General features: G+C 36.1%; 1 protein-coding gene across 1 annotated transcript; it reads left to right on the top strand.

The window, feature by feature from the left end:
- The first annotated feature begins 15604 nt into the window (after positions 1-15604).
- CCL28 (C-C motif chemokine ligand 28) lies at positions 15605-49043 on the top strand. The gene is made up of 3 exons (XM_003759909.4): positions 15605-15978; positions 45471-45597; positions 47071-49043. Exons 1-3 carry the CDS (start codon positions 15915-15917, stop codon positions 47276-47278), a joined length of 399 nt encoding a protein of 132 aa, XP_003759957.1. The 5' UTR covers positions 15605-15914; the 3' UTR covers positions 47279-49043.
- The last annotated feature ends 23046 nt before the right edge of the window (positions 49044-72089 follow it).

Genomic DNA, 72089 nt, shown 5'->3' with positions numbered 1-72089 from the left:
TCAGCTGCTGCATCTGGCCCACGGGCCGTAGTTTGAGGATCCCTGGATATTGATAACATTGAACAAGGATAAATGTCATCATTTCTGGTTAAGTAAATATATCTAAAGTTTTAAGTAAATATTGGCTTGCACACACCATATTTATGTAGGTCATGGAGACATAGAAATAATAAAAAATACAGAAAAATAATTTAAACATTCCTGTAATCTTCACCTTATCTCTCCATTCCACACACAGGCATAGTATTCTGATCATTCTGTCTTGCAAGTCTTTTATTCCAATCCATCTAATATTTATTGAACATCTTACTATGTGTAGGGTAGCATTGTGTTAGGTGCAGTTATAAAAAGAAGTATAAATTCTGGTGTCTGCCCACAAAGATCTTACAGTCTAACTGGAGAAGCAAATATAGAGGGACTAAATAAATGGTTCAAGCAATTTTCCAATTCAATAAACATTTATTAAGCAGCTACTATGCATTAGAACTGCGCTAAGCACTGGGGATACAAATATGAAAAAGACAGCCCTGTTCTTCAAGGAATTACAATCTTTTTTTAAAAACATCTTTATTGTTTTTATTAAATTTGTTTTATTTTTAGTCTATAGAATAAAATAAGCATTTCCATAAAGTATAATAAAAAAGATCATTCACATGAAACTGTAAATCTGTGATGTACAACTTTTTAAATTCTTTTAAAATATGTTATCATGTAAATTTCTTTTATTTCTTTCCTCTCTTGTCCCCCTAGAGATGGCTACCATTAGACTCAAATAGTTGTGTGTATGTGTATATATACACACACAAATGTAAAGTTATTCTATATATATACTTCTATTTATCTTACAATATAATGGAGGAAGACTGTGCCTCAAAGGGAACAGAAAAGTAAGGGGGATAAGACCCAGAGGAGTAGGAATGATGTTCTATGGGAGGTAAACTACACAGAGCTGCTGCTAAAGATGGAGAATTATTTGCAAAGTTCAGATCCCAGACCTCTCTAAGAGGTCTTTGGAAGGAATTAAATACTCTACCCTCCAGCTTTCCAAACAAAGGGAAGAGGAGGCTGAGGTTACTGACTGTGGGGAGGCTAGTCCCTATAACAATTAACAATCAAACAGCAAGCAATGATTGTTTATTTATCCACTTTGTACCTGGGACTATGCAAAATATTGAAGACAAATGACAAAAAAAGGAAACTCTACTTGACTTCAAGGACCTTATGTTCTCTTTGGAAAGATCATATGCAAGATATGTACAGATCTGTGGATGTGAATGGAAAGGGCTCAAGCAGAAGGTAAAATCTGAGCTAAATTCTGAGAAATCGGGGGCAGCTAGATGGCACAGTGATAGAGGCACTCTACATGAAGTTAGGAGTACCCGAGTTCAAATCCAAACTCAGACACTTAACACTTACTGGCTGGGTGACCTTGGGCAAGTCACTTACCCCCAATCGCCTCACCAAAAATGAATGAATGAATTCTGAGAAATTCTAGGAAAGGAGATCAGAAAGAAGTGCATCCCTATGAATTTTCTGTGAAAAAGCACGGTGACTAGAGATGGGACATCATAATAATAATAAGAGCTAACATTGATAGAGCCCGGCACTGTACTAAGCACTTTATCTCATTTGAACCCCAAACTACTCTGGCAAAGAGGTGCTTTCATTATCCCCATTTTATAGTTGAGGAAGCTGAGACAAAAAGAGGTCAAGTGGCTTGTTCAGGGTCACACAGCTAGTATGAGTGAGGCTGGATTTGAACTCCAGTCTTCTTGACTGCAGGGGGAGCTAAGTGGTGCCATAGTGCACAGAGTACCAGGCCTGGATTCAGGAAGACTGAATTAAATTAAAATCACCTTCAAATCTGGTCTCAGATACTTCCTAGTTGTGTGATCCTGGACAAGGCACTTAACCCTATATGACTCATCTTGTCTATAAAATGAGCTGGGGAAGGAAACGGTAAATCACCCAATATCATTGCCAAGAAAATCACAAATGAAGTCACAAAGGGTCAGACACAACTAAAGTGGCTGAACAACTTCCCGACTCCAGGAGTTCTGTCTACTATACCACCCTGCTATGTATGAGGAACACAACGGTCCTAAAGAGTTTAGGAACATTAGTCCCGTGTAATTAGGCTAGACAGGAAAGTTGGGGACAGTCTGTGGAGAATTTTTATTTTTATTATTATTTTTTTTATTTTTATTTAATAGCCTTTTATTTACAGGATATATACATGGGTAACTTTACAGCATTAACAATTGCCAAACCTCTTGTTCCAATTTTTCACCTCTTACCCCCCCCCACCCCCTCCCCTAGATGGCAGGATGACCAGTAGATGTTAAATATATTAAAATATAAATTAGATACACAATAAGTATACCTGACCAAAACGTTATTTTGCTGTAGAAAAAGAATCAGACTCTGAAATATTGTACAATTAGCTTGTGAAGGAAATCAAAAATGCAGGTGTGCATAAATATAGGGATTGGGAATTCAATGTAATGGTTTTTAGTCATCTCCCAGAGTTCTTTTTCTGGGCATAGCTAGTTCAGTTCATTACTGCTCCATTAGAAATGATTTGGTTGATCTCGTTGCTGAGGATGGCCTGGTCCATCAGAACTGGTCATCATATAGTATTGTTGTTGAAGTATATAATGATCTCCTGGTCCTGCTCATTTCACTCAGCATCAGTTCATGTAAGTCTCTCCAGGCCTTTCTGAAATTATCCTGTTGGTCATTTCTTACAGAACAGTAATATTCCATAATTTTCATATACCACAATTTATTCAACCATTCTCCTACTGATGGACATCCATTCAGTTTCCAGTTTTTAGCCACTACAAAAAGGGCTGCCACAAACATTCGTGCACATACAGGTCCCTTTCCCTTCTTTATAATCTCTTTGGGATATAATCCCAGTAGTAACACTGCTGGATCAAAGGGTATGCACAGTTTGATAACTTTTTGAGCATAGTTCCAAACTACTCTCCAAAATGGTTGGATTCGTTCACAACTCCACCAACAATGCATCAATGTCCCAGTTTTCCCGCATCCCCTCCAACAATCATCATTATTTTTTCCTGTCATCTTAGCCAATCTGACAGGTGTGTAGTGGTATCTTAGAGTTGTCTTAATTTGCATTTCTCTGATTAATAATGACTTGGAGCATCTTTTCATATGACTAGAAATAGTTTCAATTTCTTCATCTGAGAATTGTCTGTTCATATCCTTTGACCATTTTTCAATTGGAGAATGGCTTGATTTTTTATAAATTAGAGTTAATTCTCTATATATTTTGGAAATGAGGCCTTTATCAGAACCTTTGACTGTAAAAATATTTTCCCAGTTTATTGCTTCCCTTCTAATCTTGTCTGCATTAGTTTTGTTTGTACAAAAACTTTTCAGTTTGGTATAATCGAAATTTTCTATTTTGTGATCAGTAATGATCTCTAGTTCTGCTTTGGTCATAAAGACCTTCCCCTTCCACAGGTCTGAGAGGTAAACTATCCTATGTTCCTCTAATTTATTAATAATTTCATTCTTTATGCCTAGGTCATGAACCCATTTTGACCTTATCTTGGTGTACGGCGTTAAGTATGGATCAATGCCTAGTTTCTGCCATATTAGTTTCCAATTTTCCCAGCAATTTTTATCAAACAGTAAGTTCTTATCCCAAAAGCTGGGATCTTTGGGTTTGTCAAAGACTAGGTTGCTATATTTGTTGACTGTTTTATCCCTTGAACCTAATCTATTCCACTGATCAACTAATCTATTCCTTAGCCAATACCAAATAGTTTTGGTAACTGCTGCTCTATAATATAATTTTAGATCTGGTACAGCTAAGCCACCTTCATTTGATTTTTTTTTCATTATTTCCCTTGCAATTCTTGACCTTTTGTTTTTCCATATGAACTTTGTTGTTATTTTTTCTAGGTCATGAAAATAGTTTTTTGGGAGTCTGATTGGTATAGCGCTAAATAAATAGATTAGTTTAGGTAATATTGTCATCTTTATTATATTTGCTCGCCCTATCCAAGAGCATTTAATATTTTTCCAATTGGTTAGATCAGACTTAATTTGTGTGAAAAGTGGTCTGTAATTTTGCTCATAAAGTTTCTGATTTTCCCTTGGCAGATAGATTCCTAAATATTTTATATTATCAGTAGTTACTTTAAATGGAATTTCTCTTTGTAACTCTGACTGTTGGATTTTGTTAGTGATATATAAGAATGCTGATGACTTATGTGGGTTTATTTTATAACCAGCAACTTTGCTAAAGTTGTGGATTATTTCTAATAACTTTTTAGCAGAATCTCTGAGGTTCTCTAAGTATACCATCATGTCATCGGCAAAGAGTGATAATTTCGTTTCCTCATTGCCTATTCTTATTCCTTTAATCTCTTTCTCAGCTCTTATTGCTATAGCTAGCGTTTCTAATACAATATTAAATAGTAACGGTGATAGTGGGCAACCTTGTTTCACTGTGGAGAATTTTTAAATACCAGACAGAGAAGTTGGTATTTGACCCTTCAGGTAATAGAGAACTCGTGGAATTTGTTGAGTCATGGGGTGATGTGGTCACACCTTTGGCAGCTGTGCAGATAGATGATTGTCAAAGTAGCACATAGTAGGGACTCAAAAAATGCTTATTGAGTGAGCAGTCGCTCCCTTCCCTGCCATGGTCCATTTCTTCGGTGTAAGTTGGAAGGGGCCATGGTGCTCAGTTTGAGGAGCTGCCATTGGGAGGGAATCATACCCCCAGTCCTTCACCTTTCTAATCTCTTCCTGGTTATGGAACTTGCAAGGCCAGTACAGTTCTCACTAATTCAGGAATTTCCCACCTATGACAGCAATCCTGACCACATTTCCCATCCCCCCAACTCATGTAGACACAGGCCTTCTGGGAAAGCATCCGTTATCACGATGGACTGCACTCAGCCTCAGGTCTCAATTCAGGGGCTGCACAGGGGCAGGGCGAGGTATACTGATGACAATGTCATCTTAGAAGAAGAATTAAAATGCAGCTATGCTCTGGTCAAATAAGAGAAGAGTCAGAGTTCAATGGAACCCCCAGCTACTTATTAAAATCAATCACTAAGTGCTTTTTAATGATTTGCTATATGCTAGGGCTAGAAAGGTCAGGAACACCATATAATCTGAAATGGCACCTGTCAAAAGGGCAGGTATTATAAAACTACTATCTGAAAGAAAACTGGTCACTAGGTCAAAGAGCTCAGTGCCTCTAGAAAACACGGCAGATCACTGAGTTCTCAGATGCACTGGAGTGCATGTCTCCAAGGCTTTGTAAGAAGGAGAGTTTGGAGTCAGAGATGTGGAAGTTAGTGATAGAACAACTAATTGAATCCAATGGATTAAAACCGGTTTTAAGGAATACAAGAAGTTTTAAAACAAGGAAAGATTTTAACTTGGGCAGCCAGACAAGGAAGTATGAGGAGAAAAAGAAGCAGAGAGTTGGTTCCCATAGCCCCGGAGGGTACAGCATGGGGGATGGAGCTAAGGAAGTCTTTTTTAATATTTTACTGATTTATTTTGCTTGTTACTGCTCTAGGAAATCTGCAGGGCATGGCCAGTTGGCCAGAAAAGGGTTAAGTATCTTAAGTACCATTACCTGTTGGTCAGAAAAGGAATTAAGTACCTTAAATTCCTTACTGATGAGCTTGCTTTTCAACTTCAAAGTTCATTTTCAATTCTTCCTACCCCTGAGCAGGAGGCCTTTGTGGGCAGGAGGAGGAGGAGGAATGGGGAAACAATGACACCATCAGCATCATCCATGCAGCAGTTTTGCCCACCCCCTATGTGCTCATTAGAAGAGGCAGGGCTCAGCTCCAGGGTCCCAGGCCAAAAACACTTGGGGCATGGTGGCAATTGCTATTACACCTGAGAGTCTTTAAGCAAGCCAGTGGGGGAAGGGGATTGCAATTAGGGAGAATAGAGCTATATGCTTCTGGAACTATTGAGATATCCCCTGGAGAGCTAAAACTTGTCCCTATCCGGCCTATAGAATCCTTGCCTCCACTCACAGTCAGCTTGACCATTTCACCTTCTGAGGGTGCTTACAAAATATTTTCTATCACAGATTTTGATATAAACTGAGATCTTTTGGGGGGAAATGATGGAGGGTGAACCCTGGAACTTTTTTTTTTATTATTATTATAGCTTTTTATTTACAAGTTATATGCATGGGTAATTTTTCAGCATTGACAATTGCAAAACCTTTTGTTCCAATTTTCCCCTTCTTCCACCCACCCTCTCCCCCAGATGGCAGGTTGACCAATACATGTTAAATATGTTAAAGTATAAGTTAAATACAATGTAAGTATACATGTCCATACAGTTATTTTGCTGGACAAAAAGAATCGGACTTTGAAATAGTGTGCAATTAGCCTGTGAAGGAAATCAAAAATGCAGGTGGACAATAATAGAAGGATTGGGAATTCTATGAAGTGAATCCTAGAACTTTGAATGATATAGACTGAGAACTTTTTTGGGGAAATGATGAGGGGTGAACCCTGAAACTTCCCCTTTCTGGGGGAAGTTCCTGGATCTCAAACTCTCTGGGAGAGGCCCACCCTCAGGGAATCAATTTAAGTGGTCTCATTCAGTTGGAGATCATGGCCAGAGATATGGTCCCACCCTCTATTGAGTTGAAAATTAGTCCAGAACCACTCCCAGTCACTCAAACTCTCAGTTAAATGATTTTATTCAATTGTAGATTTCGGCCTGATAGTCATCAAACTGCTCCCTAGCCCCCAGGCCAAGATTTACCTGATATAATCAACAGTTGGTCAAACTGTCTTTGCAGAAGTCCTAAGCAGGATTATGCTTGCTAAGAAAGCTTTTTTTTCAGCAAGCTGTCCTGCCAGGACTTTTGCTTACTTGTGAAGATATTCTTTTCTCAGTACCAATAAATCACTTTTGCCACACAGATTTTGGGTTTGCAAATTCTTTCATATAGGACCTGCGCCTCCAGGCAGAGATCTCACACCCTAATTCTCACACCTCATCATAACTACCACTGACCTCATCAATTTGGGAAACTGGGGAATGTGTAGCTAACATCCCAGTCACTGGCCAAAGATTGCGGCAAACATCCATATGTCTGGCATAAGAGGATCAATAGTAGCTGAACTTAGTGCTACCCCTTTGAGATGGACATTTGAAGATAAAACAGGAGTTTTTACTACTTTTACAAAAAAAAAAAAAATCCCCATCAATCTATGGGAAAGAGACATCTTACAACAGTTAGGATTAAAATTGAGTACTTCAGCTTTTTAGGTAGGGCTGCTGTCCAAGGCCTGCCTGCACTCTTACCTGTTCCAATACATGGAAAACTGATACACCAGTGTGAGTGAAATAGTGGCACTTAACCAGTGAAAAAATTCAGGCCTTATTAGATTTAGTACAGGAATTACTTGACCAAGGACACTTACAACTTTCTCTAAATCCTTGGAATGCCCCTGTATTTGCTGTAAAAAAGAAATCTGGAAAATCTATGTTGTAGTAGACACCTTTTTAGGATTTACTTTTGCAATACCATCAGCAAGAGACAGCATGAGTAGTCACTGAATTTCTTATACAAGCATTTGCAATTATGGGTGTGCCACAAGCAATAAAAACAGATAATGGACCTGTATATACTTCTAAACATTTTGCATACTTTTGTGCGCAGTATCAGGTTTCACACACTACTGGCACACCCTTTAATCCTCATGCAATAGTAGAGAGGAGAAACAGAGACATCAAGACACTCCTCCCAAAACAAAAGAAAGGGGGAGCCACAGGTAACCCTAGAGAACTTCTCAGTTTAACTCCATATATTATTAGTTTTTTTATTTTTGATGGAGATGCACTGGCTCCAGCAGACAGGTTTCATAACCCTCTGGAAAAAGTGTCCAGTGCAAGCAGCTCCAATATCTTTAGGTAATCATCAGGTGATGTGGAGAGACCCAGAAAGTGGTGAATGGAAGGGACCAGATAGGCTAACTGCTTGGGGGAGAGGATCTCTGCATATGGAAAAAGAATTCAATGGCTGCCAATGAGCCATATCCACCTTGTCCATCAGAGAGAGACAGAAAAAGAGAAGACCCTCGAAATGAAGAAGACTCAAGAAACATCAGATGGTTCCTTCGCACTGACTATGACCACCACTGAAAGAGCCTGGCAGTTAACTCTATATGTATGGCAATTAACTCATGGACATCAAAAATAATTGTCAATGAGACTGATGCAGGACTTCACAACCTTCAGGAATCATTGGATTCCCTGACACATGAAGTGATGGATCATAGATTGGCTTTGGACTCCTTGGCTGTATGTGTGGTTGTGAATTGAGAGTTATTTTTTACAACTTCCTTCTGGGACTCATGGAAATCTTTTATAGCATCTTGTTTATTTACATCATTTGTTGTGTTACTACTTACTTGTATGTACAACTTGCCTGTGTGATTCCTTTCATGGTAATGGATTTAACCACCTGTTTCAATTAAAACAAAAGAAAGGGTGAGATACAGAGGGCCACAGACAATGGAGAAACTCTGAGTGAGGTATAAGACCCTGCAGCCCACAGGGAACCTGCTAACAATGTCTGGTTCAGCTTCCCATCTCCTCTAAGGGCTTTTGGCCTTCCTGTGAAGTCAGGGGGTGGTGACAACCTGTGTTGTAATTAAAGCAGAGTGATACCAGGCAGCAATCTACATAAAATAGTTATTCATGTGGTCCCATGTATACTTAGTGTGTGTAAAGGGCTGAAACTCTTGAGTCGATGCACTGAAATTAGGACATCGGAGCACTTGAGGCTAACTACTGATTGGACAATACTCTATTAGCATATGCTTGGAAAATGGCCCTTCCCACTATTCTGTGCTGGTTCAATCTTTTGGTGTATACAGAGAATTGTGGGAAGGATTAGGGGGTGGAATAAGACAAGCCAGAGTCACTTGGCAGGGAAGATGGAAAAGGAAGGTCACGAGAGATCCTGTGTCCATTCCCTTCACTTCTACCCCTACAGACCAAGGACTTTTGATTATCCTGACTCTGGGGGATTCTAAGGTATCTAGGGTGCTAACTCAATCTTCACATTAATGCATGCCCGGTGTTGTTTTGGTTACATAAGGGTATTAAAGTATATAAGGGTGAAAGACCTTGGAATAAATAGACTCCATATTTTAACAATCCTGGAGCCTCATCACTCCACTAAGATGGTATATTTTAATCACCATGGGGCCTCTAGAAAGCATGGTACGTTTTGTCACCTCAACTTGGGGGCTCTAGAAAGCAGGACACAACAGTTTACTGTTTAGGATTTTTGCAATTTCAAATGCTAACATTGTTCTTGATGTTCCTTTGTAAACAAACTGACATTTTGTGTTACAAAAATGGGTCCAGATAAATCTGTAAACTATTTGAACAAAGGCCCTATTGTATTTTCACCAAAGTACGTTCCTCATTCTCATTTCTCTTGGCAGTTCAATTAGGACTTAGAATTGGTTGGCTGAAATAATTTATTTTATTGCTTACCTATTCATTTATTGTTGTCAATTATTTATTCCATATCCTTCAATTGTTAAGAACTTTTCCTTTTTCAGTGAATGAGATCTGGTGCTCTGTGGTTATGAAGAATCAGACCGGAAGGGGTGATGATTCATGATTCATACATGGGCAGAAGTAGGTTCACCAATTTGTATGTATATATTGGAATCAGGCAGACAGATCTGTTAGATGCTTAGTATTCACTCATAGGAAAGGCAGATCTGGGCATGCTTGAAAGACTAGCGGACAATCTCTTCTCCCTATTACATTTGAATAAATATGATTCAGATAAGAAATCTTATGGGTGGGCTGTTTTCCCCCATTCTGGTGTATTGGCTGGTATATCACAAAACCCCTCATTTAGACAGTAATTAATGTTAATTGGTGGAGAAGAAGAACCAGGAGAATTTCATGAAAGTTTTCTTTTTTCATTTCTCTCTACAGACTCCCGAATTACATAAATTTGACATACCTCATTAGCCATTTTTGTTCTATTCTTTCCAAATCCAAAGTTCATTCTCCTGGTAGGAAAAACAAAAGCAAAATAAAAATTGACCATTTCTGCCATCTTTTTGTTAACAGTTTTACCAGCCATTTTGAGTAACAGTTCTAGTTTTGCTTTAATGCACATCTTTTCCTCAATGTAGATATCCTCTTCCCAACTATTCTTGTTGTCCTTAATGTCTTTTGCCAGCCCAAGCTAAGTGTTAGTATCACTGATACTATTCTTATAGAACCACCCCATGCTCTTCTTTTTCTTCTTAGTTACAATGCCTTGTTTCCATTCTATACCATTCTATAAAATTTTTGAGTTGTTTAGTGAGTTCTCCATGTTGATAATTTATATTGGCTTCTTCAAAACACAAAGTGCTATACAAATGTTAGCTATTGTTCTTGTTCTTGATATTCTTTCTCAGGACTCCCCAGCAAGAACTTACCATTCACCATGTTTCTTTTTTCCTTCTCTGATCCTTATAGGATGTTCTCTTACCTGTGGCTCAGTTTCATCATTTCTTGGAGGATAAACAGCCGCTTCCTTCTAATACCCTCCAATTTCCTCCCCCTTAGAAAGAACTTCATGTAGAATGACTTATAAGCAGTTCTTTTCTTATTGGAAGATACAAAAGTCAAGCTATTAAAATTCCTTTCTAGTGTAATGATTCAGACTTTCTGTATGACCTGAAAAAATTCAACTAACCTCTGTGCTTGTTCTCATTATAGAGATAATATTAATTACCTCATGTAGGGATATTGTATTTAATTTGTGATGATTCTGTTATCTTGAAAAGAAGTAGAATGAAACTCACTTATCTCTGGAAAGGCTAGTATAGTGTTAACCAGGAATGGGAAATTCAAAACCAGGGAAATCCCCAACTTTGATTCGCATTCACATTCTCTTGCTACTGATAAGTAACCCATTCTCCCTTTTCTATTTACCTTGGCATAGCTAGCACCCAAGCCTTCATAAATGTAATTGTAGAATATAAATCTGTCATGGAATCATATCACATGGAATGACCTTGCCTTGTCCTGTTGGCCTCTCCTTCCCACAGGGCAAAAATATCTTTCTCTGATACTTATTACCTAGGGGACGTTAGTCACTTTACCTCTAAGGGACTCAGTTTTCTCATCTGTGAAATGGGGACAGATAGATTAAATGATTCTAAAGGTCATTTCAACTCTAACATTCTGTTATTTATCTCAATTAGAGAATAAACTATTTTGTATTTTAAAGATTATAAGAAAAGAAATTTTACAACATTCCCTCCTAATAATCCCCCTTCCTCCACCATTCTAACCTTGAGAGTCATTCCAGATCAAGTTGTTGGTTTTTATTCTAATTTCTATCCTATTCATTTTAATGGAAATTCAAATTCTTATTCATCATCCTCAAAGAAATACAAAATGAAAATACAATGCATAATACACAGTAATTCTTTAAGTTTCAGATGAGTCAAAACAATTAAAAGTGAAACACAGAAAGAAGGGCTTCGTTAGAAACTATGAACATGTTACTAAGGGACCCTTGTGGTTGGGGTTGGGTACATAATCCCTATATCTTAATTTGGAGAAATGGGTAAAAGATAATTGAACTTTGCCTCTGCCCTCAGAGGTGGCATTTTGAAGGAAGAAAAGAATTCTAAACTAGAACTTCAACTAAAATCTCCAACTCTCTATCTACAGCAGAAAGGGAGCTTCATTTGAATAATTCTGTGTATGTTATTCAGTTCTCTATTACACAATCACCTTCCTTATTACCTTTTCACCCAACCCTGAACAGTCATATTCAGTATGAAACAAAAGGTGCCTATTGTAATAATTTATTTGCTTGTGCCAATGGAAAGTTTACATTTCATTTCCTTGAGGTAGAAATCGTTTGGCTTCCCTTTGTAAGAAAAAAGTTTAGTAGCTTCTATGTTATCCTTTGCCAGGAACTTTTCAAGATGAAGAATCACACTAAATAATCTATTTAGATCTAATCTAATTAGATTAATTGCTCTTTTCAATGGTTTTTATCTTGTGATTCCTCTGAAATCTCCTGTTCTCACTTTTCCATCTCTACCATCCTTATTGCATAGGTGCTTTCCTCTTGTTGGTCTCGAAGAAAGTCTTGCCCAAACAAAATGATTCTGTAATCAAAATTGGTCTTCAGTGCCCCTGACCTTCCTTTCCTTATTGTGTTATCTTCCTTTGATCTTCATCTTTGTGATAAACACCATGTTAGAGCTCAGAGTCCCCAACTTCAAAGACTCTCAAGGCAGTATGATGCAGTGGACAAAGAGCTGCCCTCAGAAACAGGAAGGCTTCGGTTCAGGTTCCACCTCCAACATGCTGACTGTGTGACCCTGGACAAATCATTTAATCTGTCCACTACCCCAGACAACTTTCTAGTACTAGAAATCATTAAATCATTGTTGAAAAGAGCCACGTCCATCAGAGTAGATTATCATATAACCTTGTTATTGCTGTGTACAATGTTCTCTTGATTCTCCTCATTTCATTTAGCATCAGTTTGTGTAAGTCTCTCCAGGCCTTTCTGAAATCAGCCTGCTAATAGTTTCTTATAGAACAATAATATTGGAGGAGACATTCTTGACAGACCAAAGGCTTTATGGTTTTGGAGAGTTACAGGAAAGCAAGCTAATCCACAAAACAGTTGATTGATGTACCTTCCCAGAAGTTATGTTCATACTGATTTGATTAGTATGCCAAAGGCATGAGGTAGAAAGCAGAGTGTGAGGATGGAATACATGTAGGAAATTGCAGGAAATATCAAGATGGCCAAGGAGATGGATGTGAAAAAGGTCTGATCTGGTATAGCTGGATGTATGCTTGTTAGGGTGTCTCCTCTGGTATCCAAGGAACTTGTTTCTGCTCTAATTGGTAGATAATGTTGCTGATTTTGAAGTAAATACCGTAGTGATAGCAAGATCTTATGTTACCTGGAATCACGACCCCAGCGAATTGTGGAGGGGTTTAATGAGGCAAACTTCACAAAAACATTTCTCCAATAAAGAGATGACAGTTGTCTCATAAAGATACAAGAAAAGCTCATATGAATTAGACATAATCTTTTGAACTTGAAACTTGACAGTGTTGCATTACAGGGTCCTAGGCTGGGGGCTTAAAGAATAAAGACAAAAAATTGAAACAATTCCTGACTTTAAAGAATTTGAATGCTACTAGCAGTGGAGTGGTGGTGAGGGCTAGGGTAGAGGATAGGGATTACAACATGCACACAGAGAAGTAAAAAAAAAAACACGGTAACTTAAAGAAGTGGAGCACATACTCTATGGGGAGTGGGGGAATCTGGAAAGGCTTCACAAGGTAGTAGTAGTGTGTGAGTAGAGCTTTGAAATAAGATAAAGATTTTTAGTATCTGATACATTGTTGGTGGAATTGTGAATACATCCATCCATTCTGGAGAGTGATTTGGAACTATGCTCAAAAAGTTATCAAACTTTGCATTCCCTTTGATCCAGCCGTGTTACTACTGGGCTTATATCCCAAAGAGATTATAAAGAAGGGAAAGGGACCTGTATGTGTACAAATGTTTGTGGCAGCCCTCTTTGTAGTGGCCAGAAACTGGAAACTGAGTGGATGCCCATCAATTGGAGAATGGTTGGGTAAATTATGTTATATGAATAGTATGGAATATTATTTTTCGGTAAGAAATAATCAGCAGGATGATTTCAGAAAGTCCTGGAGAGACCTACATGAACTGATGCTGAGTAAAATAAGCAGGACCAGGAGATCATTATATACTTCAACAACAATACTGTATGATGATCAATTCTGATGGATGTGGCCCTTTTCAATAATGAGATGAACCAAATCAGCACCATTTGTTCAATAATGAATAAAACCAGCTACACCCAGCGAAAAAACTCTGGGAAATGAGTGTGAACCACTACATAGAATTCCCAATTCCTCTATTTTTGTCCACCTGCATTTTTGATTTCCTTCACAGGTTAATTGTACATTATTTCAAAATCTGATTCTTCTTTTGCAGCAAAATAACTGTATGGATATGTATACATGTGTTGAATTTAACATATACTTCAACATATTTAACATGTATTGGTCAACCTGACATCTGGGGGAGCGGGTGGGGGAAAGGAGGGAAAGAATTGGAACAAAAGGTTTTGCAATTGTCAGCACTGAAAAATTACCCAGGCATATATCTTGTAAATAAAAAGCTATAATAATAAAAAAAAAAAGATTTTTCAGTATCTTTTCCATCACTCTTTCTTCCACCTAGTTCATATTCTTTTGATGACAAATTTTCACCTTTACTAACTCAAATAAGTATGCCAAATTTTCTTAACTATTCTAAAGATTTTATTTTTATTCTTGCAAGTACTTCTGTGGAAACAGACAAAAGGGGATACCAAACAATTTTTAAAAGTTCAATATTAGGTAACCCCTCAGAGGCTATGTTTCCATCCTATCTCTGACATATGACTGCTATATGATCACAGGCAAGATGCTTAACCTCTCTGCTCCAGGAAATTCTTTGAGACTACAAGTTATAGATGAGATAGTAATCTGTAGTGGTGGAGGGAATTTTCATTCTAGGTGGGTCCTATATTGACCAAATCACAGATCTGGATTAAAGAAAAAAATAGACAGCATTAGATTTTAGTGAAATAAAATGTTAATGGAGCCAGAGGCAATCTTTTTCTATTTTTTTTATCATATCATCTTTTGTCTATTATTTTAAGAATTAGTATCTCTCTTAGCCAATAAATGACAATCACCAAAGAAAAGCTTTACTAAGCACATGTTTTATCTTTAAGTATTTAATGACTTTTTTTTTTTTTGAATGCTGTAAAGAGTTATTTTATGTTCTTACAAGCATGGGTGCCTAGGTTAGTAGACACACCTTTGAAACTCCAAAGGCAGCATAGTTAATGACTTTTTTTATCATTACAGATTAGCCACAGATAGACTTTCCCTTTGCCAACTGGTAATTATCTTGCCACTTTGTGATGTAACATTTTCTTTGATGACTCTCTAATATGTTTACATATTCTAATTCTCTGAGAATTAATTTTTCTTCACTTTATTAGACTACATAAGAGTAAAGAGAGGGTCTTTTCTAAACTTTGTAACTCCTCTAGTTGCAGTATATATACACACAGATTATACATTTAATCATTGTTAAATTAAATTGAGAGTCATTGTCTTTTCATGATCATGAGATTATTGATTTAGAGATTTTATAGATGAGCACCAAAGAAAATGGTAACTAGAAAACTACAGAACTTTGAACTTAGAGCCAATTTAGTCAAATGGGATTTTTTTTAAAGTAGAAGACTATTTTTCTGTTTCATATAAGTTTTTGGGGGGAAAAAACCCTCTAAAAATATGAGAATGAAAAAAATTACTTCACATATTTTAGAACTTATTTTCATAATTATGTCTTTGTGTGGGTGAAATAAAAAATAAGACCTGTTACATTGAATTAAATTCCAGAGAAGAGGTTAAGTGATTTGCCCAAAGTTATATGATTAGAAAAAAAAAAATGAGAGTGGGAATCCATGTCCTATAATTCTTTTAAATCCACTTAAACTTTATACCGAAATCTCTCAGTAAGTAACCTTCATCTTTCCAATCTGGCATGTCGTGTGTGTGTGTGTGTGTGTGTGTGTGTGTGTGTGTGTGTGATCTCAAATTCTGTCAAGCCACTGGTTGACCCAACTTCCCTCAGGAAAAGAAATATGAGAAATGTTCGACACTAGCACCTCTGGGGGTGGGGCTCAGCTCACTTATCTCTCCTTCCACCCTCTGGACTCGGGCACACCTGGAGCTCTTGCTTCCTGCAAGCCAGCTGGGAGAGGAAGCTGGAGGGGAGAGGAATGGGACCAACAGGAGTAGCTGTCCTGACTGCCGCTGTCCTCCTGGTCATTCAGGTCTCAGAGGGTAAGTGGTGGGGCTTTCTCCAGAAGCCAGCTTCCTTTGTCAGAGGGAGTTCAGTGAAATTATCATGATTTCTCAGGTCACAATTGAAAAGGAAAGACTCCCTGGGTAAAAGGATTTATCCAATTTGATGTTTTATTTCCCTTAACCTGAGAGATGGGAATAAGGTTAAAATCTGGACTCCATAAGAAGAGAATTTCAGAGAGGGCTGTCTTATTTCTTGTTAACTGGGAGGCTCCCAGCTCCTTGTCCAGGGGGTAGGAGACAGCCCTTCCATACCACAGAGTTAGCCTTTTTTCTTTGAGTTGGGGGATGGAAGGAATGAGGAAGGATCAAAGCTGGTTTGGTGAGGCAGCTTTGGTTTCATAGGGCCCTGGACTTGGGAGAAAGGAAGGCATGTGTTCAAATTCTCTCAATCACTTGTCAGCTGGGTTATCCTGGCAAGTTGATCAATCTCTCTGTTTCAGTGTTCCCCTTTGTAAAATGAGGGTGTAGAACTTGACTTCTAAGTCTACTTTTGGTTCTCAATCTATGATCCCATGACTGTGCTTCGTCTAGGATCCAAAGATTTAGAACTGAGATCGTCTTCTCCAAACTCTTCATTTTAAACAGAAGAAAAATAAAGACTAAAGAAATGAAGAGAATTGCAAAACTAAATATAGTGCTCTTCCAACTACTCCATGTTATCTTTATATAACATGGCATCTCAGAATAGTGGCATCTCAGAAAATCTTCATCCAGAGATGCAGAAAAAGGCCTTTCATGCATTTTGCTTCCCCACTCCCTGCAAATTCACAGAAATATCAGTGGCATAGATTTGGAGCTGGGAAGGATTGTTCAGGAAAAACTCTCATTTTTCCAAATAAGGAACCTGAAATCTTGAGAAGTTAAGGGACTTGCCTAGAGTCACTGAGCAAATAAGCTGCTCAAATCTAGATCCTCTGACTATAAGCTTTCTGTGTATTCTTTGGAAGTAAGGACAGACTTGGCATATTTAACATGGACAACCCAGATTTTGACCATCATCTATTCTAGAAATTCTTTGAAATTGAAATGTGGAGCTAGCTTTGGAAAGAGAAAGATGGGCTAAGGTGGCTTTTATGGAAAGATGTAGCAGGGCTAGGTTCTGAACTGGCATTTGCTTGCATTTAGGTCTTAAGAGTTGACATTTGAGAATGATTTTCAGATACTTAGGCCTAGATAATTAAATATTATTAAAGGTACAGCAATTAAACTTTCCTTGCTCAAAATGCTAAATAGAAAACCTAAAGTTGCCCTTCTAATTAACATTCACTAAGCAGAGTATCTTATACACAATTTCTAACAAATTGATAGCTGGAAAAGTACAGTAGATTTAGTCTGCATAGACCAGCTCAAAATAATAACAATAATAATAATAATAAGCTATCATTTACATAGCACTTTAAGGTTTACATATCCCTTTATAAATATTATCTCACTTGATCCTCATAACAACCCTGGAAGGTATTATCCCCATTTTAAATATGAGGGAATTCAGACAGAGGTTAAATGATTTGCCTAGGATCACACAACTAGTATCTGAGGTAGCATTTGAATTCAGTTCTTCCTGACTCTATATAACCTTTTGGGGAAAAATATCTCTATAGACAAATATAAGAATGAATAAATATACCGTCTGAGATCTTAGATCTCATTTTCAATATTATGTCTTTTTACAGATGGAAGTAAAAAAGGTTTGTTACATTGAATTTATTCCTATTGAATAATTTCATTGCCTAAAGATTGTCTCCCTAAAATGACATACATGTACATTTCTCTATATGCCACCTCATATCTGGAAAAGAGAAATGGGGAGGACAGGAAGAATTAAAGAGGGGAGATTATCCAGTCTCTTCTAGTGTGAGACCAAGAGGAATTCTAGTGGGGAGTAGAGAGAGGGGACTATAGGTTTCAGAGAAGGTCGAGTATAGCTCTCTCTCTCTCTCTCATATATATATATATATGAATATTCATAGAATTTACAACTAGAAAGAACCTCAGAAGTCATTTAGTTCAAACCTACTCCCCTGCCGCCTGACATTTTGTACATGAGAAAAGTGAGGTCAGAAAGTTATATGATTTATTCAAAGTCATAAAAGTAGAAAGCAACAGAGCTGAGATTTGAACCCAAATCCTGATTTCCATTATGCTATAATAATGAACTGAGGAGGAAGGGCAATAATGAGCAACTAGCTGTCTAATGGGGCAAAAGGGGCAGACTGAGGCGTGGCTTTAGATAAGTGCAGAAGCTAGAGCACATCATATTGTCATTCTGTGGTCATCAAGTTAAATCAGGTTAAACCTCCTAAAAGAAGGGTGATAGTCTGCGCTAGAAATAGGAGACACACATTTTTGAACGTGATCAATGTGGAAATTCATTTTGTGGGAAATAACTATGTGAATTGTTACAAGAATTATCTCTTCCTTTTTCCAATGAGTAGGGATGCAAAAAGAAGATAAAATAAATTTTTGTTCATTGAAAAATTTCATTTAAAAAGTAAAATCAGGTTAAACTGAATATTAAGGGCATAGTTGAAGGTAGACAAAAATCACAAAAAGACAGTGGAATCAGTGTGGGATGTGGAAAGGCAGGGAAGAGGTAAAGAAGGAATCTTATTTTGCTATATGTAAGTCATGGGAAGAGTAGAATTTAAGACTGACCATATATATGCAAGAATCTCAGGTCTTTTTGGAGCCAGATGTCAGGGCCACTACTTTGACCCTTGAGTCTGGAAAGAGAGGAAGACAAGGAAAGGATGAAGTGCTCAGGGATAGAGGGATCAGCAGTCAACTCAGGGGAGTAGTCAGAGAAAATATTTTAGGACAAGCTCTGCCAGCTGATTTTTTAAAAAGCACTTTCATTGCTTTAGGCTGGGGGCTATCATTTCATTTACCGCCCTATAACATTAAAATAATCAGATATAACACCTAAGTGACTCATCCATGGTCTGAAGTAACCAATTTAGCTGCCTAAGTCTTTGGAAAACACCTGGTTTACCCTTGGACCTAGTCTCATAAACAGACCTTGACTGCCACCCAAAAGTAGTAGTGCCTTGTGGGTAAATTCTGGCTGCAGCAGCAACCTTCTCCAAGTTGCTTATGTGGTTGCTGGCTCCCGCAGACTCAACAAATTCCTCCAAGGTCACAGAAATATCTTCCTAGTTTAAGTGGCCCTGAACCAAAACATTACTTATCACCATGCACAGCTTTATGGGGTAAGATGAGGTGGACTTTTCCCAGTAGACTAACATTAAAATGATTAAAAAAAAAAAAAAAGCCCTGCTTTTTAACTAGTAGGCATCAATATGCATAACTTCTATTTTTAATTAAATATTTTATTTAAAACTTAACATTGACCAATGATACAATCAACAAAATATAATGAAAGTTCATATAAATATAATAAAAGTTTACATAAAAATTAATTTCAGTGCCTAATGTATCATGACACCTTTCCAGTCCCTCTTATTCTCATGATTTCTTAGCCATTCCTTCTTCCTTTTATGTTGTCATAGGGCCTGTTCTTCTACTTGTTTGTTTGTTTTTTTTAACTTTCCATTATTGTGTGAGAAACTTCTTCTATATGACATTACATCTTTCCATGCTTTCCAATGCTGGCTGAATTTTCTCCAATATATCCCAATTTAGTGGTCCTAGTGGGAGAGTCATAATATTCTTTGCTTCCTATTGCCCCTTCCGACTCCCTCCATCTCACCCTCCACCTTCACTTGAGGAAACAGAACAGTATCAAATTTATCACCCACTCAGGAACTTAGTGGCCCATATCTTACTGACCCCTAGAACATTTTCTCTCCTTTCAGTGAGTTTAAGGGCTGTCTCTCTCTCTCTCTTTATCCTAATTCTTGCTCTCTTATTAAGGAGCCTTCCTGTACATGTTGTTGCTTCTATAAATATCCCAACTACTGAATTTCTCAATCTACTCAAATGCCATGATCCACTCTTTCCCTATATTGTTGTTCTGTCATTTCAGTCGTGTCCAAGTCTTCATGACCCCATTTAGGATTTTCTTGGCAAAGATACTGGAGTGGTTTGCCATTTCCTTCTCTAGTTATTTTTGCAGATGAAGAAACTGAGGAAATAGAGTTAAATAACTGTCCAGGATCACACAGGTAGTAAGTACCTGAAGCTGAATTTGAACTCAGGAAGATGAATCTGAGTCGTCCTGATTTCAGACCCAGCATTCTATGCACTATGGTGCCACCTAACGGCCCATATGTGAGAATGGTTATCCTCAATCTTGCCACTTCCATTTCTGGTTTCAAGAACTTTGAATTTCCTTTCTCTGCTTATAATCTTTTACCATTACATCCTTCCCTATACCTTACTATCTAACTCTATTCTGTATTCTTATCATGACCTCCAGGCCTTCCATCCCTTCAGTATATTCCAAGGTTGAGATAGACTCTTCCTTCTGAATCTTGATCCCTTGGTGAACCAGTTCACTGCACTATCTTCTATTCTTAAATCTCGTGTTCTCTTGTCCTATAAATTGATCATGATTGCCAAACCCCAAACCTGGATTATTCCTACTAACCTCCATTGCTCCTAATAATGTATTTTTGAAAGGAGCTAGAAATTATATTATTGATGGGATCTATTTACAAATGTTTGTTACTTACTGAGCCTTTCCTCCTGCAAGAAAATCCTTCTATAATTCCCTATTTCCATAATCAATTCCCTATTTCTATAATCACAGCAATTGGTCAATCAATTAATCAATAAACACTTATTAAGTGCTTACTATCTGCCAGACATTATGCTAAGTGCTAGGGATATAAAAAGTAGTAAAAAACAAAACAAAAACAGTCCCTGACTTCAAGGAGCTTACAGTCTAATGGAGGAAGTCAACATGCAAATAAATATATACAAAGCAAGCTATGTACAAGATAAATAGGGAATAATTAACAGAGAAAAGACATTAGAATTAAGAAGATTGGTGAAGGCTTTCCATAGAAGGTGGAATTTTTTTTGGAACTTAAAAAAAGACAGGGAATTCAGAAGATAGAATTGAGGAGGGATGGCAATTCAGAGAATGCCTGGAGTTGAGTGATGGAGTTTCTTGTTCCAAGAATAGCCAAGAAGCCGGTGTTACTGGACAAAGGGGTATATGTTGGGGAGTAAGGAATCAGAAGATTGGAAAGATGGGAAGAGGTTAAGTTATGAAGGGCTTTGAATTTGCTCCTGTAGACAACATGAATTGAATGATTGTAGGTGACATGATCAGACTTGTGTTGTAGGAAAATCACTTTAGTGACTGAATAGGGAATGAATTGAAGTAAGGAGAGACTGGAAGCAGGGAGACCTAACAGCAGTCTTTTGCAGTGATCGAGGAGTAAAGCAATGGGGAGCTGCACTAGAATGGTGGCAGTGTCAGAGGAGAGAAAGTGGAGTACTTGAAAGATGCTGCAAAGATCTTGGCAACAGATCTGATGTGGAATTGGAGAAATAGAAATAAAGGATGACTCCTAGATTGGAAGCCTGAGGAACTGAGAGGATGATATTGCCCTTTACAGTAATAGGGAATGTAGGATGGGGGAAGGTCTAGGGAGAAAAATCTTAAATTCTGTTTGGAAGTTTAATTTCAGATGTGATATTTGAAAAGCAGTTAAAGATGTGTGGTAGAAGGTCAGCTTAGTGATTAGGGCAAGAAATGTTGATTTGAGAATCATCAGCATAGAAATGGTAATTAAATCAATGGGAACTGATGAATTACCAAATGAAGCAGTATAGAGGGAGAAGAGAAGAGAGGACACAGGAGAAAACCCTGAAGGATCTTTAAATTTTCTTCTCTCAACCTCTCAGTTAAGGACTTTTTCTTCACCAGAACCAGCGACCTTTCACTACCAGAATGATCTTCTCTCCCTCTTCTCATTTCACATTCCTTTGAAATCATTGATCATTATTTCAGTATCTTGCTTATTGTTTCTAATAAAGAACTGACTCCTCAACCAACCCCTCTACATGAAGCTTTCATCTCATCTTCTATCTTCTCCAATAGATTGCTCCCATAATTAATGATCCTCCCAGTCTCCAATTATTTCTTATCTCTTGATTTTTTCTCTTCTGCCTACAACATTGTCACATCCTTCCATACTTAAAAAAAAGACCGACTTGATCTGACCATTCCCACTATTTATCATCCTATATTTCTTCTTACCTTCTCAGCTGAACTCTCTGAGAAAAAAAAAAAACAAACAAAACCAAAAAAACCAAACAATCTATACTTGGTACCTCTACTTCCTCTTCTCTTATTGCTGTTGTCATTTTTTTTTTTTCAGTCATTCTGACTCTCTAAGATTATCTTGGCAAAAACATTAGAGTGGTTTGCCATTTTGTTCTCTAGTTCATTTTACAAATGAGAAAACTGAGGCAAAGAGATTTAAGCGACTTGCTCCGGCTCCTATCTCAAGTAAGAGCCTGAGGCAATATCCTAACTCCGGTGGATAAGACTTCCCAACTTCAGGCCAGATACACTGCACCCCCTAGCCACCCCTTCTCTCTAAAATCCTCTGTAGTCTGGCTTCCAACCTCATCATTTAACTGAAATTGCTCATACCAAAGTTACTATTGATTTTGTAATTGCCAAAACTAGTGGCCTGTTTTTAGCCCTTATCCTTCTTGATCTCTCTGCTGCAGTTGTTACTTTTGATTCCCTTCTTCTGGATGTTTTCTTCTCTCCAGGTTTTCATAATATTGCTCTTTCTTAGTTCTCCTTATTTGTTGAGTGATTTTGTGAAGCCTTCCCTCATTTAATCCAACTCATTTTCATATCACCATGACTTCATGGTCATTTTTTTTTTTTGGCTGAGGCATTTGGGGTTAAGTGACTTGCCCAGGGTCACACAGCTAGAACGTGTTAAGTGGTTGAGGCCAGATTTAAACTCAGGTCCTCCTGACTTCAGGGCTGGTGCTCTAACTGCTGCACCACCGAGCTGCCCCACTAATGATCATCTTAAAGAATGAAGAACAAGGATCAACTAGATGGTGCAGCAGATAGAGCACTAGCCCTGGAGTCAGGAGGCCTTGAGTTCAAATTCAGCCTCAGAAACTTAACATTTACTATCTGTGTGACCCTGGGCAAGTCACTTATCCCCAGTTACCTTCTTCCCCCCCCCCAAAAAAAAAGAGAGACAACAAAAGATAAGTAGCAACTTCTCTGAGGAGGAGTTGCCCCACTGAAGATTGGGTATATACAGCTTTCTTTCTTTCTTTTTTCTTTGTATCTATCTTCCTTCCTTCCTTCCTTTCTTTTTCTTTCTTTTTCCTTCATTCCTCTTTCTTTCTTTCTTTTCCTTTCTTTCTTTTCTCTCTTTTTTCTCTTTCTTTTCCTCTCTTTTTTCTCTCTTTCTTTCTTCTTTCTCTTTCTCTCTTTCTTCTTCTGAAATAAACATGTCACTGCATCACCCTCTCACATACAACTCACATACCATCACATACAACTCCCATTTTTCCTTATTACCTTGAGAATGAAATATCAATTCTATTTGACATGTAAGGCTCCTCAAAGAGTGATCCCTTTTTATTCTTTCAATCTCTTCTCATAGTCTATGTTTCAGGCACATTGGCCACACATCCATAATTCCAGCAACTAACTCCATGTTTTTGTACTGCTTGTACCCCATGAATGGAATATTTTCTCTTTTTTTTCATTTTTAATATTTTGTTTTTCCCAAATTACATATGAAAAACAATTTTTAACATTTGTATTATTTTTTTTAAGTTTTAATTTCCAAACTCTATCCTTTCTTCCCTTCCATCTCCCCTCCCTGAGTCAGTAAACAATCTGATATAGGTTATATATGTAAAATATTGCATTCAGTCATGGAAAACATTTCCTGAATGAAATATTTTCTCTGTCACCTCTGCCTCTTAGAATTATTTTCTTCCTTCAAGACTCAGCTCAAACACCACTTTCTCCTAGTGGCCTTTTCCACTCCTCACAGTTACTGAGCCTTTTACTCTAAAGTTATATTTACTCTAAATTAAAAAAAAAATTCAAAATAGATACAAAGTGACTTTTACTCTAAAGTTACTTTGTATCTATTTTGAATATTTTTATATATCATTTATGTATAAAATGTAGTCTCCTCCATTAGAAAGTAAGCTCCTTAAGGGTAAGCACTGGTTTTAATTTTTCCTGATACAAACAGATATATGTTATTGACAAGTCACTAAAACACTAGGTGATCTTAAATTCAAATCCAGCTTCAGATACTTATTAGTTGTTTGATCCTGGGCAAGTCACTTAACCCTATTTGCCTCAGTTTCCTCATCTGTAAAATAAACTGGAGAAGGAATGGTAAATCACTCCAGTATCTTTGCCAAGAAACGGGATCAAGAAGAGTCAGACATAATTGAACAACAACAAACTATATCAATTTTTTGCATAACTAGTTATTGCATTCTTTCCCCATTTTACTGGAAGCTCTTTGAAAGCAAGAACTATTTATTTTTCCATGTTTAGCACAGAGTAATGATATAGAATAACATATGTAAAGCACTTTGTAAATCCTACAGTATAGCATAAATGTTGGTTATTATTATTATTATAGATGTTTAATAAATGCTTGTTGCTTGACTGACTCCCAGCATTGTTCCGTAAGCCCCTCATTTTGAATATAGGTTATTTTTAAATCTTCAATGCAAGGTTTAAGCCACTTCTCTGAAGGTACACAGTTGAAAATGCAGCCCTTTATATATAAACCCTTCAATCGCCCTATATGAATTAATTGCATTAATTCAAATAATAATACAATAACTCATAGTAGCTTACATTCATATACTGCTTTCTTCACAATAACTCCGTGAGGCAGATGGTACTAGCATTCTCCAAAATTTTACAGATAAGGAAACCAGACCTCATAGAGCTTAAGGAACAGACCCAAAGTCACATTGTAGATTATGTAAGGTTAAGTGACAGGGTCAGAAAGCCAGAATTTGAATCCATGTCATTCCTGACAAGTCCAGCATTCTTTCCATTTTTCCCACATTCTAACCACCCTGGAGTTCACTACACCAAACTATTCTGCACAACTGGGATGTTCTATTATACTTGAAGAGAAGCTGGAAGGGGCAGTTTGACCTTATTTAGATTGTGTTTTATTTAGGCAGTCCCTTCAACCTCTCTGCCTTTTAGCTTCATGATTCTCACACTCTTCCATGCAGAAACCTTTTTTTTCCTAATTGTAGATTTAGCTTACCTGCATCTTATTTTATTTTTTAATAGTACATGCAAAGTTAGTTTTCAACAATCATCTTTTTAAAACCTTGTATTTCAAATTTTTCTCCCTTTCCTCCCATCTGCCCCAAGACAGCAAGTAATCTGCTATAAGTTAAACATGTGTACTTTCTAGCTGTGTGACTCTGGGCAAGTCACTTAACCCTAACCGCCTCAGCAAAGAAAAGAAAAGAAAAAACATGTGCAGTTCTTCTGAAGATATTTCCATATTCATCCTCATGTGCAAGAAAAAAATCACATCAAAAGGGGAAGAAAACAAGCAAACAAACAACAACAACAAATGAAAATACTGTGCTTTGATTCACATTCAATCTCCACAATTCTTTCTCTAAATGTGAATGACTCTTTCCATCACAAGTCTATTGGAATTGCCTTGAATCATCTCATTGCTGGAAAAAAAATGAAGACCATCACACAGTTGATCATTACATAACCTTGTTGTTGCTGTGTATAATGTTCCTTTGATTCTGCTTACTTCACTTAGCATCAGTTCATGCAAGTCTTTCCAGGCTTTTGTGAAATCAGCCTCATGCAGGGATCTTCTTGAGAATCCCCCAAGATAGGGCATCATAGGTTTTCACATGAAAAGGCCTGTGAGATCACACCTTCTTTTATAAAGAGAGAACCTACATTGTGACTTGATTATGGTTAAATAGCTTGTATGTAGTCCTCTTACTGCAAATCTAGTGAGCTCACTGTTAATTAACTGTTAATCTCTCTGGACCTTAGTTTCCTTCATTGAAAAATGAGCAAGTTGGACTGAAGGGCTGAACAATTCTTCCATATCTAAATCAGAGCTTCTTTAAAGCTCAAAGGGTCCATATGGGCAAAAATGTTTGTGGCAGTCCTTTTTGTAGTGGCTAGAAACTGGAAATTGAATGGAAGCCCAACAATTGGAGAGTGGCTGAATAAATTGTGGTATACGAATGTTAGAAACATTTCTGTAAGAAATGACCAGCAGGATGATTTCAGAAAGGCCTGGAGAGACTTACATGAACTGATGCTAAGTGAAATGAGTAGAACCAGGAGATCATTATACACTTCAATAATGATATTAGAGGATGATCAATTCTGATGGATGTGGCTCTCTGGCTCTCTTCATCAGTGAGATGATCCAAATCAGTTCCAGTTGTTCAGTAATGAAGAGAATCATCTATACCCAGAGAGACAACTATGGGAAATGAGTGTGGACCGCAACATAGCATTTCCACTCTTTCTGTTATTGTTTGCTTGCATTTTTGTTTTCCTTTTCAAGTTTTTTTTAACCTTCTTTCTAAATCCGATCTTTCTTAAGCAACAAGATAACTGTATAAATATGTATACATATATTGAATTTAACATATATTTCAACATATTTAACATGTATTGGACTACCTGCCATCTGGGGAGGGGATGAGGAGAAAGAGGGGGAAAGTTGGAACAGAAGATTTTACAAGAATTAGTGTTGAAAAGTTACCCATGCATATATTTTGTAAATAAAAAGCTCTAATAAAAACAAAACCACTAGGAAAAAAAAGAAAGGAGGAAATATATGATTTCAAAAAGACGTGGGAAGATTTTTATGAAGTGATGTAAAGAGAGCAGGACCAGAAAAACAACTGTATTGTATAATGTCAACATTAAAATTAAATAATAATGAAATTTTTTATAAACTGAAAAATGGAAAAAAAAAAAAAGCTCAAAGGGTCTTTTGACATCAATGAGTTCTACATTTTTATTTTACAAATAAGGAAACTGAGGCTCAGAATGGTTAAGTGATTTGCCAGGTGTTGCCCATCTGGTATTTAGGATCATGGATAAAGAGTTGGAAGGAATCTTAAAAGTTAACCCTAGTCCAAACTCAGGAAACTGAAGCTCAGAGATATTAATCAATGTGTAGAAAGTCATGTCAATAGAATGTGGCCGAGCTGGATTCAAACCTAGCATTCTTTTCCACTATGTTATCATTTAAAACAAATCATTCTGGCTTTAAGTCCAGTATGAATATAATAATAAAAGCTAATATTTACATGGTATTGTATGTGCCATATACTTTACAATAACTATCTCATTTAATCCTCACAATATCCCTGGGAAGTAGGTGCTATGATTATTATCATTTTGCAATTGAGGGAACTGAGGCAAACATGGGTAAAGTTACTTGTTCAGTATCATACCAAATGTCTGAAGTCAAATTTGAACTCATATCTTCCTAACTCCAGACCTGGTACTCTATTCATTGTGCCCCTACACACTAGGGGATGATCTCTCATAATTTATGATAATGATTACTACTTCTAGACCAGTCACTGTGTGATCCTTGGCAAATCATCTAATCTCTTAGACTTCAGTTTCTCTGCCTTTTTTAAATGACTAATAATACTTGTATTATCTACCCCATAGTATTGTTACATTTGTTTTCCAAATCTTTTTTTGTGTGTGTGAGAAAGGTTTATTTTATTTCCTTAGTTTATATTTCCAAGGAGACAATGAATGCCAAACCACATTTTTTTTTCCAGATTTTTTTATTTTGTTTGTTTGTTTGGTTTTTTTTGTTTTCCAAATCTTAAAGTAAACATAAATGTGATGCATTTATTTACATAACTATAAATGAGATGCCATCAAACTGTAAATCCTATTAGACAAGAAAGGTCTGTGAGGTCATTTAGTCCAATACCTTCTTTTACAGAAGGGAAACTTCAAATCTGAAGGTTAGATGACTTGCTTATGGTTACACAGATTATAAGTATCAGGTCCAAAATTTGAACTCTATCCTCTAATGTCAAATCTAGTCAATTTAACCATTGAGTGACATTAAATAAGAAATCATGTTCACTTGCACTGGAAGCACTCCACAGAATATTATGCCTATAATTCATTTGCCTTTATAAATATTGCCATGGTATAAATTATTTTTGGCATTGAGGTGTATCTATTTGAACTTCAATTTCCTTCTCAACAAATTGAGAAAATTGGATTAGATGCCAATAGGAACCTTTCTAGTTCTAAAACTCTGATTTTATTATCATTTATTTTCTGAAATTGCCTTGGTTTTGCTTTTGACCCTTTATGACTGTATCCATATAGGAAGGAGATAAAAAAGGAAAATGCTCATTTATTAAGGATGTACTATATGTCAGACAGGGACAATTAGGTAGCTCAGTGGATAGAGTGCCAGGTCTGGAGACTGACAGACTCATTTTTCTTAGTTTAAATGTGGCCTTAGACACTTACAAGCTGTGTGACCCTGGACAAGTCATTTAACCTTGCTTAATCTTACACATATGAACTTGGAAACTGCACATAAGGGCATTGGGACACATTCCTCTAAATGACTAGCTTTTTTAAAATACAAAGCAGGTATCTTCAGCAAGATCAGAGTTGCCTATCCAGTATTCCCTACAAAGGGCCATCTCCAAGTAGGAAAGATGACCACTTAGTCATGGTGGCTTGTGCCAAGATTTATATCATTGAGTGAGTCTCTGGTTTTACCTGTAGGGATCTGAGTGAGCAGGAGATATCCCCAGGTATAAGGCCCTGCCAGCGGTCTACCCTAACTCAGTGCACTCTACTGGGGAAGCAGCATCACAATTTAGAGGGAACTGATAAAATGATTCTCTTTCAATTTAGATGAGCAACTTCTAGCCTTAGAGTGTTGCCTGGGATACTGTGAGCTTCAGTGACTTTTGCTGAATCAAAAAGCTACCTGTATGTGTCCAATTCAAGTTTCCTCGACTCCCAGACCAGCTATCTCTCTATTGAGCCTCTCATAGTAAAAGAACATATATCATAAATACCATAAATCATTGCTGCACTACATTTACTGTCCTGAGATGTTAGGTTTTGAGATGGAGAAGATGTCTTTCTTGCCTACATTTTCAGTTTACAATTGAGGCCCAGAGAAGAGGTATGACCTGTCCAAACTTACCCAGTAATAAGTGGTAGAACCCAGTATTGAAGCCCAAGTCTACATACTATAAATTCAAAACATTTTTATATTACTACAGAACAAGGAAATCATGATGATGGGGAGCTAAAACCTCCCCAATTCATTGCAAATTCACTGTGTTAGTCTTGCTTTTGTTTGATCTGAATTTTATCTTCATTGAAAAAAATTAGATGTATTTATTTAGAAATTGTATTAAAAATAATTTTTATCATTCCCTTCCCACCCTCTCTGAGAATGTTGTTTCCTCAACCTTCCCAACATCCCACATCTGGGAAAGCTTTGGTGTATAAAATTCAAGGATCTTAAAATGTTTCAAACTATACGTCCAAACACAAGAGGAAGTCATATCTTTTTTTTAAAAAAATAATAGCTTTTTATTTTCAAAATGTATGCAAAACTAGTTTTCAACTTTTATCCTTGCAAAACCTTGTGTTCCAAATTTTTTCTTCCTGCCTTCCTCTTACCCCCTCACCTAGTCCCCAAGTATTCTAAAATATGTTAAACATGTGGAATTCTACACATATTTCCATAATTATCATGCTGCATGAGAAAAATAAGATAAAAAAAGAAAAAAAAAAGAAAGAAGAAAAGAAAAGACAAGCAAACAGCAAAAAAAGGTGCACATATTATGTTGTGATCCTCAATCAATCCCTTCAGTCCTCTCTCTGGATGTGGATGGCTCTCTCCATCACAAGTCTATTGGAATTGGTCTGAATCACCTCTTTGTTAAAAAGAGCCCCATACATCAGATTTGATCATCATATAACCTTTTTGTTGCTGTGTACAATGTTTTCGTTGTTTTACTCTCTTCCCTTAGCATCAGTTCATCTAAGTCTCTACAGGCCTCTCTGAAATCATCCTGCTGGTCATTTCTTACAAAATAATAATATTCCATAATATTCATATACCACAATTTATTCAGCCATTCTCCAACTGATGGGCATCCACTGTTTCCAGTTTCTTGCTTCTACAAAAAGGGCGACTACAATCATTTTTGCACATATGGGTCCTTTTCCCTTTTTTATGATTTCTTTGGAATACAGGCCCAGTAGAGACACTGAAGAATCAAAGAATATGTACAGTTTGATAGCCCTTTGGGCATAGTTCCAAATTGCTTTCCAGAATGGTTGGATAAGTTCACAACTCCACCAACAATGCATTAGTGTCCCAGTTTTCCCACATCTCCTTCAACATTCATCATTATCTTTTTCTGTCACTTTAGCCAATCTGAGAGGTGTGTAATGGTATCTCAGAGGTGTCTTAATTTTCATTTCTCTGATCAATAATGTTTTAGAGCATGTTTTCATATGACTAGAAATGGTTTTCATTTCTTCATCTGGAAATTGTGTGTTCATATCGTTTAAGCATTTATCAATTTGAGAATGGCTTGTATTCTTATAAATTTTAACAATCTCTATATATTTTAGAAATGAGGCCTTTATCAGAACCTTTGGATGTAAATTTTTTCCCCAATTTTCTGCTTGAGAGGAAGTCATTTCATCACTGTTGCATGGGCAAATTTAAATTTAATCCTCAGCAAATCCTTATCAATTCTTACTGATCCTGGTATGCATGCTATTTCTAAATATTTTGTTACAGTTTGTGGACATTAGGACATCTTATCCTCACAAATCTGTAGGATAAATAATATAAGTATCATTATTCCTTGTTGTTGTGCATTCTTCGTATTCAGAAGACCAGTGATGTTAGGGTCAGAGTATAGGGTGTTGGATTGCAAATGATCAGTCCAGTACAAGTTTAGAAAGCACTATCATAGGTCATACAGCCCTTTTCTTGCTTCAGTATCCCCAGTGGCCATCAGAGGACCCTCAGACTTGTAGGATAGGCAGCTTCAGAGCACACCTTGGATTAACTTCTTATTGACTTATCCAAATTAATCTTGAGACTAAAATGAACTGTTGCTCAAAATATCAAAATCAAAATATATTGTCTATCAACCTCAGAGACCCACATATACAGCAAGTTCTAACTCCCAGTGGACCAGTATGTGAAAGAAGATAATTTTTCTTTTCATGGTCCTTTGATGCCCTTTCACTTTTTATTTCCATGAGACATAATTATGTGAAATCAAGATTCCTTAGGATATATCTAACAATCTGGGAGGGTAGCTTGAAGAAGGGCCAGGAAATGGTTGGAGATATATTGCCAAAAAAGAATGTTTAGTCTATTTGTCTTTTTTTTTTTTTACTTTATTCATTGCACAATAAATTATATAATCATATCACACTAAACCTTTGAACTGAGTATATAGAACATGGCTAGGGACTGAGGCTGGATTAGTCTGACTCTCTCCACTTCTAGCTATGAGTTGCTTTGAATTGTCTATACATGGGTTGGAAGGGCTTCAGGGAAACAGTCACAGTGATGCACTCTTAGAACTATGAATGGGTCTAACCATCTGCAAAACAATTGGAATTATACACAAAAAAATTACTAACCCAGTACATGCCCTTTGACCCAGCTTCACCCAAAAGAGAGCAAAGACAGAGGAAAAGGTTCTACATGCACAAAAATGTAGCAGCTTTTTTTTTTTTGTGATGTCAAAAAATTGGAAAACAAGGATATTTTTGTCAGCCAGGGAGTAGCTAAACAGAATTCTATTATACCATAAGTAAGGAGGAAATTATTTCAAAGAACCATAAAAAGATGCTGAATAAGATGTGCACCACAAGAACAACGAAAACAGCAATATTTTAAAAATAGTTTTGATAACTTATAAACTGATAAAGGATGAAATGAACAGTGTCAGAACTATTATTACTAACTTTTTTTTTTGGTAAGGTTATTGGGATTAAGTGACTTGCCCAGGTCTGAGGCGGGCTTTGAACTCAGGTCCTCCTAGGGCCAGTGCTCTATCCACTGCATCAACTAGCTGCCCCTCTAGAATTATTTCTATAATAACAATAAGAAGAAGACAAGAGCATGAAAAAACTGCAAAATGTTTTAGGATCCTTTAAGATTTGCCAGGCACTTTACATATATTATTTTGTTTAATCTTTATAGCTCCATATAAATGCTATTTCCATTTTACAAGGGAGGACATGGAAGCTGACTGGCTAAATGACTTGCCCTGATCTACATGGCTATGAAGTATCTCAGGCTACATTGGAATTCGGGTCTCTCTGCTGCCAAATCCTGAACTGTAACCCACTGCTCTCATGGCTTGGATAGCTCAGATGCCAGCAGTTTGTTCCTCTCAGTGACAGTGAGCACCACCAGCCCTGCCATCTGCCTTGACACTCTCTTTTAAGGTTCTGTTATATGCCTATAATCATGTTCCTATGCCTTGCAGTGCCCCCAACACTTCCATTTAACCATGTCACTGGGTCAGGAATCAGAAAAAACTGAGTTCAAGTCCAATCTAACTTGGATTTGAAACTTACTAAGCTGTATGATCCCACGCGAATGACTAATCATCCCTGTTCCTCAGTTTCCCCAAATGTAAATTGGGGATAATAACAGTACCAACCTCACAGGGTTAGTGTGAAAATCAAATCTGATAATATTTGTAAAGTGCCTGGCACATAGTAAAACACTTTACTGACTCTTTTACCTCATGCTTGGGAGGGTTCTCAAGCAGTCAACAAGTATCCCCCTTCTAAAAGAATTGCCCTCTTTTTTGAAATTCTTTGTCCAAGAAGCAGCTAAACTCAAAGAAAGAACACTGGAAAATGAATGTAAACTGCTTGCATTTTTGTTCTTCTTCCCAGGTTATTTATACCTTCTAAATCCTAGTCTCCCTGTGCAACAAGAGAACTGTTCAGTTCTGCACACATATATTGTATCCAAGATCCACTGTAACCTATTTAACATCTATAGGACTGCTTGCCATCTGGGGAAGGGGGTGGAGGGAGGGAGGGGAAAAATCGGAACAGAAGTGAGTGCAAGGGACAATGTTGTAAAAAATTACCCTGGCATGTTAATAAAAAGTGATTTAAAAAAAAGAAAGAAATCCTTTGTCCAGTCTGGTACTTCTATGGGAAAGTAAAGTTTGTTTTTTAAACTGCACCAAAACAAAGTTTGTTGAACCACTAGAGGGCACCGTTGACCAGAATAAAAAAGTTTGTGTTTTGGAGAAATTACTAATTTAACTACCCTCAGTTTCTTCATTTGTCAAATGAAGGGGTTCAATCAAATGTTTCCTTCTAGCTTCTTGAGGGCAGGGATCCTCTGCCCCTTAATAAATGGTTTTTGGCTGACTGAGTGCTAATTGGCTGACTTTCCCAAATCAATTTTTCATTCTTACCACTGTCTGACTAATTCTGAGAATTCCCTTACTCAAAACTCTCTCTGGCTCCCCAGTGCTTTATCTGTAGCAGAGATCCATACTTAGCTGACATTCATGTCCTCCCAAGTATAGACACAATCTTTGTTTCTACGTTTATCTCCTCCAATTCATTTTCTGCTTTATTTAAGCCTACTTCATCTTATTTACCTTTCATTACATTGAACATTTTCAACAATAACAAGTGCTTCTTTAAATATTTTCTGACTTATTGGGTCCTTTTCCTTTATCTCTGACATCTCTGATAGAGGCTTAGCAGTGATATCAGTGGCCCAAAGGGTATGTATTTTAGATGAATACTTTGACAATTCCTGGAATTTACCCTTGTAGTTCCTTGGCCTAGGATCCTACCACTTAGTCCATCAGTTCTCTGCCTTAACATGCCTCACAAAATTGCTACAAAGGGTTCCTACAAAGCAGAATCCAAGCATCATCTGCCACCCAGTTCTTTCCTGATCTTAACCCCCCACTAAATTTTAGTGCTCTTCCATCCCTGCAAATCACTTTATATTGACTTTGTATACGATGCATATATTTATCTATATACACGTGGTTTCTTCCTACTGCAATGTGAAGTTCTTTGAGGGCATAACTTTCATTTTTGTCTTGCTCTCATTTGCACTTAGCTCATTGTCTGCAAAAGCAGGTATTCAACAAATGTGCTATCTCCATTTCACAAGGGAGGACATGGATTGCATTGAATCCAAAATGTACCCATTCTTCAACATTCAAGTCAAGTTATTTTTCCCATGGATATATGTCTGCAAAGGATTGGGGGGAGGGGGTGAATCCAACTCCCCTCATTTTCCGAGAAGGGAGCTGACTCCCAGATAGGTAAAGTGAAGTGATTTGCCCAAGACTGTGAGTAAATGACTAGTAAGTGGCAGAGCAAATAGTTGAATTCAGATTTCTTTTGTGAAAAAAGTTATCTCAGTCCATCATTTGCCAGATGTAATAATTTTTAGTCATATTTAAAATTCATGAAATCCTCTCCAGACATAAATATTTATTAATTTCTAAATTACTTCATTCACTTTAATGGCAATTAAAATTTAATTAACATAATAAAAATGTAAAACTCATGATTTTATAATCTTCAGTACAGTTAAAATCGAAGTGAGTTTTTTGTTAACTGTTCAGATCCAAAGAAACAATTCTGTTTAGTTTTCAGTTTTAAAAAATAGTTTCATCGGTGTATTGGTATTTTCATTTAATAAATAAGTAATAAATCTAATAATAAATAATTTTTATTTCATTAAATAAATATATCTAATCCAGCTTTCATTTTATTTTATTTTTCCTTTTTTTTTTTTTATTATAGTAACTTTTTATTGACAGAACCCATGCCAGGGTAATTTTTTACAACATTATCCCTTACACTCACTTCTGTTCCGTTTTTTCCTTCCCACCCTCCACCCCCTCCCCTAAATGGCAAGCACAGCTTTCATTTTAAAAAGTTATTTTTGGGGGGAGGGAGCCCTCCCAGGTCATTATAAACTTAATGGTTTCTCTCTATTCTGAATTCTGGCAATATTTATTGTCTCTGTTACCCATCTGATGATGTTTTTTGACTTTTGAATTTAATTCAACAAACATTTATTATTTTGAAGCACCTGGCACAGTGCCTGGCACAAAGTAGATATTTAATAAATATTTGTTGGTTCAGTATCTACTATATGCCAGGCAATATAAAGATGAAAAATAACAGCCTCTGACCTAATCTAATCTCAAGAAGCTTGCAATCTAAAAGAGAATGGGTAGGAAGAGGGATATAGGCATATAAATAAGCAAAAAGAAAAAAGAAAGAAAAAGAGAGGGAGAAGAGGTATGTGTGGGCATAGATATATGGAGTGTGTATGTGAGAGAGACAGAGAGAGACAGAAAGAAAGAGAGAGAGAGAGAGAGAGAGAGAGAGAGAGAGAGAGAGAGAGAGAGAAAGAAGAGAGACACAGAAAGAAACAGAGACAGAGACAGAGAAGAGAGAGAGAGAGAGACAGAGAGAGAAAGAGAAAGGAGAGACACAGAGAGAGACAGAGACAGAGAAGAGAGACAGAGACAGAGTCAGAGAGACAGAGAGACAGAGAGAGAGGAGAAAGAGAAAGGGAAAGGGAGAGGGAAAGGGAGGACATTTGAAGAAGGAAGGAGAAATCACTTTCAGTTTGTGGTGGCTACCTAAGTTATATTCTTATCTCAGACACCAGCCAAATGATCTTAGGCAAGTCAACTAATTGTTTTAAACCTCAGATTCCCCCTCTGCAAAACTGAGTTAATAACAGTACAGAGTTCTTGAGAGGATCATGAGGTAGTATATGTAAAGATATTATTTAGATAGCCCAGAGTCTCATAGTTAGTAAATGTTTAGATGTGAGAGATGACTGATTGGATATTTGAGATATAGGAGAAGAAAGAGGAAAATTATTCTGAGGTCAAGCAGAAAATAAAGTATATAGAGAAATGCACAAGAAGGATCTGAAAGAAGAGGAAAGAGATGGATAATTAGATTGGATTGATAGTACTTTGCTGGCTATTAAATTATTGTTTGAGGATCTGAACAGCTCCTGTTAGAATCAAGGCTCAACAGGAAATTGTTACTTACCAATTAAGACCAATGAACTTTAAATTTTGAAAAGACATGAGATAGTAAGCCTCATCCAAGAGTCTTCAGAACTGCCCCAGGAACTACCAAAAAGAAGAATCAAGCTTCAAGGATCTTGCTTAAAATGAGTATGGAAGTTATAGGGGATTTCATAGTGAATCTACAGAATATTGGTCTGCAGCAAGTGCATTTTGTAATCTGTCCTCCAGGAAAAGCTGAAAGGGTTTCAGGAATATATCTTCTCAACTGCTTACCAGATGGTTGTCTTCCTAAGGAACCTGTTGAAAGAAGTGTCTTGAGAAGGAATCAAAAAGGAATTAAAGTCTTACAATCAGACCTGAAAAAATAAAGATTCTTCCTCTTTCCCATTCTTTGTTTTCATTGGTCTTGGTGGACAAAACTAGGAGCTAAGACTGGTAATTTTAGGGAAATAGATTTTGACTACCTATAGGGAAAAACAATTGGAGCTCTTTAAAGGTGAACTAAGCTGGCTCAAGAGATTGTCTTGGGTTGGGGCCTACTCACTGTGGGCCTTCAAATAAAAGTACAATGATAATCATTTGTTGGGAAGGTTGTAAAGGGGATCCCTGCATGGGTTGAATTGGTTCCCTTTCAACTTTGAGATTCTGTGATTACAAAGAAGGGAAAGAAGGACCACTGATTATTTGGAATATTCTTAAAACCCAAGATAAATGAGATGGCAAGCAAAAACTCATCTGCCCTTAGTGAGTTTAATTACAATTATTTCAATCACCAGGACTAGAAGAACTCTTATCTATCTCTAGCTATATGAATTACATACATATGTGTATATATTAGATATACTTATATATGGAGGTCTGAAATTTCAAGTGATGGTTGAGGAAGTGGGGTTGATGGTTTATTTCTTCTGGCACATATTTATATGCTGTTCCCTCCTATCTCTTCCCCAGGGTGCCTTGCTGATGTGTTTATTTATGTAAATAAATACACATCTTGATGCATGTATACACATTAAGGTATATGTGCATATTTGTTTATGCAAGTATATATACACATGTATAATATACATAGGAATAAATACTATGTGTATACACATATATTTCTTGATATATCTGTATATATACATATATAAAATGTATGTATATATAAAATATATTTATATACATATGTGTATGTGTATGTTTTATTTATATGTGTTTTATTTTAAACAAGCACCCATGCATTCATAAGTCAAACATCACTTCCTTTCAGATATAAGTGGATTCATCATAGGACTTTGAACCCCAGAGACCTGGGAATAAAATGCCCTGGTATCAACAGTTCTTCTGCTTGACCTCTATATCACAATCTCAGAAAGAAAGCTATGAGGAGAGGGCCATGCAGCAGCTTCTGCCCCTACCTCCTCAGAAATCTTAGCTACTCAAGACCCAGGAAAGAAAAGTTCTAACTACAAAATTCTTGACACTATAAAATGGTTTGACATTAGAAAAAAAAAAATAGATAATGGTTTTATTGATGGAAATGACTTTAAAAGAGATACATTGTTCTTTCTTTTGCTGTTGTACCCTAAAGACCATGGGACATTTACAGCAGACCTGTTTCAGAAATCTCCTATATATGTTTTCTCCCAAATTAGAGTTCTTTAAGAACGGGATATCTCAATTTTCCTATTTGTATTCTCAGAATTTGACTATAGTTAAGTACTTAGGAATTGTTTTTTCCTTCCTTCTTTTCTTCCTTAGTTTTTTCCTATATTTTTATCTTTAGGTACTAATAAACTGTTTCTGTTATCTTCATGTCTTCATGTCTCAGTCACTTAATTCCTAATAATCTGGATTCCAATCTCTTCACTCAACTGAAATATGATTCCTGAAAGATGCCAATGAAGTCTTAACTTCAAGAGAGCGAGAGACAGAGAAATCAGATTGCAGTTCTGAATGTCTCAATTTACTAAAGACATTAGAAGAAGGCCTTCAAACATTCATCAAGTCTTTTGATTTGACTCTGATTCCACAAGGTCAGGAAGCTGGGCTTCATCTGGACCTTTAAGCGATTTGCATAGAGTACAGACTTGGCCTGATAGAATGGAAAGAAGTTGAAAAGATTTTTACACTTTAAGACAAGAGCTAGGTGGAGTTCAGGGAAACTAGATGGTGCAGTGGATATAGTACTAGACTCTTTAAGTCTGGAAGACTCAAGTCTGGACTTGAAGAGGTTCAGCTCCCTTTGATTCCCCGTCAGGGAGCCAAATGATGAGGTTTGGAGTTGTGTCCCCAAATGAAGAGGTTCGGTGCAGGGCAGGGAGTTTTGGGAACCCCTTTGGTCGGCACAGAGATCCTTTGTAAAGGAATTTAAGAACCTAAAAAAGCTAGACTGACAAAAAGAAGTTTATTATTGGCATTGGGAAGTTAGCCTTTGCTAAAAAGACTGAAGTCCTTGGTGGCAAGGTCTCAACCGAGGGATATAAAGTTTTTTGCAGAAGCATTTTCTGTGACAGCATGGAAGCCTATTTTAGATTTCAAAGCTCTGATATTTCTTTGGGGTCACAATATAACTATTGTAGTATGTATGCATTTGTGTGATTGTGAGAAAATCTGATAAAATAATTTATGGCTTGGAAAAAAATAGGAACTGCATCAAAGGAGTTAATGTATGTAAAAATTCTTTGCACAGTTTACAGAACCATACAAATGTCAACTACTGTGATTCTCAACTTGAATGACTGATAGATCCTAGTGATAAGGAAGTCAAGGAGAGTAGGTTTTAGGGAAGCCTAGAATGGGTTCAGTTTGGAAAATGTTGAATTTGAGTTAGAAAGACATTCAAAGTGTGTGGAACAAGACTACTGGTTCAAATAAATCAAATATATTAAGGAGATTTCTCAAGGCAAAAGCAGAAAGAAATTTTATTACAAGAAAGGGCCCCATAAGCAGTTAGGCAAGGAGAGGCAAGGCTTCATTAACAGACAAGAATTATATAGAGGCCTGAGCTAATATTCCCTATAAGCTGGATCTTTGCTCTGATTAACCAGGGCAACTTCACATTCTAAGTCATAAATGAGGAAAAACTTTCAACCCAACCACATTTTTAGGATTACTAAATTACCTCATATGAGAGTTTCAGTGCCAAGGTGGCCCCAACTTAGTCTCACAAAGAAAAGGTCCCACTCCTTGTAAACCACATGATTTCTGGAGAAAGAAACATGGCCTGACCTTCACTTATTCTTTAGAACACTGTCTCTAGCCAACCTTCACTCACTTTTTAGAACACTGTCTCCATCTTGTGAGATAGCTTTCACAGTTCACTCCATTCAAAGGGGAGTGGTTCAGCAGGTAACTGGAAAGACAAAATTGAAGCTCCAGGGAAAGAGTGAACTTGGATACACAGAATTAAGATTATGCATGTGATAATTGTAGCTATGGTAAGGGGGAGGTGAGAAAGAGGCAGGCAGAGAGTAAATTGAGAAGTGTGGCAAGGGCAGAATCTTGGGGACATCTACATTAAAGGATAAGTAGGGTATGATAAGAATAAAATCTTCCAGAATCCATTCTTCCACTCTTCATGTAGATTAAGCTAATTCTAAATAGGATCTCAAGATCTATTTTCCCTGGGGAGCTAAGACTTCCTGGTGGTTCCAAGCCATGCTGATGTGACTTCCATTGCCTAGGAGCAGAATAAGACCTGCCCTTGTGGAATCAGAACTTTTTAGACTTGGTGAATGTTTGAAGGCCAATCTTCTCTAGCAGCTGGTCAGATGGATTTCCATATACACTTAGTGTGGAAATAAAAGAGCAGTTCTTTTTTAAACTATTGAATTATTCCTGAATGTTTCATTTGATTTCATTATCAAGAATAAACAAATTACAAAGGAATCTGAATGAATCAGCCCATGATTAGGGGTTCAGTGAACCAGAGAAGGAAACGAACAAAAAATAGTCTAATGGGAAGAGAACCAAGTTCATGGAAACAAAGGGAAGGAAGACTATCAAGGGAGAGAAGATAGTGGTTGAATCAAATGCTAAAGAAATTTTGAAATCAAATAAGCAGACACATTGGATTTAGCAGTTAGGAAGTAATTAGTAATTCTGACAAGACAGGTTTCAGTAGAATTGATATGGTTTGGGTGGTCTGGATTCCTGGTGGTCTAGAGGTTAGCAGTAGTTCTCAAACTTTTGTTTTCAGTATCTTTACCCTATTACAAATTATTGAGAATCTCTCCAAAGTGTTTTTGTTTATCTGGATTATATTTATAGACATTTACCATATTGGAAATAAGAACTATTTTTGAATTTTTAGACCTTCTAAAAGGGTTACAGAGATCCCCAGGATTCTCTCCAGGGGTCCTCAAACTACGGCCCGCGGGTCAGATGCAGCAGCTGAGGATGTTTATCCCCCCTCATCCAGGGCTATGAAATTTCTTTATTTAAAGGCTCACAAAACAAAGTTTTTATTTTTACTATAGTCCCTCCCTCCAACAGTCTGAGGGACAGTGAACTGGCCCCCTATTTAAAAAGTTTGAGGACCCCTGCTCATACTTTGAGAACCATTGGATTAGTGGCTATAAGAGAGTTGTTAAGAATACTCTTTAAATTGGCTACAGATTTTAGGAGTGAAAGAATTCACTCATCCCTAAATTATTAGTTGCAAAATGAAAGTTTATGGTTAGGTAGAAATCAGTTTACCAAGAGACTGACTTCCTTCTATAGTGGCAGATCTATTGGAAAATAGAGTTTTTCCCTGAGAGAATGCAGTTCTCAATGGACAGAAGGGTCCTGATAGCTGAGTGAGCTATCTGGATCCATCTGCAAAAGACCTTCCTTGAAGAAAGCTGCTATATTGGGTCTTAGTGGGAGCTGGGACAGCCCAAGCAGGTCAGACCCAGTGGGAACTGGGACTGCCCAGATCTCCTATTGGAATTAACAACACTTCAAAGGGATAGTTTTTGACTAGGATTTCTAATTGAATCAAAGGCCATGGTATCCTGGAAAGATAACTTATCTAGGGAGGATATGCCCAGGAAGAATCTGAAAGGATCACAGATCAAAAGAAAATACAGTTTCTTAAAGAGACCACAACCTCCTTCAGAATGATGGGCATGGAAACCAGTTTGCAAAAAGCTGAGGGGAAATAGAGGTACTAACTTGAGGAAGAAGACAAGACAATAGTATTAGCATAAATGAAGGACAAAATTGATCTGGAAAAACAAAGGTCAAGAATTTCAAGGGAATTAATTAAAAGATGCAAATGAACATGGCCCAGCTGTACCAGATCTAAAACTATAATAAAGCAGCAGTCACCAAAACCATTTGGTATTGGCTAAGAAATAGAGAAGCTGATCAGTGGAACAGGTTAGGTTCAAAACACATAATAATCAACGACTATAGTAATCTAGTATTTGATTAACCCAAAGACTCCAGCTTCTGGGATAAAAACTCACTACTTGACAAAAACTGCTGGGAAAATTGGAAATTAGTATGGCAGAAACTAGTCACTGACCCACACCTAATACCCTATACCAAGATGAGGTGGAAATGGGTTCATGATTTAGACATAAAGAGTGTATTATTATAAGCAAATTAGAAGAACAAAGGATATTCTACCTCTCAGATCTGTGCAGAGGGAAGAAATTTGTGACCAAAGAAGAACAAGAATACATTATGGAATGCAAAATGGATAATTTTGATTATGTTAAGTTTAAAAGGCTTTGTATAAATAAAACCAAATGCAGACAAGATTAGAAAGAAAGCAATAAACTGGGGGGAAAAATTTACATCCAAGGGTTCTGATAAAGACCTCTTTTCTAAAATATTTAGAGAATTGACTCAAATTTATAAGAATACAAGCCATTCTCAAATTGATAAATGCTCATATGATATGAACACAATTTCCAGATGAAAAAATTAAAATAATTTCTAGTCTATGTCTATGAAAACCTGCTCTAAATCATTATTGATCAGAGAAATGCAAATTAAGACAAATCTAAGGTACTCTCAGATTGGCTAAGATGATAGGAAAAGATAAGGATGAATGTTGAAGGGGATGTGGGAAAACTAGGACACTAATACATTGCTACTAAAATTGTGAACTGATCCAACCATTCTGGAGAGCAATATAGAACTATGCCCAAAGGGCTATACAAACTGTACATACCTTTTGATCCAGCAGTGTCTCTACTGGGCTTACATCCCTAAGAGATCATAAAAAAAGGGAAAAGGACTCATATGTACAAAAATGTTTGTAGCAGTCCTTTTTGTAGCAACAAGGAACTGAAAACTGAGTGAATGCCCATCAGCTGGGGAATGACTGACTAAGTTATAGAATATGAATATTATGGAATATTATTATTCTATAAGAAATGATCAGCAGGATGAATTCAGAGAATTCTGGAGAGACTTACTGATGCTAAATGAACCAAAAGAACATTGTACATAGCAACAGCAAGATTAAACAATGATCAATTTTGATGCTCACAATCTTTTCAACAGCGTAGTAATTGAGGCTAGTTCCAATGGTCTTGTGATGAAGAGAACCATCTGCACCCAGAGAGAGGTCTGTGGGGACTGAGTGTGGATAGCAACATACTATTTTCACTTTTTTATTGTTATTTGCTTGCATTTTGCTTTCTTTCTTATCTTTTTCCTTTTTTGATCTGACTTTTCTTGTGTAGCTTGAAAATATGTATAGAAAATTATACATGTTTAACATAGATTATTAGCTGTTCTAGGGGAGGGGGTGGGAAGAAGATAGGAAAAAAATTTGGAACACAAGGTTTTACAAGGATGAATGTTGAAAATTATCTATGCATATATTTTGAAAATAAAAAGCTTTTAAAATTAATTTTTTCTAATCAATAAAAAGCTATTTTCTTCCCCTTCTCTGTTCTTTCCTCCATCTATTAAAAAAAAAAAAAAAAAGAGCCAATTATAAACATATATAGTCAAACAAAAGAAATTTTCATATTGGCTAATTCCATAAGAAAATAAGAACCCAATCAACAATCTGGATCAATTGCCTCTCCAATTGCCTCTGTCAAGTGGGCAGCCTATTTTATTATAAGTTTCTGGAATTGTGACTGGTCATTGTGTTCATCAGAGTTCCTCAATCCTTCAAAGTTTTGTCTTTACCATATTGTCATGGTATTCTCCTGGTTCTGCTCATTTCCCTCTGTATCACTTCATACAAGTCTTCACAGGTTCTCTGAAACCATTCCCTTCATCTTTTTTTTTTTTTTTAATGGCACAATACATCATATTTATATACCACAACTTGTTCAGTAATTCCCCAATTTATGGGTACCCCCTGAGATTCCCATTCCTTGCAATAAATATTTTTATATATCCTTAGGTAGAGTTAATTTTGTTCTCATTTAATCTCTCCACTAATCTGACCTCCCTCTTATTGCCACCTCTCCCTTTTCTTTTTCTCTTATTTCTCTATTGAATGAAATGTTTTTCTGTGCCCAATTGTCTATATTTTCCCTGTCTTTCATCAAGTCATTCAATTGGATGCCTCTTCCTCTCTCCTTTTCATTTAAAAAAAATCATAAAAGAAAAAGACCCAGAACCATTCTCAGGTATTCTGTCTCATTGGACTCTTTCTTTTGAGGAAAAGAGGATTCTGGGTGGGTAGGGGATATGTGTCATTTACACATATTCAAATGTAAACACTTTATTTTTGTTTAGTCTTTTATTATCATTCACTTAAATTTATTGTTTTATGTTTCTCTTGATGCCTTCCGTTTTCATTTCAAAATTTCTCTTAAACTCTGATCTTTTCATTAGGAATAGTTAAAAACAATACTATATGATGATCAGTTCTGATGGACCTGGCCATCCTCAGCAATGAGATCAACCAAATCATTTCCAATGGAGCAGTAATGAACTGAACCAGCTACGCCCAGAGAAAGAACTCTGGGTGATGACTAAAAACCATTACATTGAATTCTCAATACCTATATTTTTGCCTGCCTGCATTTTGGATTTCCTTCACAAGCTAATTGTACAATATTTCAGAGTCTGATTCTTTTTTGTACAGCAAAATAACGGTTTGGTCATGTATACTTATTGTGTATCTAATTTATATTTTAATATATTTAACATCTACTGGTCATCCTGCCATCTGGGGGAGGGGATAGGGGGTAAGAGGTGAAAAATTGGAACAAGAGGTTTGGCAATTGTTAATGCTGTCAAGTTACCCATACATATAACCTGTAAATAAAAGGCTATTAAATTAAAAAAAAAAAAAAGGAATAGTTAAAAATCTTCTATTTTATTAATAATCTATTTCCCCTAATAGAATTATACTCAGTTTTCTGGGAGAGTTATTCTTGATTGTAAATCTATAACCTTTGTCTTCTGGAATGTTGTATTCTGAGCTCTCCACTCTATTGTAGTGGTAGCTACTAAGTCTTTTATGATCCTGACTGATTCCTCAATATTTTAATTCCTTCTGGCCGATTTTAATATTTCCCATTTCTGTATCTTTGCAAAGACTGTTCTCAATATTTGGAATGTAATTCCTCCTTACCTCCATCTCTACTTTCTAGAATTCCTTGACTCCTTCAAAACTCGTTCAAGTACTATCTTCAATTCTAAAATGAAACCTTTCTAGATCTTCTCCTAAATTACTTGTATCTCCCCCCCAAATAGCTTGCATTTATTAATTTTTCCCAGAAATTAGTACATTACTAGATACATAGTGTCTATTTAAGATTTGATTAATTGACTAGTAAGAACTGTGGCAGAATAGGGCTAAACTACATAGGGAGGAGAACCTAGAATCAGAATAGGGACAAGAATATTCACCTAATTACCAGCTATTGATTCTCTTCTAATGCTATATTATATCATTGATTAGCTCTTTATTGCAATCCAATTTTTCATGTGAAAATGTTTAATTCTCCAACAAAGTTGTTAGCTTTTTGAGAGGTAGGAATCAATCTATGTTGCATGTATTTTAGTACCCAGCAGGAATTCAATAAATGTTTGTGGTTAGATGAGGATTGGATTAATACTGCCTCGTGTTATATTTAGGATTCAAGTCAGGGAACATTATATCTGGAAATGACCTCAATGAATGTAAAGTTTAGGGATTCTTAACTCTTTTGGTATTATGGTGAAATCTGGTGCTATCTGGTGAAATCTATGAGTCTCTTTTTAGAATAATAAGATTTTTAAATGCAAGAAATAAAAGTGCATAGGGTTTACAAAGGAAGCCAAATTACACTTAAATGCAATTACCAATATTTTCAAAAGTTCACGTACCCCAGATTTCCTCTAATTTCTATTTCAACCCTTTCATTTTATAGGTTGAAAAAATGAGGCTCAGAGAAACTGGCACTGAAAAGAGGTCAGAGGCATATGAGATGGAAAGTTTGAATATTCTCCTTCTTTTCTTCTTTTAGCCATTCTCCCCGCAGCCTCCAATTGTTGCACTGAAATGTCCCATCAGATTTCTAGAAGACTTTTAGCAAAAGTGAAAAGATGTCACATTCAAAAAGCTGATGGAGATTGTGACCTGCCAGCTGTTATGTGAGTTTCAATGAAGTTCCATATAATATCAAAGCAAGTAAAAAGGCTTAACATACTCTGTCATATCTCTGTCCAATTTAAAAAATACATATCCTTCACATTCTTTATCTGCTACAACTCAATTCTCTATTCATCAACATACATTGTAATCATCAGAAGAAAACAAACAAATCAATAATGACCACCACAAAAAAACAAAAACTGGTGTGATCTTCTAGAGAAATTACCCATGCCATTGAAATAATCATTGGGATGCAATATATTCCAGTCACATCTTCCTAACACTGGAGGGGAAAATGAGTTTCCATTCATTGGCCCTCCCAATCCCCATTCTCATCTTCAGGTAAAGCAAATGCCTGAATGAAGGAGTAAGGAGTCAGACCTTTAGACCTATAGTTGCTTGGAAAAAATAACTCTGTCCATGACAAAGGGAAAATGGCTTCAATGCATTGCTGAAATCACTCTGCTAGCTTCCCTCAACATCCTCTTCGCTCTATTCCTCCTTCCCCTTTCAGCTGCTGCTGTATCCTTAGGGTGATGAAAAGTATTTTATTCTCCTAGAAGAATGGATCTTGTTCCCTAAATGCAGTCAAGGAAAGACATGGCAATATGTCTAGCACTTTGGTGCAATTGAGAGAACATTTGATGTGGAGTCAGAGCTTGGGTTTAAATCCTGACCTTGTCACTAAGTGACTTTAAACAAATCACTGGCCTCCTTGGGCCTCAGTTTCCTCATCTGAAAAAATGAGGCAGCAAGCTAAGCTACATTTTCTAAATCTACCTATGAAAAGATAGAGCCTGAACTAATAAAACCTAGAAGAAAGAATCTGAACCAAGAAATGTCAATCGTCACTCTACTTCTCCACTTTCTTCTTGAAACCTGACTGGCTGCTCTATTTACAGAGATCTCTAAGGAAAGCAATCTGTTTTGAAGGATAAATATTAGTCTATAAGACTATATCAAGATACTAAGATACTTTGATTTCTTTTTTTTTTAAACCTTATTTATTTAACCTTAAGTACTTTTTTAGTAAAGTCTGGAGTACTATTATATGATACTTGAATAACTCAATGAGCTTAGCATTCCTCAACATCTCACCTTGGGCACTCCTCCCAAAAGCTTTCCCCAAACTCCATTTCTATTAGCATCTCAAAGGTACCATCTAGTGCAGCTGCTTATTAATCCTGTGATAAAGGAGAGGCCTTCATCCCTTGTTTCCTGAGAAATTACTGCATTTCTCATCTCATTGCCCATATTCTCATTCTTGGTTCTCATTCATATATCTCATTCTTAGGTAGGAAAAAGCTACAATATAACTTAAACCCTAGATTTAGACTTGCTACATAAAACCAAGTCTTAGAGAACATATTATATTTAAAAGACAGTATATGAGTAATCTTTACACTATGTTTTCAATTATTTATGTTTCCTAAAAATCTTCCTCCTTCCTTCCCTCCATTTTTTTCTGGCAGCCTCTATGTCCATCATCGAAAATACTGTGTCAGCCCACATAATCACACTCTTAAGAAATGGATGAAAACGCAAAAGAACAAGAAAAATGCAAAAGAAAATATTTGTAATAGAAAGAAACACTCCTATAAGAAGAAGAAGAACAAGGTGGCAAAGCAAAGACACCTTCATAAATATGGACAGAATCTACAAAGGGCTTCCCTGCAATGAACCTGGCAAATTACCGATTATATGGATTTACTATAAGTTATCCAGAGCCAAATGTTTACTCTTAGAAACCAACAGTTCCCAAGGAGAAAGGAACAGTAGTCAACTGTTTTCTGCAATATATGAAGTAGCTAATAATAACTTAAAATAGGAAAAAATAATATTAAAAATGTTATCTGTCTTGGAAGTAGAGGAAAGCCATTTTTAATGGGGAAATTGATGCCAAATTATCAATTTTTTAAAAATCAAGACTTATTTTCTCTTGTGATTTCACTCTTCCCCCAAGGCCATTAACCATTAAAATGCTTTAATACTTAACCTAGTTCCCCTGCATATCATTAATTTGTTTCTACACTTTACACCCATTCCTTTCTTGTCAACTGAGGTTTAGCTGATATAACAATCTGATTTTTTGTGCTTTGGAGAGCAAGAACCAGTGAGTCCTTTATTCAGTGCTCTAAGCACTGTAGGGCTAATCTCGGCATAAAATTAGGACACCTGTAGGAACCTAAGAGCCAATTATTAGCAAAAAGACACTGAAAGCAGGCCTTGTATTATAATGGAAAGTACCAAAGCAAGAGGTGTGGAGAGAATGGGAGAGAATTTGTTTTGGTTTTAACATAAAACATTAAGGGAATCTCTGGAATTTTTTGCTCGGAAGCCCAGAATTCAAATTTATTTCTGCTACATTTTTAGTTTTAAAAAATAATTTGAAAAACTTTAAAAACTGTAAAAAAAATACATAATTTGTACAAATATTGCCAATGAATCTATAGAGAGATTGAACAGACTCAATTCTGATTGTGTTAAGATTTATTCATGAGTATTTGGGGGGCAGAATTTAATTCTAGATATTGGAATTAGTCTTCATAGATAAGCCTCCCATTTACAAATCTACAGCCTCTTTGTTTCATTTTAAACCACTGAGTGAGCATATAAGGCTTAAAAAGTGCTTCTTTCACAATAAATAAAAGTGGTGTAAATACTATCTTTTTTTTTATAAATGAAAAAGTTGAAATTTAGAAAACTGCGTAGCCTAGCCCACACTCACAGGAGCTCAAAACCCAGACACTCCCAGCATCGCCCTATATTCACCACACGTCTATCATTTTAGCATGTAAATAGAGTTAATAATAGAACACTATCTTGAAGCATTCCTTTCTGCTCTACTACTACATCAGTCATCAATTTTTTTTTCAGATTGATTTTTTCTGCTTCTCGTTACTTCATCTCTCTGATTTATTAAGCAACACATGTTATCAATATTATCTTCCTAAAATAGTCTGGTCATGTTACTCACCTACCCCAACACCCTGAAGCAACTTTTTAATCCACCTCTCAGATAGCATATAAACTTTTGAGTCTGTTATTAAGACTCATCTCTCTCCCACCCACTTTTCCAGGTTTATTTTGTATTATTTCTCTCCATATTGTTTTATGTTCTAACCAAATTAGCCTCCTACCTATTTGCCAAACTCAACAGTCTCTTTAGCACCACCCCATAGCCATAACACATTCCTTCCTCATGACTTGTCTTTCCTCATCTCTTTTCAAAGAGGTCGAGGTATTCTTGTCTGTGAAACCTTCCCTCTTACAACCAATTATTATTAGTATTTACTTATCCGTGTTCACATTATTTCCCTTCAATAGATAGTAAGCTTCTCAAGAATAAAAACTGTTTTGTTTTTCTTAAGTGCTTGTCAGCATATGAAACACATGTTTCTTGCTTTGAATATTCATAAAATAAAATAAAAAGTTGATACCATTGCATGACGATTATTTACTAAGATTTGCATTGAGGCAGAATTTGATTCTGGGTACCAAAGGTAATAAGATATCTACTCACAGGTAAATCTCTTTGCAAAATCTCCTACAATATATCTATTTCATATTAACAGATTATGTTGTAGAGTAAATGTATCAGGTATTTTTATAAAACATTTTATTGTGAGTCATTTATACTTCATAAATATTTAAGCAACCTGTTGCAATTTTTCTACATTACCTACAGTTTCAAACATTTGGAACAAATTTTTTGATGCAAGTGGAATCAAATTTAAAACCAAAATTTGTATTTTCTGTTTTTTAGCTTTTTCCTTTTCTCCAACTTACTTTGTGAAATCCTGTACACTCTCTTAATAGAATTAAATGTTGATTCAGTTTATTTTTAATACAAGTCAATTCCTACCTTCCCCCTTCTAAAGAAAACCAAAACAAGACAGTTAAGCAAATCCACATAATAACTCAATCAAATTGATCAAGGATATAAGATTATTATTCACCTATAATCCTCCATCAGAGAATTTCAACAGTCAATTTCAACATCAGTCATCTGGAACGAACATGGGCCATTGCACTTATCCTTCCATTTTTTAATGTAATCTTTGTTTTTCTGCTAGAGGCTGGCCTTGCAAAGTTCACATTGGCCTGATATAATGTTTCAGGGATTTGTTTCCTTTTACGCTTTAGATTCTTGTCTTGAGTTTGTTCCAGTGTTAAGAGCTTATGTGATGCTCTAGAGATGTACATTTCTTTCTTTGTGGTATCTCTTCTAGAAGGTCATACTCTCTATTTGGGAATTAAAGTCAGCTTCCAAAATCCATCGTATTGAATAGGAGAGTAGAAATTGGCAACAGAAAAGCCAGGAAAACAGTTTCATGTGCTGGCCCTAAAAAATAAACAATCACAATCACAATAATAGCAACAACAACAAAACCCCGAATCTGTAAAGTGAAGTGAACATCGTGGATGGAGTGTAACCCTGGAGTTAGTTATTGGAATGAGTGGAGATTATGATCCACCAAAAGGCACAAATTCAGACAATAGCATTATTTATTATTCGGCTTCAGAACAATCCCAAACCCTGGTTCAGTTACTGACAGCTATGATAGTATTGTTGTTTCCCAATGTGCAATTACTGATGTAAAGATAGCATATTCTGTGGCAACTCTAAAACCTTAGGTAGAGCTATGCATTTCTCAATGAGAGCATACACAAATTTATATGCTGTGTTTAAAATCAAAGTGTCCATTGCAGTCTGCCTTCTATGTCTAAATTATCAATTTATATCTATATAGAAAATCAGTTTACATTAATGATGATGTCATATCTGTAGCATATGAAGTCAAGATTGGCTAGCTCCATTGGTTAAAGCATGACATTTGTGATGGTTGCCTTGAAAATTCAATTCCAGAGATGTAGAAGAAAAATTGGGAAGAGAAATGAGAAGGATGCAAAAGGAAATATAAAAAGGTGATAAGGAGAAGAATGCTTAAAAAGCAAAATTGGTCAAAAGGGAAAGGAGGCACAAAAGTTCCCTGAGGAAAATAATTCCTCAAAAATTAGAATTGAGCAAATGGAAGCTAATAACATTATGTGAAATCAAGAAACAATAAAATAAAACCAAAAGAATGAATAAAATAGAAAACAAGGTGAAATATCTCATTGGAAAAATAACTGACCTGGAAAATAGATTCAGAAGAGATAATTTAAAAATTATTGATCTGCCTGAAAGCCATGATCAAAAAAAGACCCTAGATATCATCTTCCAAGAAGTTCTCCCTCCCTTTTTCTCTCTCTTCTTCTCCCTCTCCCTCTTCCTTTCCCTCTCCCTCTCTCTCTTTTCTTTCTCCTTTTCCCTTTTTCCTTCTCCTCCCCCTTCCTCTCTTTCTCCCTCTCCCTCTCTCTTCTCTCTTTCTATCTCTCCCTCTCTCTCTGTCTCTCATAAATCTTAACTTTTAAAAATATTTTATTTTTGGGTTTGAAGTTTTTATGTCACTGTAACTTCCCAATAGCCTCACTCCAAAAGAACCCTTCTTTGTTACAAATAAGTATAGGCATATCTGGGAGATATTGTGAATTTGATGCTACACCATTGCAATAAAGCAAATATAACAATAAAGTGAATACTGCAATAAACCAAAAATTACGTTAAACCACAAGTCACAATAAAGTGAGTCATATAAATTTTTTGGTTTTCCACTGTATATAGTTATGGATAAATTAATATTAAGTAAATAAATTAAGTATATAATATTAAAGTAATTCTTTATATCTTTAAAAATGGGCTTATCTTAATAAAAAAAAATACTTCATTGCTAAAAATGCTAAACCATCATCTGAGCCTTCAGCAAGTCATAATCTGTTTGCCAGAAGAAGATCTTGTCTTGATGTTGCTTACCGCTGACTGATCAAGGGGGTGGTTGTTGAAATTTTGGGTGGCTGTGGCAATTTCTTAAAATAAGGCAACAATGAATTTTGCCACATCAGTTGATAATTTCTTTCACTTGAATACATAAAGGCCATTGTGGAGTTGCTAACTGGCCCAATTTCAATATTGATACCTCTCAGGGACTAGAGACCCAAGGAAGAGAATAATGGGAAATATCCAGTTGATGGAACAGTCAGAAGACATATAACATTTATCAACTGAGTTCTCCATCTTATATGGGCAAGGTCTGTGGCACCTCAAAACACTTACAATAGTAACATCAAAGACCACTGATCACAGATCACCGTGACAGATGTAATAATAAAGGAAAAACTTTGAAATATTGCAAGAATCATCAAAGTGTGACACAGAGACATGATAGGAGCCATGCAATTGAAAAAATGATACCATCTATCAATTGGAGAATGGCTGAATAAGTTTTGGTATATGAATGTTACGGAATATTATTGTTCTATAAGAAATGACCAGCAGGATGATTTCAGAAAGGGCTGGAGAGATTTACATGAACTGATGCTGAGTGAAAATAGCAGAACCAGGAAATCATTATATATTTCAACAAGACTATATGATGATCAATTCTGATAGACGTGGGTCTCTTCTACAATGAGATGATTCAGGGCAGTTCCAATAGAATTGTGATGGAGAGAGCCATCTATACCCAGAGAGGTGGGGATTGAATGAGGATCACAACTTCGTATTTTCACCCTTTTTGTTGTTATTTGCTTGCTTTTTTTTTTCTTTCTTATTTTTTCCTTTTTGATTTGATTTTTTCTTGTGCAGCATGATAAATATGAGAATATGTATAAAAGATTTGTACATGTTTAACATATATTGAATTATTTGCCTTCTACGGGAGGGGATGGCAGGAAGGGAGGGAAAAAATTTTGGAACACAAGGTTTTGCAAGAGTGAATGTTGAAAACTATCTTTGCATATATTTTGAAAATAAAAAGCCATTATTTTTTTTAAAATGATGTTGAAAGATATGGTAGATACGAGGTTGCCACAAACTTTTAATTTGCAAATAAACAACCAAAAATACTCATAATAATGCAAAGCACAATAAAACAAGATATGCTGGTAGCCTAGACTGGCTTGGCTGATCAGCTTGCAAAACTCTTTGAGTGCATATGCAGGAACTAAGTTAAAATATAATTGGGAAGTCTTTAATAAGATAAATAAAAATAGAGAATATAAATTTATAGTTTTCTAAGTTACCATGCAGTCTACAGGATTCCTTTTTTATTTGAGTGTCTAACACCTCTGATGTAGAAAACCTGCAATTTATACTGTTAAAGAAGTTAGAGGTCAATGGACTTGCCCAGAATCATACAGCAGGACTTGAAAGTGAATCTTCCTGCTCTCAAGGCTAGCCTTTTGTCTACTAGCCCAGATAACATTTCAAGTACAATCAAGACAAAACGAAAAAATGAAGTCTTATCCAGACCTGAAAACATCTGCCTCATTCCTTACTTATTTATAGTCATGACTGAGAAAGTGCTATGTCATTCTTGGTGTTCCAGTTGCATTTTCCTGACCCAGACCCTTACTATTGATCTGTGACCTATGACTCCTTAGTGCTGAACTAATTAAATTTTTTCTACTCACAACCCGTTTTTCCTAAGAAATTTTTACATGACTCCTGGTATATAGGTATATAAAATAGGTATGCAAATCAAATATTTACTGATAATAAATTATAATTTCACAACCCCCATGTTGTTATGATACCTCACATGGGATCACAAACTACAGCTTAAGAAACTGGGCTTAGATTCTCCAATTGAAAAATGGTCAAAGGATATGAACAGACAATTCTCAGATGAAGAAATTGAAACTATTTCTAGTCATATGAAAAGATGCTCCAAGTCATTATTAATCAGAGAAATGCAAATTAAGACAACTCTAAGATACCACTACACACCTGTCAGATTGGCTAAGATGACAGGAAAAAATAATGATGATTGTTGGAGGGGATGTGGGAAAACTGGGACATTGATTCATTGTTGGTGGAGTTGTGAACGAATCCAACCATTTTGGAGAGTAGTTTGGAACTATGCTCAAAAAGTTATCAAACTGTGCATACCCTTTGATCCAGCAGTGTTACTACTGGGATTATATCCCAAAGAGATTATAAAGAAGGGAAAGGGACCTGTATGTGCACGAATGTTTGTGGCAGCCCTTTTTGTAGTGGCTAGAAACTGGAAACTGAATGGATGTCCATCAGTTGGAGAATGGCTGAATAAATTGTGGTATATGAAAATTATGGAATATTACTGTTCTGTAAGAAATGACCAACAGGATGATTTCAGAAAGGCCTGGAGAGACTTACACGAACTGATGCTGAGTGAAATGAGCAGGACCAGGAGATCATTATATACTTCAACAACAATACTATATGATGACCAGTTCTGATGGACCAGGCCATCCTCAGCAACGAGATCAACCAAATCATTTCTAATGGAGCAGTAATGAACTGAACTAGCTATGCCCAGAAAAAGAACTCTGGGAGATGACTAAAAACCATTACATTGAATTCCCAATCCCTATATTTATGCACACCTGCATTTTTGATTTCCTTCACAAGCTAATTGTACAATAATTCAGAGTCTGATTCTTTTTGTACAGCAAAATAATGTTTTGGTCATGTATACTTATTATGTATCTAAGTTATATTTTAATATATTTAACATCTACTGGTCATCCTGCCATTTAGGGGAGGGGGTGGGGGGGTAAGAGGTGAAAAATTGGAACAAGAGGTTTGGCAATTGTTAATGCTGTAAAGTTACCCATGTATATATCCTGTAAATAAAAGGCTATTAAATTAAAAAAAAAAAAAAAAAAAAAAGAAACTGGGCTTAGAGTATGCATGCACGAAACAGTAATACCTGCTTCCTTGTGTAATTGTTAAAGAAGTTGCTTATTAGAAGAATAGCACATGTTAAACCTATATTGGATTATTTGCTGTCTGGAGGTGGGGGGGAGGGAGAAAAATTTGGAATACAAAGTTTTACAAGGGGTAAATGTTGAAAATTATCTTTGAATGTAGTTTGAAAAATAAAAACTATTATTATTTTTTAAAAATAAAAATAAAATAATTTTTTTAAAGAAGCTGCTTAGTTGTGATGTCTGTCTCTTTTATGTCTTCCTCTGCCATACTTTCTCTTTTCTACCCAAGAGGAGGAAAGGATTTTATCAGTCCTTTGTAAGTAAGACCAGTTATTGCATTGGTCTGAATTCTGATGCCTTTTGGTACTGCAACACATGATTTTTCCAAAGTGTTTTTACTTATCTTAATATCTTATTCCTTACAATACCCCTGATAGATAGGATGGGCAAGTATTTCTTATCTTTACAAATGAGAAAAAGAAATGATTGGGGGCCTTAAATGACTCATCTAAGATAATATTAAAAAGCTAATGACTGAGATAAAATCAGAACAGAAGTCTCCTAATTTCACATCAGGGCTTTTTCTACAAGGCTACATTACTTTGCATTAAATACAGAAATTATCTCCTAATTATGTATGCTTGGCATTTTTTAATTTAATCTTCTCAGAGATATTTCCCTACTTCCTAATGAATACTTTTTAGGAATTCTGCTATTGAAAGTAAAACTCAGGGTCAATTAGATGGCACAGTGGATAGAGCCCCAGCCCCTGAAGTCAGGAGAAACCGAGTTCAAATCTGACCTCAGACACTTAACACTTCCTGGCTGTATGATCCTGGGGAAGTCACTTAACCCCATTTGCCTCAGCAAAAAAAAAAAAAAAAGAAAAGAAAGTAAAACCCAATCAAGTTAAGTTTACACATTGAAACTTTAAAATTTTTCTTCTGGTTCTCTCTTGTTTTGATGCATTAATCAATGAAAAAGCGTTTGTTAAGTATCTACTATGTGCCAGGAACACTTACAGGCATTAAGAATAATAAGAAAAAGCAAAAAATTCTGTGCTTTCAAGAAGTTTACATTCTATTAAGGGAGACAACATATATAAATATATAAACATCTGAAAAAGCTCTCAAATATTCAAATATATCTGTGATTTCATCATGTGAATATTCCCTGCAATGATCAAAACCTTATCCATTCCTGCCCATTCTAATCAACTCTTGCCCATGCTCTCTTATAAGTTCAGTATAGGTGGTGCAATAAATAGTGTGCTAGGTCTGGGTCTGGAATCAAGAATATCTGAGTTCATGAACTAGCTATGCCCAGAAAAAGAACTCTGGGAGATGACTAAAAACCATTACATTAAATTCCCAATCCCTATATTTATGCACACATGCATTTTTGATTTCCTTCACAAGCTAATTGTACAATAATTCAGAGCCTGATTCTTTTTGTACAGCAAAATAATGTTTTGGTCATGTATACTTATTGTGTATCTAAGTTCTATTTTAATATATTTAACATCTACTGGTCATCCTGCCATCTAGGGGAGGGGGTGGGGGGGGTTAAGAGGTGAAAAATTGGAACAAGAGGTTTGGCAATTGTTAATGCTGTAAAGTTACCCATGTATATATCCTGTAAATAAAAGGCTATTAAATAAAAAAATAAAATAAAATAAAAAATAAAAAAAAAAAAAGAATATCTGAGTTCAAATCCAGACTCAGCTGCATACTAACTGTGTGGTACTGGGAACATTACTTAACTTCTCTCAGCCTCAGTTACCTCACCTGTGAAATGGAGTTAATAAAAACACTTACTTGTCATAGTTTTTGTGAAACTCAAATCAGATATTTATTTATTAAAATGCTGACCACACAGTAGGTACTTAATAAATGTTTATTTCCTTCCCTCCTCCCTCTTCTTTTTCCTTGCCTTCTTTTCTTCTTTCCTTCTGTTCTTCCTTTCTGATTTTTAGAGGTCATTGGAGGAATATTCTGTTTACCTGCCATCCCTTATTCTTGCCATGTGAACAGCTCATATTCTCTTATTTAATTTATATAATTCCTCAATGACATCTTTCTACTCTTGCTCTTCAGGGTTCCTCCTTGGCAATATATTACAGCAGCCTATTCATAGCCATCATACAGCTCCTCATTGCTCTCTTCAGAGACATTTGATCTCTATCTATGTTTTACTGTCACAGAAGCACACATAGATTGTTAGAGAAATAGAACTTTTATGAAAAGTTTGGGGTTAATAAAATATATTTGCAGTTTCATGAACATGTTCTAGTTCTCTTCCTTTTCAATTCTGGGAACAATTTATTGTCCATCTGTACTGTCAAATACGTAATTTGATAAACGAACTTGATAGGGCATCCATTCCAAATACATGTTCATAGGACTTTCTGCCAATATGGCTGGTTGAATGAGAGATCAACTGCTCAGGTCCCACATATCTACTTTGGCAAAATCCTGAAGTGCCCACCAGACTGAATAATGATTAAGAAAAAAATTACAATGAGAAAGTATGATATTTCTTCTGCTCCAGAACCATATAAAAAGTCATCCAGACAGGACTCCAAGCAAAGTCAGTACCAGCACAGTATAATCTTGTAGCACCACCAGAGATGAGCCAGGAACGACAATGTTCAGGTCAGGGACATAGGAAATCTTCAATACTTGGTGCCCAGAGGCAATGAGAACAGAAGGTTCAACTTAGAAAGCTCCAGTGTGATCAGAATGCCCCACTGTGGGAACATTGGAAACTCCAAGGACTGGCATGGGGTAGCACTTGGTAGTCAGACCAAGGCAGACCAATGACTCTGAGATCACTAGCCCATGCCTGAAATGCCAAAGAGGTCCCAAAAGATCCAGTGCTCTTTACCTCAAAGATTCTGGAGAGCCATATCCCAAGGTCAGCTCAGGAATTCAGAGACCCAGGATAAGACTGACCTATTCATCTGCAAGTACAGTTGGGCAAAGAGCCTAGTTCTGGTACAAAGCCCCATTTCAGAAACTAAAGATGAAGAGAGAGGGGTAAATCAATGAAAACAACAATTGTTACAAAAGTTATTGCAAATATGGAGATGGAAAAGGAAAAAACCAAAAAACTTCGTAACAGCTACAAGCAGAAATTGAAAATAAAAAAAAAAAAAATGGATTTTCCACAAGAACTACATGGATACCTAGAAGAAATGGAGCAAGAGGTTTTTAAGTGAATTAAAACTGTGAAGGATAGAATCAGGAAAATGAGTAACTTAAAATAAAACATGACAAACATTATCCAAGAAACAGAGTCCCTAAAAATCTTATTGTTCAGACAGTTGGATCTGTCTCTTTGTTATCCCATTTGAAGTTTTATTGGCAAAGATATTGGAGTAATTTATCATTTCCTTCTCCATTTCATTTTACAGATGAGGAAACTCAGGCAAACAGGATCAAGTGACTTTTCTGTGATCATACAGCTAGTAAGTGTCTGAGGTCAGATTTGAACTCAGGAAAATGAGTTTTCCTGATTTCAGCCCTGACACTATCCATGCCCTACTGTCCTGAAAACTAGGATAGATCAAAAAGATAATAATTGACTCCATAAGACAGCAAAAAATATTAAAATGAAACCAAAAGATTGAAAAAAAAATAAGAAAAAATGTAAGGTATTTGATATTAAAAAAATTGACTTGGCAAAAAGTCCAGAAGAGACATTTTAAAAATCACTAGACTCCCTGTAAACCAAGAAAAGTCTAGATTCTGTATTTTAAGAAATGATCAATTAAAACAGGCCTTAAATAGTAGAATCAGAGGACAAGATAAAGGGAGAAAGAATTCACCAAAGAATCACTTCTCAAAAAAAAAAAAAAAGTCCATTCTCCATATTGTGATACATGATTGGATGGCCACTTCATTGTTAGTATATCTATATATTATATCTCTATAAATAAGTATAATAAATACTCTATAAATTTCCTATACTTATAAATATATATTTATCTATTAGATAAATATCGATATCTATCTATCTATCTATCTGTCCATCTACACATATCTCTCTGTCTGTCTATATGGAAGGAGTACTATTGTTAAACAATATATTTTACCTAGAATGAAATAATTGGAAGAAAACAGGATAGATTGCTTTTAGAAAAATTCTCATTACTCAACAATTTCTAGCTGCTTTCCAGCAAGAGATTTTTTTAAAAATACAAATAATTTTTTGTTGGTGCTATATAATAATAAATCTTAGTATACTGCACTCTCCAAAGAATCAAAGCTATAATGTAATTTATAAAACAGGCAATGGAGAGATGGATGGTGGGTGCCATTAGGATATAGCATATTTCCAATGGATACCACTGTACAAGAATTGACAATGCATATTATGGAGAAAATGTATGATTAGAAAAGGATGCATGCTGGTGACGTGGTGAGGACAAAGGATAATATGTGGACAGCTTGAGGTAGGACCAGTACCCAACCTATGTCTAAAGACAAAGAGGAAGACCTTCAACGTGGCAGTTGAATTTCCTATGGAGGATCTATGAGCAAATATGAAAAATAATCACACTGGGTTTCCAGTTTAGTTTAGTATAATTCCATTTTATTCATTATATGTCTTGTTTGTACATTATTATTTGCATGTTGTCTTCACCACTAAATCATGAACTCCTTAACAGCAAAAACTAGGTTTTTTTTCCTTTAAAAACCAAAAATCAAATAAAAACCTCCAATGTAGGCACAGTGCCTAGCACAGAGTAGGCATTCAACATATTTGCTGACTGTTGATAAAATGAAAATTCATGAATGAATTGAAATTATAGACCACGATTACATCAGAAAGATCACATGTCAATTGAAATAGTGAAGTAAGATTTCTTTGTTTACATTTGGGTGAAAGTTAAAGCATATAATGAATCATATATTGTTTGAATGGTGCCAAATATTTAATCATGTGCAAATATCTGAATAATTGAATCACTTGTGTAAATATAATCTATATGTTCACTGCTCTACAAATGCCATACGTGATAATTGCCTATATAAGAAATCAATAAATTAAAAGCTGAGAAAGTGTTTAAATTAATGCATTAACTCCAAGAAAACCATTCATTGGAAATAAATTGCACACTATTGGAGATACTGTTAAACACTTGCCTCTAAATCAGAAAAATCTTGATTGCCCTGTAAGAAATTTTAATGAATTGTAACTGTATTTTGGAGAGGGGTTATTGATCCCACAGATTTGAGTTGTTCCTTTCCACCAAGGGAAGTTTGACCAATAAGGGCCTCATTCAAGAATTATGCACAGGGGACCCATGTATATGTCTGGTGAGTCTGTTTCTGGAAATGACTGATGAGATGGTATTATCTGTTTCCTGTTGCATTGGGCAGAAAAAACCTTTTGGTTGGTTGCTGAGCTGGACTTGAGATATATTCCGGGCAGCTAAATAGTGCAATGGGTAGAACAGCAGCCCTGAAAGTCAGGAGGACCTGAGTTCAAATCTGGCTTCAGACACTTACTGTTTCCTAGCTGTGGGACCCTGGGCAAGTCACTTAACCCCAATTAACTCAGAAAAAAAAAAAAAAGAATTGAGGCCTAACTAGATATATTGACTGTTTCCTTCTCTCTGGACATGAGATCACGAGATCACTTCACATGAGATGTGAGAGCCATGGTGAAGGCTGCTCTTTCTCCCCACCATAGTAACTTGTGAATGTGTGGCTTTCCAAGCCAGCCTATATCTGAGATAGAGTACCCTTTGTTTGTATGGTCTTCTCTCTAGTAAACTATGTTGTAATACTCTTTGAAAGGTCAAAATAGCAGAAGTCCATTGTTGGAAATCCATATCAGAGTTTTCTATCAGCTAAGTGGGGTATGCCAAAGAACCCAAAGAAGCAATCTGCTTGACTCAGCCCAATGAGGATATTGACCCAGTAACTGAGACACCATGTACTACAGAATCCAATCACTACATTACATTTGGAAATAAACTTTGGTGGGCCAAATACTTTTCAGCAACCACTTTAAGTTTAGGTTCACTCTCTTTAGGACTCCAGGAAAAGAGTGCACCCCTTTGGAATAGAAGGATGTGGAGGAAGGGAAATGAAGGGAATGTGTTTATGTTTCTGTCCTTGCTATATCTTCTCAGATAGTTTCTCAGATAGTTCCCTTTGTAAAATTGCTATTAATTGGCTAAATGTTATTGGGTTGATAGGGAAGATATTAATTAGCTGGTGATTGATTTTGGAGAGAATAAACTGGAATGAGTGTTCAAGTTGATAATATAATAATCCCACTGCCACTCAGAGATACCTCTAGGACCTGGGGGGTAGGAGGAAGGTGGTACAGTGTGGATTGAAAGAGTAAGTACAGACTCCAGAGGCTACTAAAATTCCTGAGTAGGAATCTTAACTCTCCTTTTCATTTTTACTTTCATTTCTTTCTCCAACTCTTTTCTCCATAATATGGAGTAAAATCTTGTGAGCACTGCGTTAACTTTGATCACGGTGGAAAATCCACCCTTCAAATATAGAGAGTTTTTGGTGGAATCCAAACAAAATTATTTATTAAAAGGGGAAAATATTGAGCATGCACGCTGGAGCATTCAAGTATTGGAGCCCCTAGCTTAGGACGCAGAAGCAATTTATTCTTGAAAACTGAACTGGGATGTTCAGATAGGAGTTATAATGGAGGATGGACAGTCCTTTCCAGGAATAGTCCTTTCCAAGAAGCAGGATGTTTTGCTGCAACACTTGGCAAAGCTGGTTTAAGCTGGTCTGAGGTGCAAAGCTCAGCATGGTCAGTAAGGGAACACCATCCAAGGCCTCTGAAAATGGGCAAGAGTTTTGCTCACTGCAGGTTCCTGATTGGCTTCTTTTGACAAACAGGCTTACTCTGTCTACTATTTCTGTATAGTAAGGTAACTCATGGAAAACAGATATTAGTCTCAGAAATGTTGTTGCAATAGTTTTTAAAAGCACACTTACATGATTTAATTCAAGTTGTTCTCTATGTTCTTTCTCTTATATTTTCCTTATTCTTCCTCCTAATTTCTATGAGTGAATTAAACTTGCAAAAGGCCTAGGAGGCAGAAAACTAATTTTTCTCCTAGGTATAACGAAAACAATAATCTCCAGTATCCCATCTTATTAATTCCATAAAGCTATTTATTTGGCTAATTTGGAGCACTAGACCTTATATACTAAATAGTTTTAGAAAGAAGATTTGTATTGGGAAAAATCAGAAATATGCATTTTAAGAATTTTCTGATTGGCAAAATGCTGGTGAGACGGTCTTCACAACAGCACTGAAATATTACCTTTGTAGAAGCATATAAAAAAAACCTTGTTTTTAGATCAGTTGAAAATATTAACAAATATTTTCTCCATTCTAAAATCCTTTCCAGCTTTTTCCCTTTAGGAAAGTGTGTAAAAGGTCAAACTCACAAACAGAAACTATCTTTCTTTCCACCCCACCCTACCTTCCACTCCTCCCTGGGAAAAAGGATTAAGGGTGTTATTAATCAAACTTAGAACCAAGAAATGCCTGTCATCTATTTGAGAATACTGTCTTCCTCAAACCCTGAAGGAACAGATGTTCTGATCCCATAGAACTGTGATTGTTTGTCCTCTGTTCTTGAAAAGGACTGTGACATCTGGGAGGTGATCCACCATGACAAGCAAGTAAATTAGTGTGAAGTGAGAAAGGGCTGTGCAAAGTCACCAGCCAGAGCCAGAGGTAAGAAAGATATTGATCAGGAATACTGATGATGGTCCTGCATATGGTGGGAAACCTTAACCTTTGTAAGCTAAGGTATTTAACAGTTCTCAGTTTGATTGAGGTAATGCCTAATTAGTGATTAAAACCAGGTAAGAAATGAGGCAGAAAATGGCCTCTTTTGCTTAGTTTTTAAAAAATCTGTTTCTTTCAAAACAGAAATTATGCTATTTATATTCTCTCTGAGCCAATCGGTGGGGTGTGGCCTGGGACCTATATCGGCCAATCAGTGAGAGATAAACTGATTTGAATTTAAGGCATGATACCAGTTTATAATCCCCAAAATCTTGCAAGATTTTAGTGATTTTTATTTTTATTTTTATTCCTTTGGACTGAGAACCTATAGGTAAGGATATGATACCCTATGTGGACATTTAATTGAGATTTACAATAATATTAAATTTTTAAAAGTTGTTTTTGATCATTTGTGTCTTAAATGCAGAGAACAGAATTAATATAACTTTTTCTTTAACAGTTAAATAGTGTCACAATTAAGATTCCATCTCCTAATAGAAAGCCAGCATGGAACCTCTCCTCTTCACAACATTTGTATGGCCAACTAATAGAGGCTGGGAACCTTTTAAGTCCTGATAGAAAGTTTTTGTTTTTTTTTCAAAATGTTATTGTTGTTTAGTCCTTGATTCTTCATGACCACGTTTGAGTTTTTCTTGGCCAATATACTAGAGTTGTTTTCCATTTCCTTTTCCAAGCTCATTTATAAATAAGGTAAAGTAATAAATAAATTTATATATTTTATATATATCATTATTATTACATATTAATGATATAAATAAATAAATAAATAAAGGTAAATGGGGTTAAGTGACTTACCTAAGGGCACACAGCTACGAAGTGTCTGAGGTCAGATTTGAACTCAGGAAGATGAATCTTCCTGACTGTAGGCCCATCATTTAGAGTACTTGAAAAATTAGTCGGTCAGTGGACTTGTTGAATTCAAAGAAGACTTCACAAGGTTGGGGTTTCAGACTGGTGTTGCGAGGTGGTGCGAGGAAAAGAATTTGCAGACTCTAATCCATCTCAAATCAAGAGGCAAAGTTTACAATAATTGTAACATCAATTGAAGCAGGCTAAGTTCCAAAAGAATTTAGCCAAGAACCAGGAGCAAGAAGATAAATTTCTAGGAAAAAGAGAGACCAGCTGCTTCATATCACTGATATGCTCATTTTATGGTTCAGAGATAGAACTGAGGAGTGGCCTTAGACATGGAGTTGAGGAGTGGTCTGGTATGTACCGCATTATTATCTCAGAAACTTTGTTATTACTGACCAACAGATTGTTATTTGACAACTGGTAATGGCTGTGGAACTACAGCACTCTCAAGGCCAGGTGCCCTTAGGGTTACTGCCACATCTCCCTTAGAAGTTGCGCTCCATCAGGCTCTCCTGTTTGAGAGTGGCTGACCTCAAAAATCAGTGAAGCCATAAGAATGAGACATGAATGATGCCTTTGTATACAGAGGAAAGTCCAAGTTCTGTTATTAGGAGTGCTGCTGGAATCAAGCCAGTAGTAGACTTTGAATAAGGGGGGGGAAAGCATTTATTAAGTGCCTACTAGGCACTGTGCTGTTTTTTTTTTTTTTTTTTAACAGTATTACCTCATTTGACCCTCATAACAATTTTATGAAGTAAGTTCTATTATTATTCTCTTTTTTTTTTTTACAGGTAGGAAAACTGAGGCTGAGAGAAGTTAAATGAATTGCTTAGTATCACACAACGAGAAAGTGTCTGAACCTGGATTTGAATGCAGATCTTCCTGGTTCCAGCCCAGCACTCAGTCTGCTTTGCCACCCAACTGCCTCCAAGAAACATTTTTCATGATTCAATCTATGGGGTGATGAACAACCTTTGTAGGGTTCACACATACGAGAGGCTGCTTGAACAGTAACTCTTCATGACTTTTCAAATTATATCTTTCCAGTACTGGTTTTCCAGACTGATCATCATAATATTTTAAGGGCCTTCTTTCTACCCATACTTTACCTCTCTGTGACTCTGAATCTCTCTTTTTTATACACGTCCTCTTTCCCCAAAACACAGAAAACTCATATATACATTATATCCCAACACACATATATATTGCTTAGAGGCAATAAAGTAACAAGCCTATAGTGAGAAGTAGCTAGGTCTGGGGGCTGCTAGGTAACACAATGGATAGAATGCTGAACTTAAGAGTCAGAAAGACTGCATCTTCCTGAGTTCAAATCTGGCCTCAGACATTTACTAGCTGTGTTACCCTGGACATATTTAACCCTGTTTGCCCAACCCATTATTTAACCCTGTTTGCCCTATAATCTTGTTATAATTTCCTCATCTTTAAAATGAGTTGGAGAAGGAATAGCAAACCACTCCCTATCTTTGCCAAGAAAACCCCAAATGGGATTGTGAAGAATCAGACCCAACAGCAAAAGCAACTGCAAAAGGCAGGCCCAGAAGATAGAGAACTTTGGATCCTGGAAGATCTGAGTTCAGGTCCCACCTCTGACACATACTTTGGGCTTCTCAGTGCTCTGAGGCAGGGCTGTATGGGGTGTTTCTGGAGGATGATAGGCGTTTCTGGTGGGAGGGCTTGTTGGACTCTTTTCAAGACGACTCATCCACCTTTCTTTCACCCATCTCTGATCTGTGACTCCAAAAAGCTGTAGCACGTACAGTGACCACATGCTGACAAAATCATTGGAACCCCTGGAGGAACTGGGGGAGCACCTGCCTCAAACATGGAAAGACTTTCTCTGGTGGAATGGGCAGATGAGAACTATTTGTTCCCTATGCCCTTTGGGGAATATCAAAATGTGCATGCCCTTTGATCCAGCCTACTGGGCCTTTATCCCAAAGATCTTTAAAAAAGAGAAAAGGATGCATATGTGCAGATGTTTGCAGCAGCCCTTTGTGTAGTGGCTGGAAACTGGAAACTGAGTGGACGCCCATCAGTTGGAGAATGGCTGAATAAGTTATGGTATATGAATGTTATAAAGTATTATTGTTCTGTAAGAAATGACCAACAGGATGATTTCAGAAAGGCCTGGAGGGACTTACATGAACTGATGCTGAGTGAAGTGAGCAGAACCATGACATCCTTGTACATGGCAACAGCAAGATCAAACAGTGATCAATTCTGATGGATGTGGCTCTTTTCAACAGCAAGATGAGTCAGGCTAGTTCTAATGGAGAGAGCCATTTGCATCCAGAGAGAGGCCTTTCAAGACTGAATGTGGATCACAACATAGTATTTTTGTCTTTTTTGTTGTTGTTTGCTTGATTTTTATTTTCTTTCTCATTTTTTTTCTTTTTGATCTGATTTTTTTGTGCAGCATGATAATTGTGGAAATATGTATAAAAGAACTGTATATGTTTAATATATATTGGATTACTTGTTATCTAAGGGAAAGGTTGGGGAAAGAGAGAAAGAAAAAAATTGGAATACAAAGTTTTGCAAGAGTAAATTTTGGAAAACTTTCTATACATTTAATTTGAAAATAAAAAACTAAATTTTTTTTTTAAGAACTATTTATTCCAAAGACCATGAAATAGCTGATGCAGGCTTTGTGAAGTGCTTAGAGCATGAGCAGGCATCAAAGACACTATCATCATCCACTACATTTTGGCCATTGCCAATCATCCTAACTTTTATTTTATTATTGCACTTTGATAATTCTAGATGAGAAAGAAAGTCCAATTCTGTCTCACTTAAATCCAATTGACAGGCAAGTTAAGCCATTATCCATTATATCTATGTCATTGGTACTCTTCAAAAACAAAGAACAAAGCAGAGGTGTCAAATATGTGACCCACAAGATATTAAAATATAATTGGAGAGAAAAAGAAAAGAAAAGGAAAAAATGTAATTGGGAAATATCTAAAAAAATAAATAAAAATATAAGAAATAGATTTTATGAATCTATGGTTTCTTAAATCAATATATATCCAGGAGGGATAACAGTATAGTGGCTTTCCTTTCTTTTTGAGTTTCACACACACACACACACACACACACCCTTAATCTAGACAATTTTCTAATACTATAAATTGCCAAAAAAAAAAGGCGCTCTCCTACATATGTGAAAGGAGTTTCCTTATGCAGGAATTTGTGATAGCACTGAAATCACAGGGTCAGCTCCTATCCCTAACTAATTTGTGCTTCTGGTACAAATGACACTGAAGCACCTTCAATCAATTAACAAACAGTTAATGAGCACCTATTACCTGCCAGGCACTGTGCTAGATGATAAGGATGCAGATAAAATAAATTAAAATCCCTACTAGCAAGAAGATTACATTATTCTAATAGGGAAGATAAGTTCAGATAAGAAAAAAAGAAGTGTGTGTGTGTGTGTGTGTGTGTGTGTGTGTGCGTGTGTGTGTGTGTGTATACATACATATATATTATTATATTGTATTATATGTATATATTTCCTAATTACATTTTACTATCATTCAGTATCATATCAATATTATATATATAATATTTCCCAATTATATTTTACTATATTCAGTATCATATCCATATTATATATATATATGTATAACATTTCCCAATTACATTTTACTATCATTCAGTCACCTTAGGAGTCTTGTGATTCACATATTTGACACCTCTTCATTTTTGAAGAGTACCGGTGACATTATATATATATGAAGGGAGGGGTAGTAAATAAATACAAAGTTGCTGAACACAAAGTAGCTTGAGAGGAAAAGCATACTGTTTGAAGGGATCAGGAAAAGGTTCATGCAGAAGATGATATGGTGCTTGACTTGTTATCTTCGAGAAAATGAGGGATCCTTTTAAGCAGAGAAGAGGAGGGAAAGCATTCCAGGTTTGGGGAAAAAACGGCAGTGTAAATGTATGTGAGGAACCAAGAAAAGACCAGGCTGATTAGATTACAGAATGTGAAGAGAATAAAGCCCAATGTGACTGGAAAGATGAGTTTGGGCAAAGTTGTCAAGGGCTTTAAGAGCTAAACAGAAGAGCTTATATTTTATCCTAGAGATAATTAGGAATCTTAGGGACTACTGAGTGGGGTGAAGGATGGGAGGGACTTGATGTCACATGGTCAAATGTGCTTCAGGAAAATCAATTCTGCTGTTGTGTGGAGTAGTCTGAAGTGAGGAGAGATTTACGGCAGGGACATCAATTAAGAAACTGTTGCATAATCTAGGTGAAAGATCATGTGTAGTTCTGTGAGCAGAGGGCACAGATCAGATGGAAGAAATGCTATGGAGATAAAATGTGTGTTTGGTAACTAATGCAGTACATGGGGTGAGGGCAAGTAAAAAGGTAAGTAAAATGCCAATGTTGTGAGCCAAGGTGATAGTAGATAGTAGATAGGATAGGAGAGGCTTCAGTAGAAACAGTCATCCCAGTCAACTTCAAATGCATCCAGAACCTAGCAAATAAAGGAGCAGAGGAGGAGATACTTTTTCTAAGAGTTCTCGACCAAACAAGGGATAGAAAAGATCATGGCAGATTAAAATGAATAATTTTGATTATTTAAAATAAAAAATCTTTTGCATAGACAATATCAGTGAAGTAGGAATAAGAAAAGAAATAATTGGGAAGAAAGTGTTTGCAGCAAACTTCTCTAATTAAAGTCTGATGCTATACATCCAAAATATAACTCATAGAAATACATATAAATAAAAGTCATTCCCCAATAGATAAGTGTTCAAATGATAAGAGCAGATAATTCTCAAACAATTACAAATGATTAACAATCATATGGAAAATGCTAATATTAAATAATAAAAGAAATGCAAATTAAAATAATTGAGATTACAGCTTATATCCACCAGATTGGTGAACATGGAAAAAAAAAATTGACAGTTATTGGAGGCACTATGATATAACTAATGTACTATTGGTAGTTCTGAACTGGCTCAAACATTATGGAAAAAAATTTGGAACTACATTCAAAAGGTCATTAAACTGTACATACATTGTTATTGTTATATATTTCCCAAAGAGATAAAAGACAATAAAAGTACCACAAAACACTTATAACAATGCTTTTAGTTACAGCGAAACAAAAAAACAAAAAACAACTCAAAAACAAAACCTGGAAGCAAAGGGACTGTCCATCAGTTGGGTATTAGCTGAACTAATTATGTTATATGAATATAATGGAATATTATTGTGTTGTAAGTATGGTTAAAAAGAACTGATTCAGGGAAATATGGGAGGACATATAAAGTGAACAGAACCAGGAAAACAACTGATACCATTGCTACAACAATGTGAAGGTCAATAAATAAATGAAATATTGAAAGACTCTAATTAATACAATAATTAATTGTCTTTTTAAAATATTTTCTTTTTTATATGTAAAAAACATTTTTAACATTAATTTTTAAAACTCTGAATTCCAGGTTTTTCTCCCTCCCTCTTCATCCACTCATTGAGAATGCAAGTAATTTAATAAAATAAATACATGTGCTGACAAATTATTTCTTAAGAAGACTGATGATTAGTATGTCTTCTGTCTTTCACTAGAGGAGATGAACTTTTGATACAAATGAGACATACCTTTTCAGACATGACCTATGCAACACAAATCTGTTTTGTTTGACTAAGCTTATTTATTATAAGGGAGGACTTTTATTTGGATAGGGAGAAAACTGATAATGAAAGGGGAAAAAAGAGAATCAATGAATTTTTTTCCCCTAAGGCACTTGGGGTGAAGCTAGTAAGTATTAAGTGTCTGAGGCTAGATTTGAATTTAGGTCCAGCCAATGCTCTATTCACTATGCCACTTAGCTGCCCCAATGAAACATTTTTAAAAATGCAAAGAAGAGGCAGCTTTGAAAACAACATATCGTATTTATTATGTAGGTTTTTTAAAAATGAAAATTTGTTGCTTTACATTAAATTCCCCTCTTAATGATGGTCTGCTATGTATCTGGCTTTTTTTTTTTTTTTACTTTTCTCATTTTGTATTTGCTTTCAAATTATTTTTAAAAAATACATAGAAGAGCCTACATAAGTTCAGAAGGGGAATTGTCTGTTCATATCCTTTGACCATTTATCAATTGGAGAATGGAATGCTGCCCTTTAAAAAAGATAGTATTTGTACTACCATGTCAGATTTCACATACTGCTTTATGCTTTCAAAAGGGGTCCTGGTGCACTGGTTAGAGCATTAGGTCTAGAGTTAGGAAGATCTGGATTCAAATTCAGCTTCAAATACTTACTAGTTGTGTAATCCTGGGCAAATCACTCAGTCCTTCATCTGTAAAGTGGGGACACATTGTAGAAGGAAATGGCAAACCACTTCAGCATCTTTGCTAGCAAAACCACAAAAGTCACAGAGTCAAGATAAAGCTAAACAACAAGAACAATTAGTTGCAAATCTTGTTTTTCTCTTTGTAATACATTTCATCTTTACTTCCTGTTCTCCACTCACATAACTACAAGCTTAGTTTAGGTACTTATCACTTCTCACCTAGATTATGAAGATAGCCTTCTCAGTGCTCTCCCTATCTCCTACAATACATTCTGTAGACAGCAAAGTCATTTTCCTTAAGCACAAATCTGAACATATGACTCCCCATTGCAATCATTCCAGTTTCCTACTACCTCTAGAATACTCCTTTGTTTAGCTTTTTTAATTCTTTATAACCTGACCCCAACCTGTCTTTCCAGTCTAACTGAACATCACTCCTACTCCTGAAATAAGCAGTCTAGCCAATCTAGCCTTCTCTCTTGTCCTCACATATATGACACCACTTCTAATGCATCCAGTTGTCTTGATGTATATCTGGTCACCTGACTCAGATGACTCTAGAGGAAAAGTGAGACAGGTGACTTTGCACCTCCCTCCCTCACTTAATTCCAATTCACTTTCATGTCATGGTGGACCACCTCTTTGATGTCATTCATGGTCCTTTTCTGGAATGAAGAAATATATAGTAACAACATGCTATTCCATCTTCTATCTTTATGTCTTTAGCCATCTTCTGTGCTTGGAATGCACTCCTCTTTACCTCTACCCCACTGAGTCTCTTTTTCTTTAAGATGCCTTTTCAGCAAGAAGCCTTTCTTCATCCTCTCAACTGTGAATGGTGCCATTTTCTTTTCTTTTCTCTCTCTCTTTTTTTTATTATAGCTTTTTATTGACAAAACATATGCATGGGTAATTTTTCATCACTGACCCTTGCAAAAACTTCTGTTCCAATTTTTCCCCTCCTTCCCCCCACTCCCTCCCCTAGACGGCAGGAAGTCCCATACATGTTAAACATGTTAAAGTATATGTTAAATACAATATATGTATACATATTCATATAGTTGGCTTGCTACACAAGAAAAACCGGATTTAGAAAGAAGGTAAAAATAACCTGGGAAGAAAAACAAAAATGCAAGGGGACAATAACAGAAAGAGTGTAAATGCTATGTTGTGGTTCACACTCATTTCCCAGAGTTCTTTCACTGGGGGTAGCTGGTTTTGTTCATTACTGCTCTATTGGAACTGATTTGGGTCCTCTCATTGCCGAAAATAGCCACTTCCATCAGAATTGATCCTCATATAATACTGTTATTGAAGTATATAATGATCTCCTGGTTCTGTTCATTTCACTCAGCATCAGTTCATGTAAGTCTCTCCAAGCTTCTCTGTATTCATCCTGCTGCTCGTTTCTTACAAAACAATAATATTCTATAACATTCATATACCACAATTTACCCAACCATTCTCCAATTGATGGGCATCCATTCAGTTTCCAGTTTCTAGCCACTAAAAAAGGACTGCCACAAACATTTTGGCACATACAGGTCCCTTTCCCTTCTTTAATATCTTTTTGGAATATAATCCTAGTAGTAACACTGCTGAATCAAAAGGTATGCACAGTTTGATAACTTTTTGAGCATAGTTCCAAATTGTTCTCTGGTATGGTTGGATCTGTTCACAACTCCACCAACAATGTATCAGTGTCCCAGTTTCCCCACATCCCCTCCAACATTCGTCACTATCTTTTCCTATTATCTTAGCCAATCTCAGAGGTATGTAGGGGTATCTCAGAGTTGCCTTAATTTGCATTTCTCTGATCAATAATGATTTAGAACACCTTTTCATAAGGGTAAAAATAGTTTCAATTTCATCATTTGAAAATTGTTCATATCCTTTGACCATTTATCAATTGGAGAATGGAATGTTGCCCTTTTAAAAATATCTTGTATTTAACAACTTTGCTTATATTTATATTTATTCACTTTATATTTTTGTTATATATATTTATATATGCATTGCTGTCTACCCTAGTAAGATATAAGTTCCTTATAAACAGGATTGTTTTATTCTTTGTTCCTGTACTTCTAGGACCTAGTATGGTACCTGGTTCACAATAGGTGCTTAATAAGTACTGGTTGATTGATCGAAGTTCATAATTTAAAATTATTTTTATAAAGTAGATATTAAATTTAACAAATTAGGAACAAAAGTGCTGTCTATGTCCTCTTCTCATTTTTTTTTGTTTTCTTCTGTTTAAAAAAAAACTTTAAAAAATTTATTATATACTTCAAAAATCAATGAACATGAAAATGTCCACATATGAAAAACAGAAAGAAAGAATTGCTTTGGGAGAGCCATAAGTTTCTCTTATGTGCCGTTTGTTTTTCTTTTAAAGTATGTATTAAATTTGTCATGACAAAATACACACTGCCCTGGTTATCTGGGTCTTAGTTTTGTTCTGCTCTCTTCTGTGTATTTTCTAAAATGTTTTATAGATATTCTTTTCTTTCTTTTTTTCATCCACTATATACATTATCCACTATTACTCCATCATAAAAAATCTTCCATGTCATAAATAAGTATAGTTAATCAAAACAAAGGAACACATTGTCCCTGCCTAAAAATACATGCTTCTCCACATGTATAGTCCTTCACTCCTCTGCCAAGATGGGAGAGGCATATTAGGCT

Source organism: Sarcophilus harrisii, chromosome 1 (assembly GCF_902635505.1).
Source record: "Sarcophilus harrisii chromosome 1, mSarHar1.11, whole genome shotgun sequence".
In the NCBI taxonomy this organism is placed as follows: domain Eukaryota; kingdom Metazoa; phylum Chordata; class Mammalia; order Dasyuromorphia; family Dasyuridae; genus Sarcophilus; species Sarcophilus harrisii.
The sequence above is the reverse complement of the archived record's forward strand: the minus strand, read 5'-3'. Positions and strand labels throughout refer to the sequence as shown.

What these genes read in the sequence shown, in the direction of transcription:
- CCL28 (XM_003759909.4), top strand. Translation starts at nt 15,915, where the DNA reads ATGGGACCAACAGGAGTAGCTGTCCTGACTGCCGCTGTCCTCCTGGTC. An exon ending in GGTCATTCAGGTCTCAGAGG is followed by an intron (nt 15,979 to 45,470) that starts GTAAGTGGTGGG and finishes TTCTTCTTTTAG; the next exon opens with CCATTCTCCCCGCAGCCTCC. An exon ending in TGTGACCTGCCAGCTGTTAT is followed by an intron (nt 45,598 to 47,070) that starts GTGAGTTTCAAT and finishes TTTTTCTGGCAG; the next exon opens with CCTCTATGTCCATCATCGAA.